The following is a 72,089-nucleotide window of genomic DNA, read 5'->3' as shown; positions in this document are numbered from 1 at the left end:
GCAGTGTTTGGCAGAAATCAGTGATTTTTCAGAACATTGGAAGGCGCCCACAACTGACACTAGTGTATTTTTTGTCACTTCAAAACATCTATGGACAGCCCTTTGCTTTTCCAGACAAGAGTGAACTTAGGAATGTTCTGCTTCCTTCTAGGTCAGGCTGCCTTTCCTTATTAATGTTGTACTGTAGTCAACACCCGTGCGAGTATATACCATAGCCCCCATGCAGAAACAGGTTGAAAAGAATGGGGCTGGCAGGTCCATGGGGACACTGTCTCCTGTCTCCTCCGCAGCCCCAGCAGCTCTGCCCTACCTCTCTCACCGCAGCATGTGACCGATGAAACCAGCTGCCCTGTGCTCTTTGCATTGGGAATGGTTTTGCTTCTCACTGAGCTGTGATGAGAATGCCTTTCTTCCGCGGTTAAGGGCCTGGGCCGTAGGAAAGGTAGAAATGGGAGGAGGCAAGGGGAAGAGACACACCCTCAGCAGTTTCTTTCTGGGGCAGAGGATAAGGAATTCGTCGTAAGGTATATTTTCTAAGTTTAGCAGGTCCTGAGACCCATAAAGTTTCGGAATGTACCAAATATCAAGACACAGGTGGCAGTGAAGTCCTGTGTGCAGCATTAGGTAAACACACGTCTATACCAAGGATCCCGGGAAGCACTCAGACAACCTTTTCTCCCATAGGGTCTCTAATATGTAAATTAATGTTCTTGTCAAAGGCAGGATGATATGCTTTAGGTTGCAATCGGTATTTGAAAAATTCTAATTTGCAACTCTTACGTAACTGACCTGTTATTGCTTTGCATTTTATGAGCTCAATTTTCGCGTTCTGTCTTCTAAGGAATTGCAACTTTCCTCCACCCCAGGGGCTGTTGTCTTTCCTTGCATTCCCATTTTCTAAGAAAGAAGAATGGGAAATAAACTTTAGTGCCAGCACTGAGTAGGTCATGCATATGCCGTAATCTTTCAATCCTTATAAAGATCTTTGGAAGTCGGTGTTGTTATAGTTGCAGAGTTGGGACTCAGAGAGATGAAGCGTTGTGCTTTATTGTCGCAAGTCATAGAGCCAGGATTCAAGCCCTGTTCTGACACCGACACCGCTGCCCAGCTGTCCATCCCACACTATCGCTCGCACAGGGCCTCCTGTGCAGAAGAAGATGCTCGTTAAATGTTTGCTGGGCATGTGATTCCAACTTTCCCTTTATTTGCTTCTAGTAGCACCTGGATAATGATATTTGAACCTCCCCATGTGCGCAGATTATCGTGAGAGCAAGTATATGGCAAAAGGCACCATCTCTATATGTTTAGTCCACGGTACATGTATAAGGCCAAAAGGCTATAGTCAAGTTCAAAAACACTGTGCTGCCCCAGACAGAAAGAACAGCGGGAATTCCAGCTCTGACAGTTGCACTATCAAAAGCTTTTCTTGGCTTATTAATTTTTCAAGTACGATGAAGTACTCTCAGGGCATCTATATAAAATAAAAGTCGCTTGTATTATCAATAGGAAGTACGTTTTCGCCACAAGCCTACCAGCAGCCCTCTGTAATGAGGACCTTAACCGGGGGAAATTTGTCGGGGAAACTTTGGGCTTTCATTCGGTGACACTAGCCAGCCTTGTCGATTTGACAAATGAATCTGCTTTCCTTGTGAGACTGACAGGATCGCCTTTTACGCGAGTGCCTTACTGATACCAGAGGGGAGAGGTTTCCTCACACCTTTTAAGATGCAGACCTAGGGTAATCCAGTGAAGGACCCAGCCCTGACCAGTGTGAAAAGGTGGCTGCCTGTTGAAAACAGTGTTTGAAAATCATCTTTGAAAACGATGGCTGTATTTGAAAGGCATATTCGAAGTGACCACCATCATTCTTAGATTCAAAGAGAAACAAGCCAAACTGCATCCTTCCTTGCTTAAGGGAAGTCCTAACGAAGATTCTAAAGCAGCCATGTAAGGAAAAGTCAGTGCCCTGCTATCCTGCATCCCCCTCTAAATGGGATGGAAAATAAAGTAGGTAGAGAGATGTGAACAGCTTCCCACTATGGACAATCTTGTTTGTCTGCATTTACATCATCTGTGCCACCAAAAGTATCCTGGCACTGAACTAATGTGCAATTTCTTTCTATGTTTCCATGTCTACATGTTAGCAATCATTCCATCACAATCTTTTCCAGCTTCTGTTAAATATATCCCCTTTTATTTTTAAATATATCTTTTTTACAATGTTTACTTTGAGACAGAGAGAGAGAGAGAGAGAGAGAAAGAGAGTGCCTGTGTGTGCACACACTTGCGTGCAATGGTGAGCGGGGAAGGGGCACAGAGAAAGAGGGGGAGAGAGAGAATCCCAAGCAGCCCCCCCACTGTCAGCGCAGAGCCCAGCACAGGGCTCGATCTCACAAACTGTGAGATCATGACCTGAGCCAAAATCAAGAGTTGGAAGCTTACCTGACTGAGCCCCCCAGGTGCCCCTAAGTATATCTTCTTTTAATTGACTTGAAACATATTTCCATTATTAGGTAGATATTTTTGCCTAGGGTACCCAGATACTTCTAAACTAAAAGCTTTTAAGAGTGTTTTTTTGTAGTTGGATTCCTTTTTTGGCTTGTCAACATCTCTAAATTTGGAACTGTATTGTGGATTTCCAAATACATCCCCATGCCGATCTCATTTACATAAGTATGAATAAGTGAGAACGCTTGGAAAGAGAACCAGACATTTGAGGATAGAAAAGCCACCTTTCCACTATGTTTTTCAATTTGATCGTGATGGATGAGCCATTCAGTTGTCTTAGTATCTGGCTAAATTTGGATCATGGTCAGAGAAAAAGCATCATAATCATAGCTATCATCTTCCCATGGCTGACATAAAGCCACCTGGAAATGGGATGTGGCTGGATGCAGAATTCCCTAGGGTTCTTTCTCATCATCCATGCCCGGGAGTGTGTGTGTGTGTGTGTGTTTAGATGCATATGCATACATGTGAATATCTCAATTTGAATTTGTTTTATGTTTATTTATTTTTGAGAGAGAGACAGACAGTGCACGAACAGGGGGTGGGTGGGAGCAGGGACAGAAAGAGACACAGAATCTGAAGCAGACTCCAGGCTCCAAGCTGTCAGCACAGAGCCTGATGAAGGGCTTGAACTCATAAGCCATGAAATCATGACCTGAGCCGAAGTCGGACGCTTAACTAACTGAGCCACCCAGGCGCCCCATGAATATCTCAACGTAAGTGACAGGAATAGTAAGAAAACATACCTTTCTATAATATATAGAATGTAATATATAACTGTCTAGCTGAGGAACTCAATGACTTAGCCACCAAACGATCTCATCCAAACATCTGAAATGATGTACATAGACCAATGTAAGAAACATCGAGAATAAAAATTTAGACTCTATATCCTATTCAACTTACAGTATTCAGGAATGATGACCCTCATGTCTTGTAGCCACAGATATTAGGTCAAGCCTTATTGATCAGTTGGATGAGCATCACTTCATGGATTGGGATTTTAGTAACGATTTGCTTTAGTAGAATGCAGTCCAACTAGTAGGGGCTGTAAAATCTGTAATGACAGTCTTGAGCTACTTTCTTTGGGAGAACTATAGTGATACAAGATAAGGACAAAGGCAAGCATTTTCAAGCAAGAAGCAATCAACAATGAGAAAGATACAGAGACACTGGTCCACAGGTTACCATCCTCTGGTGGTTAGGAACCCCCTCCAGGCAACCCCCTGCTTGCACAGCCTAGAACACAGTAGTGTGAGCTCTAATTGCCATTCCTGATGGTGGTACCAGCAAGTGAGAGGCATGATGGAGCTCAGGTAGGGTGCTATTGGGTTATTCCTGGGTTATCAACCCAGGACAGTTGTGTTCCCCAGGGAACATTTGCAGTGTCTGAAGGCATGGTCAGTCGTCATGAAGGGAGGCAGTGCTAGTGACTTCTAGTGAGTGGAGGCCAGGGATGCTGCTAAATACCCTGCAATGGACGGGCCAGCCTCTTATCCCCAACATAGAATTTTCTGGCCCCCAATGTTCATAGGGCCGAGCTTGAGAAAACCTGGGAATGTTTGTGAAAGGGGTTATTAGAGCAATGGCCCCAGTCAAGGGTGGGCAGTGAGGACACACCACAGGGCAAGGGATTGTCCGCCACAGGGCCCTCACACACTCTGAGTGGTGGGCACATGGCCAAGAATGTGGGTCACAGCAGAGAACACAGATTCTGGAATGATAATCTCTCCCTCTGTTTAACAGGTAAAGCTGGCAAGCAGCCCTTTTTCAAGGAGAGATTTCAAGGAGGCTAAAGCTCTGAATTGGTAAAGCCTATTCTGAAATGAAATGTTAACATTTGGATACGAGAGACCAAGAAGTTCAGCGGGTAACAATGGGCAAGAAAAAGGTGTGATGTCCCCAGTCAGTGTGTCAGGCTCTCAGAGGCAGTGGGCCTTCACCAGATGCCAGCAGGAAACTCCTGGCCAGACAGAAGCTCTTCTGTTAGATCCTGTAGTTTGGGTTTAGTTAGTGATGAGGAGGGACTAAAGTTTTATGAGAAATCACTGTGTGGCATCCATGGTTATTGTATATGACTTCTGTTCACCTAACTAAGGAAGTTTAGTGAACTTGTGTGAATGTTAAGGCAGCGCCGCCACGGGTGTGGTCATTTAAAAAAATTTTTTTTAATGTTTATTTATTTTTGAGAGAGACAGAGACAGAATGCGAGTGGGTTAGGGGCAGAGAGAGAGGGAGACACAGAATCCGAAGCAGGCTCCAGGCTCCGAGCTGTCAGCACAGAGCCCGATGTGGGGCTCGAACCCACAGACCGTGAGATCATGACCTGAGCTGAAGTCGGATGCTCAACCGACTGAGCCACCCAGGCACCCCAGATGTGGTCATTTAGATCCTGCACCAGGTGGGTCCCATGATTGACGTGAGCAGATCAGCAATTCTGAGTCGCTGGGCTTTGGTCTGTTTGGGTGAATCAGGCCTTGCATGACTGTAGCAGCCAATAATCCTATCTTAATAAAGATAATAAATTAATTATTTTAATTTACTATTTTAATAAATTATATTTGAAGAGTGTCGGAGATTCTAAGTCTAAAGTTCTCTCTTGTCCAGCAAGAGAGCGGACGCAGAATTAAAAGTGAGAGATGGCTAATGTCTGGGAAAAGACAAGAGCCCCGAATAAGGGTCCCTGCCCATTTTTATTAAGATCAGAAGGCTTACAAACGTGATGCACGTGCACAAAGAGACAAAGAAACTGGGAACATTAACTCATGGATGTGAGGGAAAGGGGTCTGGAAGATATTTGGGGTTAGGGGTTTGGGTTAATACGAAACAAGATCCTGGTGTTGCAACTGGGTGGAAGGTTGTTCACAGGGGACATGAGGCAGCACCTCTGTTTATCTTAGCTAGCCTAGGGGATGAGACAGGCAGGACACGTGACCTTGGGGTTAATAAGGCACCTTTCTTTTGTTAACTGGCTCCCCTCTGGGCTGCTTCACCCGCAGCCAGCGGTCTATATCCCTTTTACCTGTTTACCTGACTTGGTGCTTCCTTCCTGTGAAAGCAGCTACATTGGGGGGTGCTTCCACCCTGAATAGCTAATCTTGTTTATTTCAGATAGCTACATTCTACATTGGGGCCTTGGCCCCACCCTGTCTATACTGAGGCTTCTGCCTCACCTTCTCTATCCTTATTCACCTAATCTTATTTACCCAAACTTGGGTGGGAGCGTCCTAGGGCTTTGTACTTCTTTCTGCCTTGTTAACCCATTGGTGTAAGCCCAGGGAATTTCTAGGCTTATTCCCCCACAGAAGAGCATATTTAATATATTTGAAAAGATGAAGCATAATTACTTTGACTTACACAGTGTTTTAGAAATACGACTCTACTGGCCATTGTCTATATGAACCGAAACAACACATTCGCTGAGTTGCATACTGAAGTGATTTGGCAATGGTGCATGCCCTGGGAGTTTCCAATCATCACACTCGAGAATCAATTTGGGAGCTAAAATTCATCCTGCGACTCCCCCCCCACCCCGAAAAGCTCTTTCCTCCCCTCCTTTCCGTGACAAATTAGGCTTCTCTGGGCCAGAAGACCATCCAGAGACATTGGAGACAGGTTCAGAGACTGGCGTTAGCAGCTGGGGCTTGGCATAGAGGGTGCAGAAGGCCAGAGAAAGAGGACCAGAACAGCAGATGCGGAGGCCCTATTTCTAGAGGTGTGCATGTGGGTGGATTATCCCTCCTTGAGTAACAGGGAGTTTGCTGGCTACGATCACATCCTATATATCTGGTGACACTGGTCCCACAGGGGCCTTTCTACATGTGCTGATGAAGATTTCTGGGACACATAAATCCTAAGGAAAGAAAAGGAAGGCACTTGCAAGTTTGGGTTAGGACAGCAGTCAGGGCAAAGGGAAGCGCTGCTTCTCAGTGTGGTCTCCCCAGCCTGAGCACTTATAGAACCAAGGCCTACATCAGGATGGGAAGACCATACGAAGACGTGCAGAAAAATTACAAGTGCAGTTTGGCTGCAATCATCCAGGGTGTGCTGAAAGGTCTGGGTGCTGCTGGTCCTGCAACAGTGGGCAGAGGCAGTGACCTCATTTTCCATCACCGACAGCCTTGGTGCCAACGAGTCAGTGTCTGGAGTCCCTGAGTCTTGGCAGGGAGGGAGAGGACACTTGGACAGAATGGCTCTCCCTTTCACTTCCACAATCGGGGAAGTCATGTGGGTCCGATAGATCAGGAAAAACAGAAAACTGGCAGGCATTAGGTTGTAGTCAAGAGGAACAGGTGTGGTACCCCTGGGGCATGGCTGGTGTCCCCTGCCTCCTCAGTTTCTGTCTGCACCCCAATATGGGTAGGCCATTCATATAAGGTCAGAGCAAAGAAGAGGGTTGTCTTCTGGACTCATGTCTGCTTGAGACTGATGCAGTTGCAGAGATAGGTAGGTAGATACATGATAGATAAATGGATAGATAAGTAGATAATAGTAGATGGATGGATAGATAGATAATTGATAGATAGATAGATGATAGATAATAGATAGATAGATAGATAAGTAGATGATAGATAGATAATAGATAGAATTAACAGATCACTAGCACCAAGTTAAAATATAGAAACCCAGGTAGATAGCAGGAAAAGCCATTGTTTCAACAGTACATATGCAGACTGATGTCAAATTGACAGGTACTTACTGGCTCAATATACAGGTTTTTTTATTTTTATTATTTTTATTATTTTTATTTTTTTTTCAACGTTATTTTATTTTTGGGACAGAGAGAGAGACAGAGCATGAACGGGGGAGGGGCAGGAGAGAGAGGGAGAACACGAATCGGAAACAGGTTCCAGGCTCTGAGCCATCAGCCCAGAGCCTGACGCGGGGCTCAAAATCAGAGACCGCGAGATCGTGACCTGGCTGAAGTCGGACGCTTAATCGACTGTGCCACCCAGGCGCCCCAGGTTTTTTTAGAAATAAAAAAACAGTTATAAACTGGCACAATTTATAAACTACAACTGCAGAGAGCATAATGCAAAATGATAACTGTCAGGCCGCTTAAATTGGCCATTTTCTTACTTTAATTTAGGAGAAATAGGATTTATGGAGTGTTAAAATGGACTTCCTCTCTTTTCAAAGTCAGAAATCATTATCTTCTGAAAGGTTTAATATAAAAATAATTTGAGGTCCTGGTTATGTTTCCATTATGCTGTAAAAGAAGTGGTCTGCAGATTGTTTTACATATTTAAGATGGTCAAATAAAAATTCCTGTAAGTTGAATCTGTATTTCTTCAGACATTGTAAACAGGTTCAAAGAGAGAAATCTTAAAGATACAATACTAATTACTGATCATCACTTCTATATTCATGTACTCTTCTAAAAACCTTGAAGCACTTTGTTTATATTACTGCTGTTATAATTTTTGATGTTTCTTAAAATTTGTGATGAGTGCTGATGTGAAACACAGATTGCTTTTTTTTTTAACTTTAGAGATGTAAAGTGGAATATTTAAAAAAATTTTTTTTAGTGTTTATTTATTTTTGAGACAGAGCATGAACGGGGGAGGGTCAGAGGGAGGGAGACACAGAATCTGAAACAGGCTCCAGGCTCTGAGCTGTCAGCACAGAGGCCCAATGTGGGGCCTCGAACTCACGGACTGTGAGATCATGACCTGAGCCGAAGTCGGCCGCTTAACTGAACTGAGCCACCCAGGCGCCCCACATAAGTGGAATATTTTTACTTGAGTCACATCTCAGCTTACAAGGCAACTAGTCAGGTAAGATTAGAAATGTGTCTGCTTCATGTTTATTTATTTATTTTGAGAGAGAGAGACAGAGAGAGGGAGAGGGGCCAAGTGGGGGAGGGGCAGAGAGAGAGGGAGAGGGAGAGAATCTCAAGCAGGGTCCCCACTGTCAGTGCAGAGCCCAACATGGGGCTTGATCCCATGACCATGAGACCATGACCTGAGCCAGAATCAAGAGTGGGACACTTAACCAACTGAGCCACCCAGGTGCCCTGAAGTGTGTTTGCTTCAAAGGGAGATAATATTTCCAACCACCAAAATTGCATTCAGTCATAAACATCATATGATCATAAACAATTAAAATTTTAACCACTGAAGAAATTCAGAATATATGAAAACATGGGGAATGAAAGCTGGTGCAGCCACTCTGGAAAACAGTATGGAGGTTCCCTAAAAAACTAAAAAATTGAACTACCCTACGACCCAGCAATTGCACTACTAGGCATTTATCCACGGGATACAGGTGTGCTGTTTCGAAGGGACACATGCACCCCCATGTTTAGAGCAGCACTATCAACAATAGCCAAAGTATGCAAAGAGCCCAAATATCCATCGATCAGTGAATGGATAAAGAAAATGTGGTATACACACACACACACACACACACACACACACACACACACAATGGAGTCTTACTCGGCAATCAAAAAGAATGAAATCTTGCCATTTGCAACTACATGGATGGAATTCGAGGGTATTATGTTAAGTGAAATTAGTCAGTGAGAGAAAGACAAAACTCGTATGACTTCACTCATATGAGGACTTGAAGAGACAAAACAGATGCACATAAGGGAAGGGAAACAAAAATAATAAAATAGGGAGGGGGACAAAACAGAAGAGACTCATAAATATGGAGAACAAACTCAGGGTTGCTGGAAGGGTTGTGGGATGGGGGATGGACTAAATGGGTAAGGGGCATTAAGGAATCTACTCCTGAAATCATTGTTTCACTGTATGCTAACTAATTTGGATGTAAATTTTAAAAAATAAAATTAAAAAAAAAGGAAAAGAAAAAAAAGAATATATGAAAACACATTAATATTAACGTTCATATAAAATATTTTAGATCGCTCATACATCAAACATGAAATCTAAAAGGCATAAAACGTCTACATAAAAATATCTTTGCAATCTTGGGATAGGCAAAAATTTTGTAGTGAGAACACAAAAGACAATAAACATAATTAAAAAAAGATTAATTGGCTTTTGACAAAATTAAAACCTTCAGCTCATCAACAGACATTATGAAGAAAATGCAAAGGAAGCATACATGTTGGAAGAAAATATTCACATAGAAGAAATTTATTTAGAATACATAAAGAGTTCCTACAAATTAATAATCAAGGATAAACAGGTAAAAATGGGCAAAAACTTGGACACTTCACACACAGAAAATACGTGAATGACCAATTAGGACATGAAAAGGTGCCAACATCATCTGTCACGAGGGAAACACAAATCAAAAGCATCCTTAGATACTGTTTCATATCTACCAGGACGGATAATATTAAAAACTCTGACAATAAATATCAGCAAGGATAAGAGACAATGGATTTGTCACACAGTGTTGGTGAGAGTGTAAAATTGTACAGCCACTGTTAAGGTTGGGAGCATCTTATAAGTTAAACATATCCTATTCCAATGATTTAGCAATTTCATCCCTAGGTATTACCCAAGAGAATGAAAACACGTGTCTACAAAAAGACTTGTACATGAATACTTATAGCCACTTTACTCTTAGTGGTTAGAAACCAAAAATGACCCGAATGTCTGTCAACAAAAGAATGGGTAAGCAATCCGATAAAGTTGTATGATGGAATATTCTACTCAGGAATAAAAAGAAAAAAAAAAAGAAAGAGACAGAGTAAACTACTTAAACTGCTTAGTTTGAGCAGCGTGGATTAGTTATATGTGTGTGCGCATGTGTGTGTATACACACGTACACGTATAAAATGAGTGCTAAAAACCATTCACAAAAAATACTTTGCGTATATTTCCATTCATATGAAATGAAAAGCAGGCATAAACTCATCAGGGGTGATGTAATTCAGAGCAACGGCTCTTTGGGGAGGATAGAGGTGACACGAAGGGGTGATGAAGTGCGATACACCTTGAGTGGAATGGTGCTTACACAGGTTGTATACATTTATCAACACCATCCAATTACCCACTTAGATATGTGCCTTCCACTCTATGCACATTTACCTCTATAAAAAGTAATGAAATTGTAAATAACAAAAACAAGCTGTGTTATTTCAACTTTCCCAACTATAACTATCGAAATTTTAAAATAGGTTTGAAAACATCGTTATGTTCTTGATCTTAGATTTAATAGGAGTGGAAGTCTCCACACACCCACCTACAGGGAGGCACAGGAAATGAGTTTGTATTTCTCAAGCATTTATGCACCAAGTGCTGTGGTGGAAGATTGTCATAGGTGATATTTACGGCCACCTCATGAGTTTGTTTAATGATCCTCACTCCACAGAGGAGGAGAGGGAGTCAGGAGGATGCAGTAAATTGAAATTGCCAAAGACTATACAACTAACCAGAGGAAAATCACAACGCAACCTCAGATAAGTTCACTTCAGCACGATCTCCTTTCCACTACATCGAGCCGTAGTTCCTTCATCCACAAATAGGTAATATTTGTTGAGAATTCGGTGTTCAAAAGAAACTGGATTTCAAGAAAAAAAATATTAATCATTATACCCTTCAATAACTTCGGTCCTTTCTCTTTTTACCACAGTGGAAGCACTACAGATTCCGTATATCCACGCACAGATTTGGAGCCAGATTGAACAAGTTTGGGGAACACCAAGACAAGGAATTTAAAATAACGTATCATCGTCACTCAAGAAGCACAGATCCTATATAAGTCAATTAATTCTCTCAGCTTTCTTCTTTCGAAATTTTAATTTTTTTTAACGTTTATTTATTTTTGAGACAGAGAGAGAGCATGAACAGGGGAGGGTCAGAGAGGGACAGAGACACAGAATCCGAAGCAGGCTCCAGGCTCCGAGCCATCAGCACAGAGCCCGACGCAGGGCTCGAACTCACGGACTGCGAGATCATGACCTGAGCCGAAGTCAGATGCTTAGCCGACTGAGCCACCCAGGTGCCCCATCAGGTTTCTTCTTTCTTATGTTCTAGGCAGGGTCATTTTGTCCAATGCATTCTTGAAATGTTGGTGTTGGTGTCCCTTAAAATTCTATTGTTTTGCATATATCTTTTTAACCCTAGCTTGAAGCCTGTTTTCCAGTTTCTTCACAGCTCCACGTGTGCCTCAAGTTCTTCAGTATAAATATGTTTAAAACTGATCACATCACATTTTCTGAAAATGAGATTATTTCTTTGTTTTCTGTTTAGAGAATGGCACTGTGGTCTCATTCTGTGAGTCATACTGGACTCTGCGGTCAACTGGTTTCTGAGTTCTATTTTACTAAACGGCCCTCATATTATTTCCGCCGTTGCTATTCTGGTTTCGTTCTTGGAAGCCCTCACCGTGCCTCACCTAGGTCTCCTGTCAGAGTCGTTGGTGGCTTCCCTATGACAACTTGATGGATACTGTTTTGAAGCAATTGACAGATCTTCCTCCTTGCCACCTGTATGTTACTTGACTCCTCAGATGCCACGTTTGTAAAACCTTCGACTGTACTGTGTGCTCAGACCCCACTTCTTGTGCTGGCTCCTGCTCTCCTTGACTTCTAAGTGTCGGCGTGGCATTGCCATAGGCTCAACCCCTCATGTTCCTTGCATGTCTCCGTACGTCGTCTCAACAGATCATCTCATGTAGGCTCTCAGTGTTATAACTACCATGTCACGCTGGTAATGCCCAGGATTGGCATCTCCAACCCAAGTTCTGGACCCTATACTGAGCTCCAGATAACCGTGTTCATTTCTCCTCGATTGTCTAATACACGTTTCGAAATGATCCAAACTAAAGCCCTTGGTCTCTACGCCCTGACACGCAAGACACCAGACTCAATTTGTGGTCATCTACTCCATTTCAGTCAGTGACATCGTCAGTTCTTCGATTGCTAAGACCTTGAAGTCTTTTTTTTTTATCACTTACTCCTTATGCTAATAAGCACATGTTACCAGTTCCACTGTTAAAGTATATAATTTGAGCTCTAGCACTATCATTTTTTGTCTGTGCTCTTATTTTCTTGCTCAGAGATTTGCAATGACCTTCTAACTTAGCTACTTGTTTCTACTTGGACAACTTCGGTCTTTATTCCATAGAACAGCTGTTACACATGAAAATCAGACATGTCACGCTTCTATTAAAAACCTATAAACAGCTCCCCACCGTGTTTACAGTAAAGCACAGTGTTCTTGAAGTCCTGCAAGTTCATGAGTGAACTGGTCTCCACTCACCTCTCTGATTGCATTTCCCATTGCTTCCCTTCATCTCTCCATCGCATTCACCCAATTAAATCCACAATGGTCTTTCCTTCTCTTTCCAGGCTTTGTTCTCCTTGGAGCATTTGTACTTGTTCTTGCTGTCTGGAATTTTCCTCACAGTGGTATAATGTAGGAGTTTGTTCCTTCCTTTAGACTTCACCCAAAGGAGCCCTCCTCAGAGAGCTTGTTTCTCATGCCCATAGCTAAATTTGTTTCCCCCCCAACAGTCTTTCTGCTTAGTTAATTTTATTTGTAGCATATTCCCTCCTGGAAATTATATTATTAATGTGTTTGCTCATTAGTGTCTATGAGACCAAGGACTTTGTGTTATTAACTTTATGTATCTGCACATTAGGTCCTGGTATATAGTATACACTCAAAAAATACCTTTGGATGAATGAATACCATCTATGTGGGAAGAAACCCAAATATTCAAGGCACACTGAGAATTTACAGATAGAATACTGGCTTTCAGCATGTCTGTAGAACAATATCCATGATATTGGACAACAAAAGCAAATAAAAAAATGACTAATACTCATGAATGGTAAATAGCAGATGTCTATTTGAAAATGCATTTAGGGGATGTCTGACTGGCTCAGTAAGTTAAGCGTCTGGCTTCAGTTCAGGTCATGATCTCGTAGTTCTTGGGTTCAAGCCCCGTGTCAGATTCTGTGCTGTGCTGACAACTCAGAGCCTGGAGCCTGCTTCAGATTCTGTGTCTACCTCTCTCTCTCTCTGCCCCTCCCCTGCTCATGCTCTGTCTCTCTCTCTCTCTCAAAAATAAATAAACATTAAAAAAAATTTAATAAAAATTCAATTAAGATTTCAATCCCTACCTTCCCATTCTATTGTAGATAGGGATATGACAGTCCATTAAATGTCAATATTCCTGAAGTCCTCAGGACTCTTGGAGATAAAAATAGCAGCAAGTGCCTGAGGCATAGCAACTACACTATAAATAACTATTACCTTGAACTACATGTTGGAAAATGCGTTCTAATCTTAGTCTGTCATTTGACGACGCACGGATCCCTGATTTCTAGATTGTAAAATTAGTTTCCCACTACTGTTTCAGGATTTGGTAATTATTATCTGTAAACTCAGTCTGGGAATTATGCCTTTTTCCCTCAACTTTTTTGAAGGATTTTGATAATATGTGTGAGTTGTGGAGCCATTAATACTGCTCCTAAAATGAGAGTGGGATCTAAGGCACTGTTGATCCTAAGTAGGCATTTGTAATATATGTTCAGAAGGAAAAAAAAATACTCCTGCTTACTAACATATGCATGGTTTTAATTCATGGACATTGTTTATTGTGGCTCTTGAAAGAATTACAAAGTGGTTCATTTTGTGATCTTGGTTTTGATGAAATATTCATAAACTCCTTTCTGAGTCTGATGAAGACTTGTGAATTTTGGACAATGAGCTTTCATAAATATTCATTGAAAAATCTAAACACTTCCTCCCCTGTATGGAAAATTTAATTAATTAAAAGTTAAACAAACTCTTTCAGGGTATTCCCACCAGATATGAACGAGTGGATGCTGTTTATATTTAATTCTAAACCCATTACAGACTATTTTTATAAAAATAATATCACGGAATTTGCACTCATTATATGTTTTGATGGCATAAGCACTGCAGAAAAGATATGCTAATTTTGTTAGCGATTCTAAATAAAATTTCAAATTTCAGTGTAGGATGCTTCACAAAAGGGCTACATTCACCAAGAAAAGCTGCTGCAAAGGCAAACTGTATTTTAACGACGAAGGGAAGTTAGTTTTAATGAAGTTCGCTGAAGGGAGCCATTCACGTCCTGTAATGTGGTTATATACTCTGGTAACCCAACTCCAGGAGATATATCCCCCTGGGGATTTACTAAAGAGGCTGCAAATAGTTCATGATCTTTCACAGATGTCTAATGTACAATTAGAGATTAATTAAAAGTAAAAGGAGAACACTAATTGGGTTAAATTGGTAACAAGTGGTATAATGTGTCACGCTTTCCAAATGCATACAATAATTTAAAGATTCCTATATATAACACCTTGGAAGATATTTAAATTGTAATAGCTCTATTTCACAAGAAGAAATGAAGGCGTGGGGGGACCGATTTGCTATCTTGCTTACCCCAGCACATTTAGACAAACCCAGACCAAATGGACTGGCTTCTGAATTTCATTAACCTTCTTTACCAATAGATATAAATGAAATTGTATATCGTGGGGATTAAATTCAAGGACATTTGTCTTGCCTTATATGACGAACTCAAAGATCTACCTGGAAACTGATTTCTACCTATCAATCCTGAAATGTGAATTGCATTTTTTCCCCAATTCTGTGAAATGTAAATTGTCTTACTAAAAGGATTAACAATTTATAATTAAGGGGTATATGATACATCATTTATTGCAATTTGCGATCCTATGATGTGTTACTTAAATTCTGTGTTTAGACATTCTTCTGTTGCTTGAAGGTCCTCATTTGGAATATGTGAGAGATGAAGACGGTGAACACATCACAAGCGAGATACTGAATCAATGCATATGCCATCTTGGAAACCAAAGAGTGAAAGATCAGCTTGCTGGGGGTATTTAATCAATCTGACTGAGCATATTAAATGTGCATTCAGAGAAAAATGTGTTTTAATTACAACTTAAATGCAGTCTGAATACTAATATGACAAAGACCGAAGCACTTTATTTACCTTAGCTCCATATTTTATGGTTAGCACATTGCTTGCAGTGGGACATCTGAAAAATCCTTCAGTTACAAAGGTTTCTCGTTTCACCACAAGAAAAGGCACCAGTCCACCCTGAGACTCCCTCCTGCCCCCTCCTCAGCACCCTGAAAGCTACTTTCACCACTTGCAGTTTCCTTCCCATGGGTCTTCTTTCTGAGGGTCTCTGTGTGAATAATCTCCACCAATTGGACCGTAAACAACATAACGCCAGGGATGCTCCTTCTGCTTCTCCACTGTGCCTGAGACGTGTTATGTTGCGAGTCAGAATAATGATGGGGATTGAACTGTTATTAGGGCTTCAACAGAAATGGACACATTCCACGGAAATAGGAATGTCCTCTCTCCCTGCTTTAATGTGAATGAAAACACTGCAGGAGAGATGGCTATATTTTCTGTCGCACTCTTTTACTCTTACACTTGCCTTCCAGTGTTATTATCTCGCTCCCAGCTCCTAGGTCCAGATATCTGCCATGTTGTTCAGGGTTGCAACAGGAGGGTAGGATAAAATAGAGGAAAATGCCAAATATTCATGACTCTAAATAAAGTGGGGATAAGGGTAAGGTGGTCATAGCAGAAGATGGGGATACATTAGGGAATACATAGGGGTTGTATGTATCCCCCTATCAGGGGATACATAGGAAAATATGGCTTAGCCAAGAAATAATAAAACCCCAAAATATTTGTACACATTCACCAATAATTTGAAATGGGTGTGGAATCATGAAAGAATATTCAATTTTATCTTTGAGTTCAGTATTATATATGCATAGATAGAAGGTTTGCCATATATTGAGATAACTCTGTTTTTAGCAAATGTTTTACCAATATTTTCCTTGGATTGTAACTAAAATTGTTGTTTTACAAACATTTACTATAGAAGCAACTAAAATTCCCTATCTCCTTGCATGTTTTTGTAATTGAGTATATGTGTTTAAATACAGATACACATAATAATACTTTAGAAAAGTGGTCTATGATTAATGTAACATTAATTGCTTATATCTTTCTATAGTTAACTATATAATTACCTTGAACTACTGATCCTGATTATAAAAAAATGATTTTATAATGGATTTGCAATACAAGTGAATTTTCTATGGTTTCTGGCAATAACTTGTGAAGATTCTGCCAAAGGTAATTTTTTCCGCTTCCTTTCTTGTGATGAAACTCATCAAGATACATGGCTTTCCCTGGGCTGAAGTTCAAACTCCATCTTGAGCTTTGGATTATCTATAAACGCTAACATTCAATCTGAAAGTTCAGCAGTCTTTATTTCCATAAGAGAAAAAAAAACCAAAAACACAAGGATGATAGTGAAATAACACCCTACTTGAAAATTATATCCTCAATTAGGCATAAAGAATGAAAAGTATAATAAACTAACACCACTGTTAAAACTACTCTTTATTTTTATATGTAGATCTCATTTAAAATTTTTATTTCAGATAAATAATGTACAATCGAATGCTTGTAGCAATATGGGTTGATTTGGGCTCTTTGATAATTACAAGAGGCTATTAAAAATGCATTTTGTGCCTCTATTTCTAAAGCTCATTTTGTCTGGTTTCAATTCTGAATAAGAAATTGTTTTGTGTAAGTTTAGTCAAGTGATCAGTGAAAAGATGACTTCAGTGTGTGAAATTTTATGTCAGAAACTATGTGTGTCACCTTCCAGCAATGATAATGCTCATATTTATGGGTAAAGATGAATCAAAATTGATATAATTCAGGATATTCAATGAAATGGATAATTCATGTCCAAGATTAAAATTTTGATCCTTAGCATACAATTTGTGTTTAAAATCTTGCTTCTATTTAGTGAGGTGTCTGAGCGTTACTGTAATGTAATTGATGAAGAGATAGATGGTTTGAACAGATGATGTTCAAGGCTTCCCTCTGGCATGCCCCATAAACCTTGCCAAGTGCATCTCAGAGTCTGCTTCCCAGGGAACCCAGCCAAAGACAGTATGATAGCAGAGCTGAGAGTTTGGAGCTGGATCACCCTTCAGCTGGCTGACAATGTGGCCCCTGTCATTGGTGATGGGTGGAGTGCCAGTGATACCTAGCATGCTCTGAGCAGTTTGTTATGGGCTGAGCTGTGTTCCCCTGAAATTGAAGGCTTTTTTAAATGTTTATGTATTTATTTTGGGAGAGAGGGTATGAGCGGGGGAGGGTCAGAGACAGAGAGGGAGAGAGAGAATCCCAAGCAAGCTTCTTGTGGTCAGTGCTGAGCCTGATGTGGACTCAATCTCAGGAACCATGAGATCATGACTTGAACTGAAATCAGGAGTCAGACACTCAACTAACTGAGCCACCCAGGTGTCCCCCTACCCCAAAATTGAAGTTCTAATCCCTAGGACCTCAGAATATGATTCTACTCTGGAGATAGGGCTTTTAAAGAGGTAACCGAGTTCAAATGTGGTCATTAGTGTGGGACCCTAATCTAACATGGTAGAGAGATGATTAGAACCCAGATACATACAGAAGCCCGTGTGAAGATGTAGAGAGAAGACAGCCATCTACAGGTCAAGAAGAGAGACCTTAGAAGAAACCAAGTGGGCGACACCTTGGTCTTAGACTTCGAGCTCCACAGTTGTGAGAAAATACATTTTTTGTTGTTTAATCCACCCAGTTCCTAACACTTTGTTACAATAGCCCTAGCAAACAAATACACAGGACAACTGCTAAAATGCTTACGAATGGTGAACTGGGACAGGATAGCAGTGGAAGGGGATTCGTTAGCATTTGCAGCATCTCAGGTGTCTGAGAGGGTCAGAGGAAGTAGCGATTAATAAGGCCATGCATGGGCTGAGCTGTCTGTAGCTGAATATCACTGACGCATTGGAGGAAATCTGCAAAAGGAGGGCAAAGATTATTAACTGATGTAAGGTGAACGATAAGAAGTCAGATGGCTACCTGGCAGCATATGAAAGGACTGTTCTCTCCTGCAACTAGAAGGCAGAAAAAAACTGAGGGTAAGTCTCTAAGACTTAATTCCAAGGGGGTGAGAACTGAAAGAAGATTGAATTCTCAACCTTGGCAAGTTGGCTTCTTCAAGGCCAGGATCCCAGTCACAAAAAAAAAAAAAAAAACAAACCCAAAAACCAAAAACCAAAAACCAAAACCAAAACCAAAACAAAAAACAAACAAACAAAACAGACACTGAGATTTGTAATAAGGACATCTGAGGCAATGCACAGAAAACATAGTCAACTGCCAAGATTGTCCCAAAACCTCTGTGTCTGCAGAAACGGCCAACTCTTCTTTATGAAAATCAGAGTTCCTTTTTTGCTTGAAGGTAATGTTAAGTGCAAAGGAAGTATATTCTAAAGGAGCTGCAGGATTTTCCAACATGTACCTCGGTGAATACAAATGGCCCTGGGCATTATGGTGCTGGGTCAAGGTGGCTCATGGGAGAGTTTATTGATAAGGGTCACTTTTCTCACAATACAGGATCTAACACCCTGGAAAGACCATCTTACAATGTCAATATGTTGCCAGGCTGATTCTTGGAAGCAACAATGGATACTAATGCATCCCTGTCCACTGGTGTTCTGTCCCAGTTCACCATTGGTATACATCTTAACAGTTGTCCTGTGTATTTGTTTGCTAGGGCTGCTATAACAACAAAGTAAATAGGAATTCCAGAATCACCGTGGAAGATGGCTGAGATAGAAATGGTCATGCTAGAGTAGATATCCTACTTAAGGTCAGAAGACCCAAAATGATTACATTTTCCAGGAGATACTCTGTTTTCACAAAATGAGAAGGAGAACATTGGAGAGAGAAGCACCAGATTCACTGAGAAGCACAGTGAGGATTTTATAGTTCAAGACTCAGAATAAAAGGTGATGTTATAGATGTGACTCACTAATTGCAATGGGAATAGCCAGATCCCCCAAAAGAGGCCGGGTTATGGTACTTAACCATGAGAAGCTCGGTGAGCGCAAATATCAGAATAGGTGGTAAGGTCAGAGTGGCCATAAAGGGAGCCTAACCTACAGTGAGATGGCTTGTATAACACGGTGTTCCTAAGGCCAATATAGGTGATTAATCTCAGGAAGATTGCTTAATGTGTACAATTAAGATAAAGCCAAAGATTCTAACAGCACTCCAGTTTCTGGATCCTAGACCGTTCTCATATCTGGAACTCATTGATCTAAGGAGGGCTGCATTCCCATGAATTAAGATCCTGTAACATGGAGTGTGTATCTGAAAATAAGCCCCCTAGGGCTTCCCCAAAGGGACCTAAGGGCCATTCACACACCATGGGATGGGAATATATAGACATGTTGAGGACTTCTGAACAAAAGTACTATGTTGAAGTTGATTCTCAGGAATAAGAAACATCATCATGACATCCTTGTTAGAGTGGATGGTATAGAGCCTAGATCATTAGCAGAGCCCTGACCCAGGTCCAGGCCACACTTGCTTTGTCCACTGGGCCCGATGTCTTTCCTTGGTTGGCAGAACGACTATAGTGGTCATTATCCCCCGGTATAGGAGTTACTGGTGGGAAAGGTCAGGTAAAAGTCTCCAAAACTGGCCCCCACACACAATGGCTAAGATACTGAACTTTTAAAATTGTTCCTTGGGAGGAGTGGCTGATACTAATTCTACTTCTAAGGATACGAAGAATGCATGAGTGGTGGTCGCCATCATATATGTATTTAATCTACTTGCCTGGCCCCTTTAGAAACCAGCTGGATCCTATAGATGGTGATGGACTTCCAAAATTCCCCTGGTTGGTATAAGTCTGGAGAAACCAGGCATAAGCTTCCAGGAGTCTCTTCCCACAGCGTCACTTGGAACATACTAAATTCCCCAAGTAAAGATGTGACAACATGTGTGGAGTGTTACCGGTCAGGGAAGCCCATCTCAGCCTTGGAGTCCAGGGTTTGTTTTTTTTGTTTTTTTTGTTTTTCAACGTTTATTTATTTTTGGGACAGAGAGGGACAGAGCATGAACGGGGGAGGGGCAGAGAGAGAGGGAGACACAGAATCGGAAACAGGCTCCAGGCTCCGAGCCATCAGCCCAGAGCCCGACGCGGGGCTCGAACTCACGGACCGCGAGATCGCGACCTGGCTGAAGTCGGACGCTCAACCGACTGTGCCACCCAGGCGCCCCGGAGTCCAGGGTTTTTAATGAGAATCAGTCGTGTGGGCATATGACCCCTGCATGATTTACCTCAGCTACTGAAACCCCAGACCACCATAAATCACATTGTTAGGACTAAGCCTCTAGACAACTGGCACAGCTTGGCTCCAGGCCAAGGAAATGCAAAACCACTCTTATGAAATGGAACATTTCATGAGTTCAGGTCCAGGAGCCAGTCGTAAAAATAGGTCTTTCTGGGGAACGTGCCTTCCCCACACAAACATCCTCAGCTTAAGAAGGGCAAAATGAGCAGTGGCTTTTGAAACTCAGAGATGAAGATTTGTGAAGCCTTCCAGGTTAGGTCATTTGGACTAGCAGAGGTGCTAGCCAAGAGTCAGAGAAATGCAAGATGGACAGTAAAGGGTGGGAGCATAGCTATCTGATGTGACTGAAGTCCAGCTGCGTTGGCAGGGATTACACTGCATTCCACTCACCTTCCTCTCCTCGATTTTCCCAGGAAAAGAAACCTGCTGGAGACTCCAAAGAGGTGTCCCCAAACTCTTGAAAGCACTTGACTCAAGCAATGCAAAGGGTGGCATCTGGGGACCTGGCCGCGCTGCCCAGATTCCCTTCAGGACAAAGGTGCTTATCACCAGCCACCATGACTTCTCGCTGCTGGTGAGTTGCAGCTGTCCTCCAGGGGTCTCTGTCAACTGAGCACACCCTCACCCTTCCCTTGGCACGTGTCCCCCTGGGGCAGCCCACGTTCAGAGACTCATCAATGTACAAGAGCAAAGGCCTGGAGCCTCGCTTCAGTTAAGAACAACGTAGAAGTGCCATCCTATTTTCTTCATCAAATTGTCAAGGCAAGTTCACAGGGCACCTTTTCTCACCACTCCCTTTTCATTCTTTTGGGGTTTGGGGGGGAAAGGAGGTCTCTAGTAAAAACTGATGTGGATGCACATGTTTTCCTAAGAACAGAGCCTAAGACACCTACAGTCAGATCATCAGATACTCCATGCATTCAGATTAGGATCTTGGTATCAAAGATCCTATCAACACATCAAAATATCAGTATTTGATATTTTGCATATCAAAATACACAGCTCCTTGTACTTAGATTTGGGATTGTGGGAAATGAGAGCGATTAGACTATGGCAAAGACAAATGATGTTAGGAGTTGATCTAATATTTAAAATTTAAATAAAATCTAATCTACAATCTAAAATTAAAAAAAATAAATCCCATGATTTTGTTGTTGTTGTTGTTGTTGTCCTTACAGATGCTACGGAAGACACAAAAGAGAAAGTGTGTTCACGTCTCCAAACAGTTTCCTATGGCTGCAAGTACTCGTTACATTGGTCATTACGGACAGAAAGTACCTAACTCAGCAGGCATAGGAGTCACAAGCCAGAAACACTGACTTAGATAATCATGAATATTTGTCTCTGCCTCAAAGCATAAAACCAAGAGAAAATGGAAGGCAAGTCCTTTAGGCGCTAGCATATTTATTACTTTTGGTGTATTTGCTTACCTACATCTCAACATTTAGGAAGAAGAAAGCATTTGATGAAGCAACTGTTGAGAGTCTCCTCCCAAGCTCTCCAGACTCCATCCTTCCAGTCCTGGAGAATGCAGGGTGCTGAGCCTTGGGGAGTTCTACCAGTTATTCTGCTTATTTAGATGCCTTACTATCAGAAGACGACTTTTTATTTAGATGCCTTACTATCAGAAGTCGACTGACAGCGACTTTTGAAAACTGGCAACTAAGAGAATCCTAAAGATAGAGCCTACTGAGAAATGGTCTTTGCACCAAGAATGCAAGCCATCTTCTCCTGTCTGTGAGATAGTGCTCAGAAAGGATCTAATTACTGCTCTCACGGATTTGGCGACCACAGATAGAGAATACTCACCTGCCCAGTGGCTTTGCGGATGGTGGGGGGGAACCTCAAGAATCAAGACCAGGGCTTATTAAGAAGTGATCAATCCACGTTTTCACATTGTGACTAATGTTTGGAGACTGATCAGGGTGAATGTGGACCAAAGCAAAGAAGTATCAAGACCTGGATTGATACACACACACACACACACACACACACACACACACACATAAAGATGTTTGACTATTTGCGTAATTGGCAAGTGACTCATTAGCCCACCCAGTAGTAACAAGACACGAGGAAGTCATTGAAATTAATTCTCCTTTGCTTCAAGGGGTCAGGGAAGAGAGCAGAAAAGGAAGACTTGTAAGTCAGGTACACAGTATAAATAAGAGCCCGTGGTGGGTGAGATGAAAACTGCTCCATAAAGCAAGGTGCATGTTAGGAATAGGGACAGTGGAGCGTGCTGGTAAGCTCAGTCTTTGCTCCTGGCATCGTGGCATCTGGGGACCCCTCCCGTGTGGGGATCCAGCACTTCTGTACTACTCACTACAGAAGTCAGAGGGATTTGAAGGGTCAGTGTGCAGTGTAAATTGAATACCAGCAACAAGATGCACCGCGTAAGAATTTCATTTCATTCTGATGTAAGAACAGTTGTGCCACCCCGTGAGTTGTGACCTCTTACCTCTGGGCTAGAAGTCCAGGGCAAGTGGATTGGTCTTTAAGAAGGTGACCTTGAGGACGGACCACTCCCTTTTCACATTTCACTGGCCCACACTAATTCCTAGCTGCAAGGGAGGCTGAGAAATGTAGTCTTCAGTTAGGTGGACCATGTCCAATAAACACTAAAAAGAAAGGAGAGAATAGTTTCCTAAAGTGCAGTTAGCAGTTTTTTGCGGCAAGGATATGTTGTGTCTCTATGTAGCTGATGTCAGCACATGACCTAGACTTAGACAGGATCAGTTTCTACTGGGCGCTTTGGGTTGGAGACTTGGTCGTAGCTAAGGGAAGAATATTTAGTTCCTGCCACCTTCTAAGCCCGATTCCTTCTGGGCCGCTTCTGGTAGTAAATACCTCTCAGGACAGTGTGTGCAAACGTTTCATGGTATGTGTTGGAGAATAGGATTTGTTGGGAAAGTTTATGAGCAAAGGGCCAGTGAGAAAAGGCACTCCTAACCCCGGACCCTCATTATCCCCCTAAGGGGCACATGGGGGTAGGATCTCTGGTGAACGTGCCACAGTACTTTGTTCTTACGGTTCCCCTTCTTAGGGCAGAAGTCACCAACACTCTCCATGCAGAGCTAAACACACCGCTTGTTAGAAGGCACATGCATTTGGGGTGTCTGTTGTTTGGAGGGATGTCGGGGAAGGCCACCGCTGTTGGATGTGTGGCTGTGGCAATTCTAGGTCCTCGCAGCATGGAACTCAGTTTGAGACCCTCCTGCTGTACCCCCACTCAGGTCCTTCACTGCCCAGCTCCCAGGATTGCACTGGATACCTGGCTTTTCAGACCACACCTCTCCACGTCTCCACTGATTTTAGGAACTGATGACTCTTCTCCTAATACTCATTCTCTGCGTGTACGTGAATTGGTTTCTATTTTGTACAACCATGATAATTGCCTCATAGACTGTACATAATTCAGGCAGACATGAAATTTAAACAAACAATTGAATTATATAGTTTGGAACTGCGTTGGATTTCTTTTTCTTAAATTTTTTTTTCAAACGTTTATTTATTTTTGGGACAGAGAGAGACAGAGCATGAACGGGGGAGGGGCAGAGAGAGAGGGAGACACAGAATCGGAAACAGGCTCCAGGCTCTGAGCCATCAGCCCAGAGCCCGACGCGGGGCTCGAACTCATGGACCGCGAGATCGTGACCTGGCTGAAGTCGGACGCTTAACCGACTGCGCCACCCAGGCGCCCCAAAACTGCGTTGGATTTCAAATAAACTAACATATTCTTATTTCCATTTTATATGTGGAAGGCCCAGAGATATTCAGTAACTAATTATTGGTCATTTTCTCCACCAAATTTATGAAATGAAACGGTATTTTAGCGCACACTGTCATGCCTTTTTTTTTAAACACCTCATACACATGTTTGTTTGCAGGTACAAGTTATTAAGCATAGAGTAATCGACGCTTAATATGGCATGTTTATTTTTCTGGATGTTACTACATATTTAAAATCCCTGACATCTTTGTGCACACTCAGATATTGTGTAACTGCAGACTGGAATTAGATATAGGCAATGTAAGTCTTCCAGAATGGCCACACACTGATCTCATACTGCATACTTGGTCAATTGTCTGTGATGGCACAGGGTCATGATAAATTACCTACAAGCATGACCATGTTTCTTACCGTAAATTCCCATGCTCTCCAAAACAACAATCTGATACCCACTTACTGCTTCATTCAATGTCAATACAATTAGAAAGAGTAATAGTATCTTACATGTGATAAATAGATCAGCTTTCACAAAGGTTGCGGTTGACTTTAATTAGTACTTCTTATTTTTTTGTTCTGATATCTATTTTCTCTTCCCTTTACGAAGAGTCGTTTGCCAGCGTCTTTCGACTTCCTGAACAGAAATTTGCGAACGACAGTTCCAGCTTCCGTGCTGGCCTGTAGTGTGTCCTCACACTTGGGCGGGCATTCTCTAGGTAGAATCAAAGAAAAATGTTAACATAACTTAAAAAAGAAATTAATGTTATTTATTGTTGAGAGAGACAGAGAGAGACAGACATGAGCGGGGGAGGGGCAGAGAGAGAGGGAGACCCAGAATCCGAAGCAGGCTCCAGGCTCGAGCTGTCAGCACAGAGCCCGACGCGGGGCTCGAACCCATGAACTGTGAGATCGTGACCTGAGCCGAAGAAGGATGCTTGACTGACTGAGCCACCCAGGCACCCCAGCATAACTTAAATCTAGGACAAAATCTGAATGAAACTATGGTTAAACTAACTTAATGCATAGATATTCAAAAAAAGTAAGTCAGAAAACAATTGGGTAAAAATTACTATTATGTCACAGTTATAGCATGGAAATCTGAGCCCTGTTATGACATTTAAATTTGTAGCAAAAGGTGTAATCCTCATGACCACGCACAGGAGGAATATGTTGGTTTTGTCAGATTTCTAGAACAAGAACTACTACATGTATCAGGTTTTGTGCTGGCTATTGCTAAAGCAAAAATGAATAGAGTATTCTCTGCCTTTGAGGAACTCACATACTAATGTGTGACAGAAACAAATACCTCTATAAATGTGAGTAGTTTTATAACAGAAAAATACAAAAACTCGAGTCAGGTAGGTAAAACCTCGGTACCGCTAACCAGGACAGGGGCAGTGGTGTAGTCAGGGGGTGTGATGCAGAGGGAGAGAACAATACAAGTTAACTCCCACTCACAGTGAACCTGAAAACACACATTCAAACTCATCAAGAAACCGAAGGCTAAGAAAGACAACAAGTATAATTGTGACACAGAGGATGCGTGTAAAATTAGGAAAAAATAATATGGCCAAAGGGTGCTTTACACGACGAAGCAAACCAGCAAGTTGAAAATGAAGGGATGCAAAGAAATACACCCTTCTGTTACTTTCAAAACAGCTGGTGCTGCAAAATTAATCCTAGACCAGTTGGAGTCTGGGGGAAAAAGAAAAAATCAAGGCGGGGGAGGGGGGGAAATGACGAAAGTTTTCTAAAACATTAGTGCTGGTAAAGGAAGAGAAAAGCCAAGATCTACCGAGAAGATACTATCGTGATTTTGTATACATCTATTCACATAGCTTCAAAACCTAAGAAACTGAAAATGATAGAATTCAATGATGCAGTCATACTAGAAACTAGTAGATCAAGCAGGAACACATTGGTAAGTATGTAATTTAACAAAGTTAAGTAACACGCCCTAACAGACACTTACGAAATCAAGATTGCATGTGGTGGATGAAGATGGATGAAGAGTATCTACTATTCTTAAATACACAGAAAGCCATCTCCAAAAACGACTTTAAAGAATGAATAAAAATGAAACATTCTCTGTTGACAATACAGTGGGTCTGGAAATAAACTAAAAGATTTTGAAATTTTTATGGATTTGGAAAAAGAAAAGCATCTTGAAATTAAACATTCGAGAAATGTCATAATGGCAGTTGACAAAATATTTTGAAATAAATGACAACGAGAATAATACTAAAGTCAGTAAAAGGAAGAATAAAAGCAGGAAAGAAAATAATGAAATATAAAATCAAGAAACAAAGAAAAGAACAAACAGTTCTTTGGCAGATCCAATTAATAGGGAAACTCCTAGCAAAACTAACCAAGACAGAAAGAGAAAAGGCGTAAGTAAGTAATGTTAGCAACATAAAGGAGCCATAACCAGGTGGACCAGACATTTAAAAAGAACCAATGTGGCATACTAAAATCAGTGTTTTGAATGTATTTGAACCTAGCTGGCACAAATAATTTTGTGTGGTTTGAGCTGGTGAAACAAATAGCTACTCAATAAATTGAAAGAGTGATTGAGAATCCCCCGCCCCAGTGAAAAGGGGAGCCACGATTTGATTCACAACAAACGGAGTCTGTGAAATGACAAAACAGTTCCCATAACGGACGTTCGTAAAATTAGAATACAAATACAGATTTTGAATGAGTGAATAATATTGCTACCATGTCATGGAGTCACTGGTTTCCCCTCATCACCCATGATGTCTGTCTTATTCTCACTGAGCTTCTAATGGGCCGCCCATAAATTTCAGCAGCGCACGTCCTGTCCCATAGGACTTCAATGACTCGGGGAGCTCTTCTTGTGGCTCTGCTTTGCATCATTGTGTCTGTGGGCATGTACAGTTCCATCAGCTGGCCTGCAGCCTGGCTGGGGTGGCCCCCCATAGCCCCCACAGCCACCCCCCCCCCGCAAAGCCCAGCGTAGTGCTTCCCCCAGAAGTGTGAGATCAAATGGAAGGCTGAGAGGATGCACGGCCATCACCTCTTGCCCCGCAGAGACCAGCAGTCACGAGCTATGACCTTACAGAGTCAGTCCCTGCTGCCTGCAGCCCCAGTCGGCACACTGACGTGGTCAAGGGCAGACGGGGGCGGAGAGCTTCGCCTCCCTCTGTTGTGCCACAGCTCAGGTTTCAGCCTTCCAAATCTAAGGTGTTCCCGGGGGTCCCAGAGCACACCCACCTTCCCTGCAGAGTGCTCTTGGCCTGAGGCACTCAGTCCCTCCTGGATCACTACCATTCTTTCCGTGTGTGTTTTCTCAGGAAACCTGAAAACACGTTTATTTCAAAAGAACAAATTGGAGAAACTAGGTGAGTGACTATTTCGTGGCTGTGTTAACACTTTTACTCTAACTTTTAGGTTTGTTTCAGATGGAATAAGTTGTGGGCATTGTTTGTAGTTGGATATCTAGTATTTCTTGCTTTTCCAAACAAATATACACATTGCATTTTCTGCCTTATTGTAGTATATTTGATTACGGTTTTGTGTAAACTTTTTCTTATCGGATATTTATTACACAGTAAATTATGTTGCTTTGCAAAAAAAAAAAATATATATATATATGGAAAAAAAGAAAAGAAGTCTCATGTGATTAACGTCCTCTCTTCCCCTGTCACTGTTCTAAAGTCTCACTGGTGCTTGTTTACAGGGAGAAGAATGGCGTCAGTTCCCTCCATTGGTTGCCTGCTGGCCAGAAATCAGTATTATCGAAGTAAGTTAGTATCATCCCTAGAGGATACTCCTAGAGAATGTGATTTAAGGTGATGTTTGTGGGATGTTATTAACCTATGTGTCATGTCCTGGTCAGAATTTAAGGAACAAGACTGGATGACTGTGACAGTGAGGAAAATGGGAATAGAACTCGTTCCAGACTTCTCTCGAATCAATATTGTCAAGGTTTATCTCTTTGTTTTAACTCTGTTATATTATATCACATTGATGCAACCATTAACTCTTAAAATAAGTGAAAATAAGTGCATATTTCATAATTGCTTTAATTTCATGTATCGTACACTTGATAGGATACATTAAAAGCTGATAATTTTACATAAATAAAATACTGTTTATTCCTGAGAAAAGAAGGGATAGCATGACTCTGCTTGAAGGCTTTTTTAAATTTCCATATTCTGCTATGGATAATAGGTCAGCTTCTATTTGGCCAGTTTGATTTTTATTGATCTACCCATCTGTGAATATTCATAGCTGAATAGAAAATTGTAGCTTATTAAAGAAATTCAGAAATTCCATAGAATGAAACGATCATTTCAGGAACAAATGATCATTTATTAAAAATATGTCCACAAGTAGAAAATTCTTATTTCAATGATTGTTTGTAGATGAAAGTTGGAGAGGGCTATTGATTTATTTTTTTTCAAAATGTTTAAACTATGCCCATTTATTTAATGTTATTATATCCATAGAAGTTATTTTATATTCTGATCTTTTAAAAGACTTATAGGTTTAAAATACAAGTACGATAAAGTAAATAAAATGTTTAGTCTTCAAAAATAATTCCTTTGGGGTACCTGGGTAGCTCAGTAGGTTAAGTGTCTGGCTTCTTCAGCTCAGGTCATGATGTTGCAGTTCATTAGTTCAAGCCCCGCGTCAGGCTCTGTGCTGACAGCTCAAAGCCTGGAGTCTGCTTTAGATTCTGTCTTCCTCTCTGCCACTCCCCTGCTCACGCTCTGTCTCTCTCTCAAAAGTAAACGTTAAAAAAATTAAAAATAATTCCTTTATTTCTGAAAATCTAACTTTTGCAGAATATTTAGATATGTAATATTTGTAGGATATTTAAATATGTAATATTTCTAATGTAGAATATTTCCAATATTTATTCTTAATTTTATACTAACATATTGATGACTTTTATATTTAAAATTTTTTTAATGTTTATTTATTTTTGACAGAGACAGAGACAGAGCATGGGGGGGGGGGCGGTAGAGAGAGAGGGAGACACAGAATCTGAAGCAGGCTCCAGGCTCTGAGCCGTCAGCACAGAGCCCGACACAGGGCTCGAACTCACAGACTGCGAAATCATGACCTGAGCCGCAGTTGGACGCTTAACCGACTGAGCCACCCAGGCACCCCAAATGCTGACTTTTATATTTTAAATGCTACATCTATATGTATGGAGGGATTGATAGACAGAGTTATCCACCATAGAAAGGAATATACCTTATTAATAGAAAATGTAAGAGCATGCTATGAGTCCATTGGTCTTCCCAGTAGCTCCCTTCCAGGCTTGGTCTGGTGGTAGGCATGACCCATGGAAATCAACCAGAACTTGCCCTCCAGAAAATGACAAAGAAATCCTGGGAAATTCACAAGGGAAAAAGACAAGGATAGCTTGACCATGTCTTAAGAGAGCAGAAGGACTCAGATAATGCAGCTAAAGCAGAAGGCAACTAATGAGAAAAAGTCTATGCAGACAAGAGACAAATGATGACTCTTTGGAAAACCTGGGTGCTATGCCAGCTAGGTGTATCGCAAGCTCTATGGTCAAAATTTTCCAGCACAAACAGTCACATGTTATGGCATATCCTTACGAAACTATCTTACACTTAAAAAAAAAAAAAAAAGTAATACGCCTTTTTCTGGAAGTCTTTTTGACTCATTGACAATTTAATCAATTTTAATTCATGAACTCATGATCCAGGAGTAAATTATTTCAAAACATGCTGCTTTGCTACTTCAGAGTCTATGCATAAACAATATATCTGTGTTTGCCAATTCTTTCTTTGTTTACTGATTGTTTTACAGAGGCCAGCATTTCTTCAGTTAGCTCTTTAAGCGGCTCTGATTCTGTTAACGTCATACCTGATGACAAATCCCAACAAGGTATTTGATTTATTTCTTATCAGCATCATCCTCATGATTTTCCTTTGTTTTTAATCTTTCAAATGTGTTTGGTAAGGAGATAATACGACCTTTATTTGATAGAGTTACCAAAAGTGGCAGAATCCGACTGGTGGTTTAAATCCTTTTTCCATTCTGAACCAGAACTTTCAGATGTAAGAAGAAAAGATCTGTCTGCCAGTAGGTACGTTTTAGGTTTTGTTTGTTTGTTTTCTGATAAACGTTTTGTATTTGCTCTTACATGAAACAATATAAATGTAGGTGGTAATTATGATGTTAACCAATCAAGATAAAGCATAGTTGTTTCTTGAGAGTGGTGAAGGCTTCACTCTAAAGCATACTTGAGGTTTTGAGATGCATAAGACATTTGCCCCTCCCCCCCCTGTTTTGTTAACAGTCAGCCAAATCACCAGTACTCTTTCTAATACTGTCACTGAAGAGAAATTGAAAAGCCATGTGCCAACTTCTACCATGGTTTAGGGAAAATAGATTGGGAATCAGAGGCAAGGTTCTAAATTTGTTTCTATGATACCTTCAGGAAACAAATAACAATTATCTACTCCAGTGAAAAGGAAACATGGCTCCCTGGAGAAATAGTTGGTTCCAGACAGGAAAGGACAAGGAAAAAAAAAAATGAGCCTGGCCCATCTTATGGTGTGAAAGAGAAAGAAAGGCTCAAAACATGACGTAGATGTCAAAATGACACAGGAACCAATTGGCCAAATCTGGGACAATTTCAGCAACAAAATAAAGATAGTAACAGGTAATTGCCATAGAATAAGATAAAATCTGTTCATCATCATTGATATACATAAATAATTAAATGAACAAATGAGGGAGAAGGAAAAGCTCTTTATTGCAGAATTCTAATTAATAAATGTAGAAAGAATGATGGAAATAGAGAATTACCATTTGACATATATTACAACAATAATTGTTCCAGGCAAAGATTATCCATGGATGCTAAAATAAATGGAGACCAGTATGAAAAATTAGGTCTTCTCAGAGTGTCTCCCCCAAAATACTTATTAATTACAAAGAGGAAAATTAGTAAATTTCCAATGGAGAAAACTATCAGATACAACCTTAACAAAGCAAACAGAAAAACAATGATTTAATTGCTGTCCTAGACAACCTGCTTTAGTCCCACCGCTGGTTTTGATTGGCCTCTGTGTGGCACCAATTTCTAAATAGGAGATTGAATTGGTGGGTTTGCGTTCAAGTGTTTCTACACATTTTGAACCCTAACACACTGAGTAGTATAGTTTTTATTCTAATGGGTTCTAAAATACTTATTTTTTTTTAGACACTTGACTATGACTAGCTACTAGACGGAATCAGAAGAGTAAATTATAATGGATTTCATGGGTCCTAATGTTAATATTTAAAGATTTTGATGAATATTTTACATACGATAAATTTGAAATAGAATCAATTATATATTGATACACTTAAAAATCAAAGACAGAGAAATCAAATGAGGCTGCTTGTTGAAAACATGTATTTTTTACTCTCTTTACCAAGTATATTAATTTGAATTATCTAGGTAACTTTCATTTATTTTTCCACTTTACTTTGACTACAAAGACAATGTAATGTACGGGTAAGCATTTCTCAGCTCTTTGGGTGTAGCAATTCGGTGAACGCCGTCGTAATATCTCACCACTTTACGCAGCTCTCATAGTTGATTCTGACGATCCAGAAGATCCTGCCTGCTGAGCTGCTGTATCTGTGAAGCACACCTTTCAGTACTAAGCTATTCCAGGTGACTTTCCTTCATTATAGGAAGACAGAAACCTGCTGGAGTTCCCATTTCCCAGACAGGATCTGCAGACACCCAGACAGCGAAAGTTTAGGCAGTTTCCTCAAAACACAGACGATTGTGCAAGTGGCATCAGCAACGTGGAGACTATCGAGAAGCGTGGCTTTGAAAAGTAATGAGTCTTCAAATGTAGTGACTTGTATGAAATAAACTTTTCCTTACCCATGTGATTTTTCAAAGAGTGTTTAAAAGTTGTTATTCTTAATTTTCCAAAAAATTCTTAGACTCTTTATATGTCTGTCAAATGATTATGTCTTAAAAGTGAAGCGTTGTGCCTAACGATGGTCGGAAGGGTGTTGTACTCACAAATGTAGGGAACGGTTGCAAAACTGTACTTTTAATCATGAACATTGGAAATAGAAAACACACCCATAGATACATCACCTGTTACAAATAGATTACTCCAGGGGCGCCTGGGTGGTTCGGGGGGTTAAGCGTCCAACTCTTGATTTTGGCTCAGATTATGATCTCATGATTTGTGATCGAGCCCCACATCGGGCTCTATGCTGTCAGTACAGAGATTCTCTCTCTATCTGCCTCTCAAAATAAATAAATAAACATTAAACATTTTTGAAAAATATATCACTGTATATATAACTAATTGGTTATTGTGTAGACTTTAAATTTCATAATTTTAAATAATATTTAACAATATGGAAAATCATGATAGAAAGTTGAGTGAAAAAGGAGAATAATTTATATGTGATATGATTTTGGTTGTTAGAAATGTACATATTCATAATAGTTTCAAAGGAAATACACCAAAATGGTAACAGTGGGCGTTTCTGGAGATGGGATTATAGGTGATTTTCATTTTCTTCTTTATATTTTTCTGTGTCTTCAAATTTTCTAATATGATAAGTTTTGTGTCTAATTAGAAAATAATGAGTGACTGGTCACATTTCGTGAATATGAATATTTCCTACATCGGTTAGAATAGTCCCTACTTTCCTCAATATGGGGTAGATAATACCAAGAGTTGCAGTTGAAAAAGTTTCGGTATACTGCTTGTAAATATTTTCCAATGTGAAAGTGAGGCTTCAGAATTTGGGGTGGTTTGGGGCGCCTGGGTGGCTCAGGCGGTTGAGCGTCCAACTTCGGCTCAGTCATGAGCTCACCTGTCCGTGAGTTCAAGCCCCGCATCGGGCTCTGTGCTGACAGCTCAGAGCCTGGCGCCTGTTTCAGATTCTGTGTCTCCCTCTCTCTCTCTGCCCCTCCCCTGCTCATGCTCTGTCTCTGCTCCATCTCTCTCTCTCGTCAAAAATGAATAAACATTAAAAAAAAAATTAAAATAAAAAGAAAATTCAGGGTGGTGAATTCACTAAGAGGTCGATGTCACTGGTTTTATGTGAGTATCGTTACATTAAACACCCTGTAGAGCACACATGTTGTTGGTAAAACTGTCTTCCTGCCCAACTGTGTTACTATGAGAAAAAATATCAGGACTGACCATTTACTGTGCTGAAGACAACTGAACATTTTTTTCCTACTCTTTCAAATGGGACATGCATATCCTTCAATTTTGTGTGTCTCTATCACTTTGCTGTCAATGAAGGGACTCATATGTCACTTTGGCCCAGTAGCCCCTCATTATTTACACATTACTTGCTTTCTGGTGTTGCCTGCCTATGCATTTTATGTATTTGTAGAGACTAATGACATGTCTGGGCTCTGTATTTCATTTGGCTTTACTGTAAATTAAATTACAGGGATTGAAGACTAAGTGTTTTTTTTTCTGAAGTTAGAGAAAAATGTGATGAGACTAACATGGTAAATTGTGGGAGGTTTTGTTTTTACTTTAAGATTATCAACAAATTCTTTTTTCTTGGACACTTGGTATATGTGTGAACAGATGCTTGTTTAGGTTATTCGATGATTTCCTCAACTATGTTATCAAGTTGACATTGCTTTGTTCACCAAGAAAATATAATGTCATTAAATTATATTTTGCCTATGCATTTGTATATTTTGAATGTGTCAAATTACTGCTTTTATATTAGTTTGACCGGTGTTACTGCTGCTGAAAGTTGTTATCGTTTAAAGTAGTTGGATTTTACACAATATTTTAGTCAAATATATTATAATGAGCATATATAGTTATTAAGCATTTTAGAGTGGCTAATAATGCACATATATATGTGAGAATGGAGGGTAGAGAGATAGAAAGAAAGGGAGATAGACAGGATCCTAAAAATAAATATACGAGGAATCTTCAGAAAAGTAACATTAAAATGAATTAAAAGATGATTAAAGATTGAAAGAATTCTTATGTGCTATCCCAGGGTTTCTACAAAATGAGAATGATATAAATAAAGAGAACAAAACATCTTCCAGTTAATTGCTTCTAATGTAATTTTCCTACAATTCAGACACTTTGAGGCTGTGTTTGAAAAGTACTTCACACATAGATCTCAGTATAGCTGTGTTATTTTAGCTAAAACACCTCCTGCCTGGCTTTGCTGCCTAATGGTTAGATAATAAATAGTGAGGGCTAAATATATTTTAAGAGTGTCATAACTCCCTATACCTTGAGATGTGCTATGACCATTCTAATTTAATATTATGAAATGTTATTTGACTTGGCTGTATTAAATGCAACTAGGTTTTGGCAATTTTTGCTCAGGTTCTGTGAAATTACATGTTATGATTCCAGTAATTTGTTGAGATATGATTTTGATAGCAGATTCCCAGTTATTGACCCTGTATCTTCTACAGATAAAACCACCAAGAGCCAATTCATCAATTCTCACTAGAGTTAAAGACCTCTAGCTGGATTTTAAACCTACTTGGTGCTTCATACATTACGAAGAAGCTTGGGTCGTAAGGAACAAAATCCAAGAATTCCATTTGCCTATTAAAAAGGGATGATGGAAAAATAATTGTCTAAGTTGAATGGAGTAGCTAAACTTCTAGTTTAGATTTTATTTTTTATAATTTTTGGGTCAACCCACTTATTTGCTTTCCCACTGGCATTACCCAAACCCAGACTTTTGTCATTTCTCCCAAGGAAAAGGGCCATCACATCGTATCGTCTACCTGCAGTCTTTGTTAGGTCTCTTCAATTGAATGTCCTCTACAGATCGGTCACAATCATCTAACAAAACACAGATCTGCAATCCTCTTCTATGAATACACATTAACACTAGCTCGCCCACGGTATTCAATAATTCCATTATGTTCAGGGTAAAGTCACGACTCGCACAACACCTGCCCCCTCCCACACACACACGGTATCCTAACCCATGCAGATCTGATCTCCATAGCAAGTCTCATATCTCGCTCCCCAAAGCTTCCTGTGTTCCAGCTACATCAGATTTCTTTCAGTTTCTCACATACGTCAGCTTCTCTCTTGCACAGGGTCTTTCTCCAGACTCTTCTCTCAGCTTGGACTCTACTCATCTTTTAAATAGGGGCTCGAAGCTCTTCCTCAGAGAAAATGTCTCCAATCCACTTACGAGATTAGATTTTTCATTATAAGCTCTCATAGCCTCTATTTCTCTCCTCACTAGCTTTTATCTCACTTATAATGGTACATTTGTTTGTCGAGTTGTTTGTTTTCCCCACTGCACGATAAACTACACCAGGGCAAGGACCATGTTTGCTCTGCTCAACATTTTATACCCAGCTTCTGACATTTCAGCAAATATGGGTCAAATGGATGACAGTGGTTCTTGAGCGAGGGCTGGCCCCTCTCTCAAGAAGTGTTACATTTTGGCAAAGAAAAGCAAGCGCTAAATCAAAAAAGACAGTGTTTTCCAACAGTGGCCAGCTCTGCAAAGGAAATGAAGTGCTTGTGTTGGAGAGTGACGGAGGGAGGACAAGAGGCTGAGGGAAGGTTGCCCCAACCGGGGTGTTAGGAAAGCCTCACCAAGAAGCAGGCGTGGGACTGAATCCTGAAAGAGAGGAAGCAGCCCATTTGGGGAAAAGCACTCCAGGCAGAAAAAATAGTGCAATTTACCACGCTCTACATAGTATATCTGGTCTCCTATTACACTGTTTTCAAGAGACTGCTGCTTTAGAAGAATTTGGTATTTTCTAGGTGGGGGTCAAATTGTCTACTGTGTTTCTTGCCAGCAAAAACTGGGATGAGAAGTGATCTGGTCAGGGTTGGGCTTACAGACTTTTTTCTTAAAGTCCTTCAGGGCGACCTATGCATTATCGAAACATCACCCTGCACAAGCAGCACGCATGTAAAGTCACCGGGCATCTGTGAATGCCTTCAGTCCTGTGGGACTGGCCTCATGAGCCTCTCCAGGGCCTGAAATAATTTCCTAAACCAACAAGGGAAGTTTTATCCCATCGTTTTCTTCCCACCTCTCTTACCAAATGGATAAACAAATTGCTATTATTTTAAAGATTCTTTTCTGGTTTCATTTCAAAAATTATCTTCTTATAATTACTTCATACAAAAAAAAAAAAACAAACTAGTCAAAGAGAGTGCTACACAGTTACTTTCCTTCCTCAACAGTTTAGAAAGAATGTATTTCAACTGGGGTGCCTGAAAAATGTTCTCCTGTTACAGTATAATGATTTGATTTCCAAAAGATGGAAGGGGAAAAAAAGTATGGTATCTTTCTCATACAGTGCTCTCAACAACTTTCATTTAACTTTTTAATGCATTCTAATTAAATTCATTATAACCAAATATGTATTTCATCTATTCAGGAAAAATGATTTGTATTTTTTGTTACAGTTTTTTTTTTAATTTTTTTAATGTTTATTTATTTTTGAGACAGAGAGAGACAGAGCATGAACGGGGGAGGGGCAGAGAGAGAGGGAGACACAGAATCAGAAACAGGCTCCAGGCTCTGAGCCATCAGCCCAGAGCCCGACGCGGGGTTCGAACTCACAGACCACGAGATCGTGACCTGGTTGAAGTCGGACGCTTAACCGACTGCACCACCCAGGCGCCCCATGTTATAGTTTTATCTAAATAGGTCACATACAAAAGTTTTGTTCCATCCTTTTTAATTAGATAGATTGAAAATCATTTGTATCCAGGTTGTAAACCCAGAATATGTTAAATCACTTGCACTATTGTAATTATTTGATTAACAGCCAACAGGAATGTGAGCTTCATAAATATTTTATCCTTTTTACATGCCTAGCAGAGGTTTTCAAATTAATGAATGAACAGTTACTGGAACTGTGATTTATACGTCAACTAACAAAGTTAGGATTTTGAAATTACTTTACGGCAAAGAGGGGCCAACATTTTATTTTCAAATAAACTGCTTTGAAAATGTTTATGCAATCTTAAAAAGTGCATCTCGAGAGCAATCCATCTTTGAATTTCAAGCTACATTTTACCATGAAGAGAGAAGACGGACAAAGCTCACCAACTAAACCGATAATGTTGCATTTTCTTAAGTCATCCTAGATGGATTTCACATACCCGTTTATTTCCTGTTACTGCCGATACTGCTTAATATTCTGGAAGGACGCCCGATTATTCTCTCTATTGCTCAGAAAGCATCCTTGCAGCTTCCTCACGTCTGGCTGACATTCTGTGCAGTCCCTGAGGTAGCAGCGCATTTGAGTCTGCTTGATGGAAGTTACGGAGCTCAATCTGTCCCGCGTTCTGGACTCCAGCAGCAGGACCCCACGCTGAAAGCCAAGCGGGCTTCATTCAAAGCAGCAGTGGAGGGCTGGGATGGAAATCTGGGCAACGTGGAGGTGAATTATCTTCTCTTGTACAGATCTTCAACACTTTAGCCAGTCTCGAACTGGCAAATTCACGCAACTCAACCAACAAGGCTTTTCCTTTTGAAAACTGCCTGTTACCACTATTCCACACTCCTTGTCCTTTCAAAATTGTAGAGGATATTAAATTTCACGTCAAATCTCTCTCTAGCTAATTATTCTAATTTGTTATTTACAGTGCTCAGGTGAAGCACTTTGTGTTTCTTCAAATGGCAATGATAACTTGTCTGATGCCGAGGAATTAGAACGGCAGGGCCAGGGAGAAAGCCTGGAGGGGTGTTTCAACAGTGCAACAACTCTGCAAGAGCCTTGGCGGCTGCCGACACCGAGAGCTGTGAAGCCGCCGCCTGCACACCTCAACCTTCCGAGGGCCTGAGAACTGCGCGGGGAGTTTCATAAAACGCAGACACCAAAGCTCCTTTTCCAAAGCTCCTTTTCCAGCTCTTTTCCAGATCGACGGTCCTGGTCTGAAGCTGAGTCCTAGCAATCTCATTTTTTTTTAATTTTTTTAAATGTTTTTATTTATTTTTGAGACAGAGAGAGGCAGAGCATGAGCAGGGGAGGGGCAGAGAGAGAGGGAGACACAGAATCCGAAGCAGGCTCCAGGCTCTGAGCCATCAGCACAGAGCCCGATGCAGGGCTCAAAGTCACAGACTGTGAGATCATGACCTGAGCCGAACTCGGACGCTTAACCGACTGAGCCACCCAGGCGCCCCAGCAATCTCATTTTTTAATTAGGGCTCCTGGTAAACTGTACCTGCCATGTAGGGTTGGGCTTTCTTAGACTTGCAGAAAGGGCAACGCTCCCTCCACCCAAACCCGGGGAGCAAGGCTTTGGTTTGCTGTGGTTGTAATTTCAGACGTGAAGAACCCAGCTGGCCCGAGAGAGCATGGGAGTAATGCTTGACACAAAAGCAGGCAATACGGAGAAGTCATTTCAGGTGACAAAGGGTTAGGGGCGAACGTGCGTAATCAAAGGTTGAAGGAGGAGCGGGAGTTCGGAAGGACCTTCTACCTTTGCGGGTAGTGTTCGTCTACATCCTCAGATGTTAAGGGTGACGGAAACCTGCTAACTTGTTCTGAACGTGAGCTTCTTGTTTTTCACTTCTTAAGTCATTCCTTAGCTGTGTTAGAGATCCACGCAATCTGCAAGAATGATGCTTTTTCTAATTTATCCCCCTGCACTCCTGTGAAGTGAAACACCTACTGTGCGTCTCTGCTTTTCATCGTTGCCCTGTGATTCTGTGCTGGCACTATGGCTGTCAAGATAAATAGAGAAAAAAACCGGCTCGTGTCACTTCAGTTTCAAAAATAGCAGTACATGAATTAAATCATTAGAGGCTAAGAGACTTCCAGACATTGGGGATGTGTGCTGACTTTGCTAAGCAAATTCCGGTGGCAGTGTTTGTTTTATTCATTCATTCGCTGTGATCATTTATCGTCTGAAGGCCCCGTGTCAGGAACTCACTGGACTCCAGTCTCCCGAAAGCTCGTTTCACATGAACTTTGAAGTTGGAATTGAAGTTTGCAGATTGTGGAATGGCGAAAGGGAAGACTAGTATGACTGAGATGAAAAATAACCACCAAGGCTTTCAACTTGAAGAAAGTGGAACAATAGGGGCGCCCAGGGAGGGGCTCGGTCCGTGAAGCACTGACTCTTGATTTCAGCTCAGGTCATGATCTCACGGTTCCTGAGTTCGAGCCGGCGTTGTGCTCTGTGCTGAAAGCAAGGAGTCAGCTTAGGAGTCTCTCTGTCTCTCTGCACCCCTCTCAAACATAAATAAATAAACTTAAATGATAAATTAGTGGAAACAATTTAAAAACTTTATAGAATTCGAAAATAATTCTTCAGTACTAAGAATTACACAAGTGATAGGTCCTGTTATGAGAATCAGTTAAACCCTGTGGTTTCGCTGCTTGTGTGGTCTCAAGAGGTTACTTTGCTTGGTCAGGGATGAGGAGGAGAGCACTGTGTGTGTGTGTGTGTGTGTGTGAAGATGTGTAACAACAACCCAATAATGACTGTGAGGCTTTACAGACTGTGTCACCCAGGCGCCCCAGGACGTGTCATTCTTAAACAACTGTACTTGTGCATTACTGTATTAAGTACATCACACTGTTGTAGGTAACTGGGGTACTTCAGGAGACAATGACACAGGATTCTTGCCTGTCAAGAGTTTGCAACAATCACAAACTGGGGCGTGCTTTTTGTGAAAGAATAATTTATTTAGAGTAAGTAGTATGTGCATATACTATACGTTCCAAATGAAAGAGAGAAGAATTGATAAGTATGTGTCTCCTTTGATTTACCCCACCCCCTAGTTCTCATTGTTTGAGGAAACAGTTGTCACCAGCTTCTCCTTTGGGCTCGAAACAGTATTTTAGATACTTCAAAAAAATAGCAAAAGAGGGGAGCCTGGGCGGTTGAGTTGGTTGGGCATCGACTATTGATTTTGGCTGGGACCATGATCCCAGGGGTGTGGAACTGAGGCCTACCTCGAGGGTCAGTGTGGAGTCTGCTTAAGATTTCTCTTTCTCTGCCCCTTCCCCACTAGCTCCAGCCCTCGCTCTCTCTTTCTCTCTCTCTCTCTCTCAAGTAAAAAATAAATAAAAATTACATAAGAGATATAGATAGGGATGTACACACGGACATGGAGATTTTTCGTGGTAGCATGCTGCCCACCAAACCATTCCGTACTTTTTATTTTGACTTGACATAGATAAGAACTTTCCATATGGATCCTATTAGAGACACTTCATTGTTTTAATGGCTCTTTTTTTTCAATAATCTTATAATGCATTTTTTAGTTTTTCTCCATCTTTTATTATTACCAAAATGTTAATTTAGTTTTTAGTGTTTATTTATTCATTTTCAGAGACAGCGAGAGAGAGAGGGAGCATGGCCCCCTCTCCCCCATACACACATGCCCGTGAGCAGGGGAGGGGCAGAGAGAGAAGGAGCAGGCTCCCAAGCAGGGTCCTCTCTGTCAGTGCAGAGCCTGCAAGGGGGCTCGAGATCATGACCTGAGCCAGAAGCAGAAGTCCTGGCTCAACCTACTGACCCGACCAGGTGCTCCCGTTAAATGCATTTTAATTCATTTCATTTCATGCACAAACAATTATTAGCCTGCAGAAACAGTTATTAGTCTGTACTTAGAAGTGAAATTCCTTGATCAGAGTAAATGTCGATTTTTAGTAGGCAGTCCCCAAATTCTCGATATAAAAGTTGTACCAATTCGTACTCCCTGTAGTAATACGTGCAAGGGTCTGATGCAAGGTGTAATCAAATGTAGATCATTTGTCTGGTTATTATTTACCATAACTTTATAATTCACACGAATATTTTGAAGGGCTAGTTTGCCCTCAGTTTTTCTTTAACTATTCATTTTGAAGTAATTATAGATCACAGGAAGTTACGAAAATAGTACAGAGAGGTTACGTATAACCCTCACCCAGTTTCCTCCAATGATCATATCTTATATAATTATACAACATCAAAAGAAGGAATTTCATATTGATATAAGGTATGTTCATCGTCCTATCCCATTCTATCACATGTAGATTTGTGTTACCACCCCACCATCAAGGATACAGAACTATTCCATCACCAAGAATTGTCCTCCTGCTACCATAACTCCTCCTTAACCCCTGGCAACAACTAACCTGTTTCCAGGTTAGAATTTTGTCATTTAGAGAACTATATTCAGTGGAATCATACAGTATGATTGCGATATAAGCTTTTATGACTGGGTGTTTGTTTGTTTGTTTTCACTCAGCATCATTGCTTTGAGATTCATTCAAGTTGCTGCAAGTGTCAATAGCTCGTTCCTTAATGCTGAGCAGTGTTCCGGGCTACAAATGTACCACCATGTCTCGCTATTCACCATCGAAGAGCCTCTTTCCAGGTGGGGTTATTATAAATAAACTGCAAAGAACATCAGTGTCCATTTTTTTTGTGTGACATAACTTTTCATTTCTCTACAATAACTGTTCAGGTGCCATTGCTGGGCCGTATGGTAGTGGTTGGGTTTTATAAAAAAAACTGGGAAACTCTTTCCAAAGTGGCCGTACCCTTGTACGTTTCCACGGGCATGCGTGAGTGATTCAGTGTTTCTACATCCTCCCGCAAATTTGATGCTATAGCTTTGTTGTTATTTTCGTTGTTTTGATAAGTCTGTAGTGATACCTAATTTTTGTTCTAACTCTCAGTCATTATTGAGAAAACTCAAGAGAGGACACCTAGGTCACCCACGTCTCCTCTCCTTCTATGCCTCCATTGAGTGAAATGTTAGATCTTTTGTTACAGTCCAACAGATCCTTGAGATTCTGTCCAATTTTTAGTCTATTTTCTCCCTGCTGTTTGTGAAAGGTGGTTTCTATTATTCTATTTCAAGTCCATTGATGTTTTCCCTCCGTGCCTCCCGTCCTACTATTGAGCTCACGATTGAGCTTTTAATTTTGCTTATTGTATCTTCAGTTCTAAAATTTCATTTCAAACTTCTTGGTCTCTGTGCTGAGACTGTTTTTCTTTTTTAAATTTGTTTCAAGCATGTTTGTAATTTCTCACTGACACATTTCTATAATGATTGCTTTGAAATCCTTGGCAAATAATTTCAACATCTGTTTCACCTCAGTGTTGGCATCTGTTGGCTTTTTTTTTTTCTCAGTCAGTTTGGGATCTTCTTGGTTCTTGGTATGACAAGTGACTTTCAGTTGAACCCTGGACATTTTACACATTACATTATGAGATTCTGGGTCTTGTTTCCATCTTATGGTTTAGCAGACTCCAAGGGGCGGTGGTAGGGTATTACCTCATCACTGCCAGGAGTAAGTGGGGATCCAGGCTGTCCCCTAGGCTTTGTTGGCACCTTGTCACTGCACAGAGTCCACAGTTCTGCCTCCACCTGACGTCCACTGACCACCCCAGTGAGGAGCAAGAGAGGCCCCTTGTTACTGCTGAATGAGGTTGGAAGTATGGGTCCCCTCTTGGCCTCCACTGATACCAGCGGGAGAAGATTTATTAAGAGCCTGTGGGGATGACAGTCTATTTGGGAGGTCATCCTTGGGACTTGACCCCTGGTTGGCCCATGAGCTGGACCCTGGGCACTTGGAGGCTCCCCACCCTTCCATGGTCTGGGAATTTGCCTTCCATTTGCATCTCCGTCCCCCAGAAACTTCCCCAAGGACACAGCCACGGTGACATGGTGTTGAGGCCATCTGGACAGTATACCTGACTGAGCCCTCTTAAGGCTTTGTATATAAACTTTGAAGGTGTGGCCAGCGGGTGTGGACATCTACTAGCCTTGCAGCCATTAAGACAAGCCTCAGATGTGAGTTCCCTTTGCTCATTGAAACTGCCACCTACCAATCTGGAGTGATTTGCTTCTTTCTCCTGTCTGTCCCTGCCCTGCGGACAAGGGTTAGGGAAGCTCCTGAGAGCTTGTGAACAAACAATTGCCGAGCCAGCCAGGACATGGAGGAAAGGGGTCGTGGGGAAGAGGTATCCATGGGGAGTTCCTAAGTTGACCAGTGACTTCTGTGTGGGGAGGGATGACCCATAGGTAGATGCTTCTGAAGTGTTGTGTGAATATGGGGGCACCCTGAAAATGCCAGATGGTCTAGTGAACTTGTTGGCAGAGCTTCATAGAGCACACCGTGGCGAATAAGGGAAACACGTACCTGCCACAGTGGGCTGGCCTCTCCCATGAGCCCTTCCGCTGGCCACTGATGCCCAGCTAGAGCCTGCAGCTCAGGTTAGAAAGTTGGAGGAGCTCATGGGGCGCCTGGGGGGCTCAGTCGGTTAAGTGTCTGACTTCGGCTCAGGTCATGATCTTGCGGTCCGTGAGTTCGAGCCCCGCGTCGGGCCCTGTGTGACAGCTCGGAGCCTGGAGCCCGCTTCAGATTCTGTGTCTCCCTCTCTCTCTGCCCCTTCCCCGCTTGTGCTCTGCCTATCTCTGTCTCTCAAAAATAAATAAATGTAAAAAAAAATTAAAGAAAGTTGAAGGAGCTCAGGTTAGACAGGGATGTGCGTGTGTCCCAGGTAGCTTCGGGGTAACAAGCTGGGAGGGGTAAGACCTTTACGTGCCATTCTGCAAAGCTAAGGGGGCACAACCCGCAGATTAAGGTCTGAGCACTTGTAACAAAGCCGGATTGGGACGCTAAGCAGTGGAGTCCCTGGGAAAATGAGGAGAACAAAGAGGATGTTGTGATGAAGAAATGGACAAAATGTTTCATGCTGTCTGACCCTTTGTTCAAAAGAAAACTTTAAATAGCAATTACCTCAAAGCTCCTAGGAGGAAAGGACTTCTTTCTCTCTTTTAAGGTTGTAAATCTTACCATGACTTTGAAATGTAAACACTCTAAAAGATAACCAAAGCACAGTGCACAGAGTTAAGAGGGAAAAAACGAAGGAAAAGAAGAAAGAAAAATAATTTTAATATCAAAGGTACACTGGTGCAAATTTAGAACTTGAATTTCTTTTTGTTAAAAGAACAAAGTTGTCTTAGATTATTGGCCTGCTATTAATAAAAATAACGGGTGCCTGGGTGGCTCAGTAGGTTAAGCGTCTGACTTCAGGTCATAATCTCAGGTCTGTGAGTTCGAGCCCCAGAGCCTGGAGCCTGCTTCGGATTCTGTGTCTCCCTCTCTCTCTCCCCCTTCCCCTGCTCTCTCAGTCTCTCTCTCTCAAATAAATAAAACATTAAAAAAAAAGCAAGGTTTTTATTGTTGTTGTTTTACCTTTAATGTACTCTGCCTAGAAAAGATTCTATGTTTTGTTTTATTAGGTCTTTGATTACTCGAGAGAGCTGAGTTTTCTTGCTTAAAAGAGCTATTTTCTACAACTATGTAATTTTTGTACATGTTAAATTTTATGGGAAGCATTGTCAAATAAGAAGTGATGATAAACTTTTTTTAGGGTTTGTTTATATAAAATTCCTAAAAATCTGATATGTCTTGGTATCATGCTATCACTCATAAATTTAAAATCTATGTCACAGAAATAAATTCCCTTGTCAGTTGCTTTATAATAAACTTGCATCATATCTTAAACCATAACCATTTTTGAGCCCTTGCCATTTGCTGACACTTTACTGATTTACTCCCATGTTTTGACAGAAAGTGTTCCTGCAAAAGCTTTATTTTTCAGATAAGGACTTGGGCACGTTTCTGATATATCTAAGATCACTTTCTTTCTCACGTAGGAGGGACAATAATAAACTTTTCAAGTGCTTCCCCAAAGCTACCTGTGCGTCCCCAGAACATGTCATCAGTTGGTAACCCGAGAGCTGTCCCCTTTCTCCTTCCCCACATCAGTAAATGGGCCCATTCCATCAATGTAGGATACCCTGCTGATGCAGCACTCCCAGCACACTTTGCTGAAACATCTGTGAAGGGGAGATTGGGTGGTGAACCCACAGAAAACTCAAGGCTCAGGCATCACTTCAAGGTTTTGGGAGTCCTTGGTTGGGTAAGACTCACAGTGTTCCAGAAGCCGTGTTTGATAAGATACGAGCCTACCCAAGCTCTAAAAATGTGAAGGAGATCCAAGCCTTTTGGGGGGAATTAGGGGTTCAGAGGACTTTAATTTCTTACCCTTTCTTGTGCCCCCATTCCTTACACCACCTGGTAAAGAAAGAAAGCACACATGGGGCTAGGGATAGAGCAGCAAGCCACCTTTGAGAAGACGAAAATACTAGTGAAGCGAATTAAAGCCCTGGGCATCTCCCAAGCAGGCTACCATGAGAGTTAGATGTGCCCATGACCCTGGAAGGTGTGGGTCTGGCACTGCGGCTCAGACCAGCGAAGGGAGAGTGCCCCTAGGATTTTGGTCCCAGCTCCAGAAGGTGGCAGGAGCCTGACAGACACCTATCGAGTGACAGCTCCCAGCAGTGTGCACAGTGCTGCTTCAGGTAGAGACTCTCAGGAAGGAAGGAGCCACAGCAGCCCGTGGACTGAATGAACTCAGAGCGGTTCGTCTGGTGTTCCCTTTGCATTGACGGTTGGGCTGCTCTAAAAAGGTTAACCCTCCGACTGGGACAATAAAAAGCCAAGGGGTAGATGAGGATACGTAAGCCCTTAGGAGTTCAAGACCATCTGGTCCATCTACAAGAACCTGAGGCAGCCCTCACTGTTTTGCACATCCTGGCCCAGAAGGCTCTGACACTCCCTGGCAATCAAAAAGCTGATGTCCTAGCTTGGGTACAGCCTTAGCAACTGGCCCTTCAGGTTGGGTGCTTAGAAAGTGGCCACCTCGGTGCCCCGGTGAGACGGTGTGTTGGCCAGCATGATGATTTGCCCTTGAAGTATAGTGACCTGGTTAAGGCAGTGACACTATGTCCTGTGTGTTTTAGACAATGCCCAATGCAACGGCCAACGGAGACTGGGGCCGTCCCCCAGAGGTCCCCACTGGACAGCGATTGACAAATTGATTATACTCGCCCCCTCCCTCCGAGTGAGGGTTCTGAATATGCCTTGGTTTGCGTGGACACTGCATCCGGCCTAACCCAAGCTTCCTCCTGTCAATGTGTAAACTGGGCCACCACCATGAGGGGATTAGAGAAGCTGGGTTACGTATGGATACTCTCCTGGAATAGACAGTGATCGGAGGGTCACATTTCAGAGGCCATGATTTGCAAAATGGGGCAAAAGAACATGGCGTTCAATGGAAGCTCCATCTCACCTAGACCTATAAGCAACAGAGTTGGTAAAAAAGAAAAAGAAAATACTAAAGTAGCAGATTAAATTGCTCACATGTCAAACCACCTTGGCTGGGCGGACTGAAGTATGGTCCCAAGCTTTAGTACATTCGAACGATCAGCCAGTGAGGACTGTTGCTCCCTGTGACAGATTGGGACCTCTGCTGAAGCACCCAACACCAAAAAGGTCGAGCAAAGGAAACAGCCACTGCCCCCGCTCTCACAATATGCTATGCTGCTGAGAACGCCAAGCCCCATCACGCCTGGGAGAGGAGCTGCCTACTAGAATTGGGAGCGGGTACATTAGTTTGCATCCTTGGAGGAGGGGAAACCACTCAGTCTCCACTGGGATCCCATTGTCCTACCGCAAGCTGGACCTGTTGAAATGCACTCTCTCTGGAATGGAACACACACCATTGAAAGGGGGGAGAGGGTGCACATCTTGGTCTGATATACCCACTTTCGGTCCATCCCCTAACCCTGGGCAGTGCTGCCTCCCCAACATACGTGGAATGCACAGCCTGGTCACATTCCAAAAGCTGCCAACCTCCCTCTCCTCGAGGCCAGATGGGCACATTCTGTTTTCCACTAGTTTATTATTTGGTTGCCATTTTTGTTCCCTGCGTTGGCCTGGAGGGTGTCATAACATATATAGAAGCCCTTGCTAAATTTACCCAGCAAGTCTTTTTTTTTTTTTAATGTTTATTTATTTATTTTGAGAGAGAGAGAGAGAGAGAGAGAGAGAGAGGGAGACAGCATACATGTGCACAAGCGAATGGGGAAGGGTAGAGAGAGGGGGAGAGACAGAATCCCAAGCAGGCTCCACTGAGACTGATGCAAGCCTCGATCTCAAGACGCTGAGATCGTGACCTGAGCCAAAATCAAGAGTCGGATGCTTAAACGACAGAGCCACCCAGCACCCCTCGTCCAGCAAGCCTTGAGTGATAATAATAAAACCTGTCCTTACTGAACACTGAAATGTTTCTGATAAAAAGAGCTGTCCTTCAAAATAGGATGGCTTTGGACCTTATAACTGTCTCAAGGGGACACTTGCATTGTTACCCAAACAGAATGCTTATGTGTTCATACCCAGGAGGCTGCTAATGGGTCAGGGGTAGAGTGTTAGGGGAGGTCATCAAGAGGACATGGCCGCTGTTTGACCTGTGAGCTGGACTGGGCTCCCCACTCCCTGCCATCTTTGAAATGCGTGTTCTCTTTGCCTTCCCAACTCCCAGAGGCTGCTTCAAGGACACAGCCTTGAGATGGCGACGTGGCACTGAGAGCTGGAAGGTAACGCGACCGGGCCCAGTCAAGGACTCCATATGAACTAAAAATGTGACAGGTGGCCTCAGAGATCTTACCTTGCACAGCCCAGGACGAGCCTTGTACATGCGTTCCCTTGCTTATGGAACCTGCTCCCTCCCCATCTGCCCCATCTGGAAGCCTGCTTCTTCCTTTCTCTCTCTGCCCCAAATAAGAAGGCCAGTTTCAAATCACAGCCCGGAAGCTCCCGGGAGCATGGGAACCGTCACATTCCGGCTCTGCACTGGGACACCTTCTCCCCCACCAGTGCTGGGGATTGGGGTGCCCACTACTGCCTGGCAAGGGTGGGAGTCCAAGCCCCCACTCACCTTTGCTGGCAGGGAGGGAAGCGGGGCCATGGTTTCTCTGGGGTGCTGGCTGCAGCACAGGGAATATTCTCAAAAGTACTCGTCTGGCTAGCATGCCCCTTTCCTGGCCTTTTGACCGGACTCTGCAGGCTTTCCTTGGGCTTTTACTCTTGTCTGCTCTTTTTTGATTTGGTCTGGTTCTGTTGCCCATTCGGATTTCCTGGTTGCTGGCTTCTCCAGGATGCAGTGTGAGACATACAAGGGGAAAATAAGCCCGGGGACCTCACCACCACATTCTTCCTTGGATCCAAGGACCTTGGCCCTTCCTCTTTAGGGATTTCTTGTATCTGCTCAGCATGTAATGTCCATCCCATCTTCTCAAGCCAATTTTCCCGCCTTGCTCATTTCTGTAGACATATTCTTTGTATTTTATTTTCTTATTTCTCTCTATGAGGTTCTAAATCTTGTCTCACCCCCCCAAAATGGTGCTATTTCATTGCAGCTGCATTAACTTTCAATATTAACTGAGAGAGAATTTTCATTTTTATTGAATTAATTATTTTCCCCCAAGGTCAGTGTGTCTTTCCATGGCTCATGGCCTCATTTGTGTCTCTCTCTAGTGTTTCAAACCTTTACTCATGCTGGTCTGTGTTTGGTGGGGTGTTTTTATTCTTATATATTTTTTTATTACACGTTCTCCTATCTTCTCTTCTGATCACTTGTGTTTGTGTGTTATAGACTAGTGATTCCTATATGTTAATTTTCTACCTAGATACGTTAAGAACTTTTATGTCATTTATAATAGTTTTTCACTGATTTTTAATTTTTTTTTATGTTTATTCATTCTTGAGAGATAGAGCGCAGGTGGTAGGAGGGGCAGAGAGAGAAGGAGACAGAATCCAAAGCAGGTTTCAGGCTCTGAGCTGTCAGCACAGAGCCCGATGCAGGGCTTGAACCCAAGAACCGCGAGATCACGACCTGAGCTGAAGTTAGGCATCCAACCGACTGAGCCACCCAGGCGCCCCTCACTGATTCTTTATAATTATATAATAAATATATCATCTGTAAATAAAATAGTTATTTTATCATCTACTTTCTGATTTTTATAGCTCATTTCTTCCCCTCGCCTAATTGTGTTGGGCATTTTATTCACGCAGTGCCAGATAAAAATGACCAATGGAGCCGAGTTGCACAATGTGGGGAGGAGACATCGTTAACATCTTATTCCTTGAAAACATATCTCTGACTTGCAGTGCAATGACCTTAAAGCAGTGATTGTAAACCCTTGGCTTGTGTTTGCCTATAATTGGGGTATTTCCAATACTTTTCCATTAAACATTTTGCTTTGAGATTCATCATGATACAACCTTTTCAAAAAGCACATATCTGGGGCGCCTGGGTGGCTCAGTCGGTTAAGTCTCTGACTTGGCCTCAGGTCATGATCTCATGGTTCCTGAGTTCAAGCCCCGTTGGGCTCTGTGCTGACAGCTTAGAGCCTGGGGCCTGCTTTGGATTCTGTGTCTCCCTCTCTCTGTGCCCCTCCCCCACTCATGCCTTGTTCTTTGTGTCTCTCAAAAATGAATAAACATTAAAAAGAAAAGAAAGAACTAAGTCCTGGTCTTTTTAAAAATGCTATCCCCTTAAAAATGATTTTGAATTTATAAATTTTTCCCTTATATTATCAATCATTTTTCTTTCCTTAGATTTATTTTGTTGTTCTATTGTTTTTTTAATTCTTCGGTTGGAACTTCATTAATTTATTTTTATTCCATTTGAAAATTGTTGATAACATGAATGTTTAAGGTTAGGAATATTTCTCTTACCTCAGCTTTAGCTCTAGATCCAAAGCTTTGATATTTTAGCAGGGGTGCAGGGCGGTGAGAGCACCTGATGCTGTAGCGGGGGTGGGGGTGGGGCAGGGCGGTAAGAGAACCTAACACTGTAGGGGATAGGGGTGGGGGTGCCGGGCTGGGAGAGCGCCTGCCTCCGGGGCCCATACAGACCAGGTTCTGTCACTTGCTGGTGACAAGCTCCAAAGACAGAGAGACCAATGGTGATGAAACAAGACAGGAATTCATGTCAGTGAGGCCAACACCAGGAAGACAGTGGACTGGTATCTCCACGACTGATTGCAAAGTGCCAAAAACACTTCCAGGTTTTAAGGAAAATGTGGGCCAGAGGTGCGTGGGTCCGAGCGTGGGTTTCAGCAGTGAAAATCAGGTTAAGGGGCGCCTGGGTGGCGCCGTCGGTTAGGCGTCCGACTTCAGCCAGGTCACGATCTCGCGGTCCGGGAGTTCGAGCCCCGCGTCAGGCTCTGGGCTGATGGCCCGGAGCCTGGAGCCTGTTTCCGATTCTGTGTCTCCCTCTCTCTCTGCCCCTCCCCCGTTCATGCTCTGTCTCTCTCTGTCCCAAAAATAAATAAACGTTGAAAAAAAAAAATTAAAAAAAAAAAAAAAAAGAAAAGAAAATCAGGTTGATCGATGTCTAGGGCTGGATGGCGGGTGGGTCTTTGGTTCGGCGCAGTCCCTACTGAAGGGGCAGTTTGGGTCCAGTGGGTGGGCCCTTTGCTCCCAGACCTTTTGCCTGAGTCCAGAGATAAGCTGGAAAGCGGCGGTGAATCACAAAGTTTGAGGTCAAAAGGGAGGCGGTTGACTCCTCTTTCAGTAGAGTATTCTAATTTTTGTTACACTCTATATTGTTTGTAATTGTTGTCTGATTTTATGACTCAGAAGATGTTCACACGACTTTTAACATTTTGGTTAAAAGAATACTTGCTGTTAGGGGGCCTGGGGGGCTCAGTCGGTTAAGCCCCGACTTCGGCTCAGGTCACCATCTCATGGTTCTTGGGTCCGAGCCCCACGTCGGGCTCTGTGCTGACAGCTCGGAGCCTGGCGCCTGTTTCGGATTCTGTGTCTCTCTCCGCCTCTCCCCCACTCCCGCTCTGTCTCTCAAAAATGAATAAACATTAACAAAAGTTATTAAAACAAGAATACTTGCTGTTCACTGTTTTGTTTTCCAGTTTTGTTATCAATTCCCAGTCTTATTCCATTACTACCAGATAAATGTCAATTAATATATCTTCACTTCTTGTGAACACTCTGTGGATGTTTGTAGGGAAAGAAAAAGGCTCAACTTTTGGTTTCAAGAGGTGTGTGACTTACTGCATTCGTTTCTCTATTGCTGCAGGAAACTTCTCACGGGTTTCGCAGCAACACAGACTTGTGACCTCGCAGTTTGCATGAGTCAGGAGTCGGGGCAGCTTGGCCGGGTCCCGCACACAGTGTCTCACAGGCCCCAAGCCAGGGGTAGCCTGGGCTGTCTTCCCTTCGGGACGCTGGGGTCCTCTTCCAAGCCGGTTCAGATTGTTGGCAAACTCAGTTCCTTAGGGATGCGGGTCTGAGGATTTCCCTCTTTTCTTGTGCCCCAGGCCTGAGCAAGCTGAGCTGAGAGCCTGCGTACTGCCCCCTTCTGGTGCTGGCAGGAGCTTCAAGCCACCCAAGCCCCTGCCCAAGGAAGTGCTCTCATCTCAGCCCCACCCCTAATCACGAGAAAAACCCCAGGTCTGTCTCCTTCCCCTGTTCTCTCCAGCCATTTTCCAACCAGCTCGACGGTTCACTGTTGGAAAAAGCTCCATTAGGTCGGCAAGAAATCTTTTCATCCCCTCTTGGTGTGTGTGTGTGTGTGTGTGTGTGTGTCATTTTGCGACGGACAAGCCACGCTTTGGGTGGGGGGCTTCTTCCTCCTCCGCCAGGTAGTTAGGATAATAGGTGTCCTTAGCAGGATGCTGAGTCAATGGTAACGACCGCCGTGGGCTTCCTTCTCCTGCTTTGGCCAGCTAATTGGCCCTGCTGTCCCAAGGCAGGCTTGTGACTGGGTTGTGCTGTTCTGCATTTGCTGCATTTGCTTGCTCACCAAGCCTCTGTCTTGGATCTAGTCCATTTATACCAGAGGTTTCAGGAATTAATTGGTATTTAGAGAGGGGAATATGGAAACAGGGCCCTTCTGAAAGTCGCTCCGAGTCACGTGTCTTGGTCTGGACTTACAAACCTGTGCATCTGTGATTGTTAATTCTATATTGTAACTTGACTGGACCACAGGGTACTTTATGGTTAAACATTATGCGGTGAAACATTATTCTGAAACAAACGGACAAACAAACAAAACCATTACTCTGGAAGTTTCTGTGAGGCTGTGTCTGGATGACATTAGCATTTTAATGTATAGGCTGAATAAAGCAGAGCGACCTCCGCAATGGGGCTGTGCCTCATTCGGTTCCCCCGGGGTCTGAATACAAGGGCTGAACAAGAAAGAATTTGACCTCAGTCCTTGGTCTCTTCCCACCTTCAGTCAGACTCAGACTGGAACTTACACCATCCATTCCCCTGGCTTTCCTGCTTGCCAACTCACTCCGCAGAACTTGGGGCCCCTCAGCCTCCATCACCACATGAGCCAGTTCCTTATTACGCACAAATACCCATGTCTAGATAGATCTCCTTTGTCTCTGGAGAGCCCGGACTGATGCGGTATCTCAGAATGTAGCTTTGACTGACATTAGGCTTAGGGGAGAAACCCTTCACCTGTGACCAACTGGTAGGGTGTCTGAGACCCAATCGACATAGTGACCAGGGGAAAGGCTTCACCCTGTGTGACATACAGGCCTATTCACTAGGTGGTCGCTTGTGAAAATGCAGTCATTACGTGATGTGCTGGGCTCCAGACTCTCAAGAGCAGCTGACTCACCGGGACCCCAAATACGTTCACTACTGTTACTGCCCAGGGGTCACAGAGGGAAACACCGTGGCCTCCCGTGGCACAACAAAGGAGTTCATGAAAATCTGATTGAAGACCAGGGTCTTTCCACCCTGTAAAGCAGCCATCGTCTTCAGGGACACCCCTAACACAAGATATTCATTTCAGGCTTTCTGAATGAAGAGACTTGTAAATAGAGCAGGGAAAAAAAAACACCCTGAAACCTATCCAATTCAAAATAATCTACTAAAAGAATAAAGAGAGAAAAGGCCTCTTACTGGCCCTTGAACCTCTTTGACACGTATTCTGAATTAACTTTAAGATGTGCTACAATGCAGGGGCGCCTGGGTGGCTTAGTCGGTTGAGCGTCCGACTTCGGCTCAGGTCACGATCTCGCGGTCCGCGAGTTCGAGCCCCGCGTCGGGCTCTGTGCTGACAGCTCAGAGCCTGGAGTCTGTTTCGGATTCTGTATCTCCCTCTCTCTCTGACCCTCCCCCGTTCATGCTCTGTCTCTCCCTGTCTCAAAAATAAACATTAAAAAAAATTAAAAAAAAAAGATGTGCTACAATGCATCATTTGGCAAACCTTTATGACCTTAATTAATGTCGGAACTCAAGCTCACCGATAATGTCACTAAATTTAAAGGAGGTAGTCCCTACAGTTCTTGGGGCATTCTTGAATAGAAAACAGAGGCCAAACAGATATGCCTCACCTTAACCACTGGGATTCTTCCCTGCGGTCACACCTATTCCCTTAAGATACCTCATAGTGGTCATGGATGCACTCATCTAATGATAATAAGGTAAAATTAAGCGTTTGACACAAACTGGCATGAAAAAAAATGAAGTTCTGTGGACTTTCCTGGAGGAAACCAGTTAGTATGGTCTGATGTAAATTCTATAGGAACTTCAAGAATTAAAACCCGTTAATTAAAACCCATTAAACAAGACCTATTTCGTGAAAGAGTGATATGCCTATGGCTTCTCTAACTAACAGCCCAATGTGGCCTGTTCTTTTTTTTTTTTTTTAAATTTTTTTTTCAACGTTTATTTATTTTGGGACAGAGAGAGACAGAGCATGAACGGGGGAGGGGCAGAGAGAGAGGGAGACACAGAATCGGAAACAGGCTCCAGGCTCTGAGCCATCAGCCCAGAGCCCGACGCGGGGCTCGAACTCACGGACCGCGAGATCGTGACCTGGCTGAAGTCGGACGCTTAACCGACTGCGCCACCCAGGCGCCCCTAATGTGGCCTGTTCTTAAACTGGAAAGAATAAATGATGCCTAATAGTACAAGGTTCCCTAACTCGGTTAAATTCTTAAAAACTATGTGGTAAGTCAAGAACGACTCAGTCTCTGAGACTGCTGGGAAACAGCTACTGATTTCCTCAGCATTCACAACTTCTTTTAGGCATTTGGGCTGTAGGGGGAACATATTCCTTATTTACAAGTTTTACTTAAGCCTATTTATGCTGTTATGTGAAAATCATCCCACTCTAAAAGGAGCCCCCTCTAACAAAAGTTTCTAGAACATGTCCGAATTGCAATACCACAGGCACTGCCATAATTGCTCCCCCCCACCCCACGCAAAACCGAAGCAAACCAAAACGGCAAAATCACTTCTTTATAATGGAGCCTTTTGCAACCTCTCGTCGTGCCTCTGGGTTCTTCATACATCCTGTGATGACCGCTAGTGACCCAAAGGCATCTGCCGCAAGCAATGCCGTCCTTAGCCCCTTGCTACCCATGATGAGAGTGTAATTGCCAGGTACACACTGGTTTCTCCTAGAGGAACAGGCTCCCGCAGCCCCTGTTTCTGCGCCCAGCTGCCCATATACCTTAAGGCTGCAAAAGCTCAGCGACTAAGGTCTTAACACAGGATGGAGCCACACCTGGGATGTCTGACATATTCCACCTGCAGGAGGGGGTGGCTCCCCCCGTCCTCAGTCCCTTGCCAGTTGCCACGGTTCAGGAGCTTCTCACTCCTCTCCCGGAAGCCTTGGATTCCTGGGAAGCCCTTTAGGATCAATAGAGTGAAATAGCCTTGGATATTCACACCTCTTCTTACACATGATGGGGCTCACTGGAAAGCTCTTGTTTTCCATCCCTCGTCTAGGATGTCCCTGATCAAGGATCGACACCAAGGATTAGCTTCACAAATGGCCAAGCTTCAGGCAGTCATGCTAGCCCCAGATGCCCAAGCCCACCAGTGGCCCCAGTCTGCCCATATTTACACTCCTGGGCAAATGCCCAAGTGATGCCCCTTTTGGGTTAAAGAAATCTGAGAATCTCTTGCTTCATCGAGACCCAAAATATAAATTAAATTCCCACATGTTTTTAAACTTACCAAAGCCACAATACAAGCCCTCAGCGGGACACTGCTCATCCCCGGCTCATCACCGCTCGTTACTGAGAGATCAAGATGTTTGTGTCACTTCTAAGAACACACAACTTGGGGCTCTGAAAGCAATCAGCGGATGGGGCCCCTTGCCTCCTAACCCCAGGTTACGGGCCCCACACAGCAACTTGAGCTTCATCCCATAGTAACGGCACGTTTCAGTCCTCTGTAAAACATCCCACGTGGATTTTGATGAGTCTGACTCCAGCGTCTGAGGTTTGCTGACCGCTGTTAAGCCTCAGACCTCTCTCGTCCCCGTCCGCGCCCCCATCTGGGAAAGCAGAAAGGAAAGCCTGCCTGTTCCCTCTTCTGCCACTAGGGGGAGAGTCAAACCATGTCGACGTGAAGTCAACCCCTTCTCACAAATGGGAGCCCGCACACCGGCCCCATCCCCTGACCACACAGAAAACCTCCCAAGCCAGCCAGACTCCTTCCCTTGCTTTCCTAAGTCATTTTTGGAGCAGCGTGGGAGGCCCATCCTCCCTTCACCGTAAAGCCTCAATTGTGTAAGGAATACAACCGTGCATACTCTCTTGGTATATGGGTGGTGTTACCAGTCTCAGTACTGGAAGCAAATTTTGAGTGGGGGTTTATTCTGTCGACTCAGGGTGGCTAAAGTATTAACCACCCATGGGAAGTTTCTAGCACGCTTGCTTGCTTTTTTAGTGCCAGAGGTGGAGCCTCTGTGACTTCTCTGTTCTCTGACCTCTAAACTTGCCTGATTAGGTCAGGCCCACCCAAGGTTGCTTGCCTGATTAGGTCAGGTCCACCCAAAGTAATCTGTTGTTTGATTAACTTTAAGCCAATTGATTCGGGACCTTATTTACACTGACAAAATAGCTTCACCTTTGCCATATGAGGTAACAAATCCCAGGAGTGGAACCCATCACCTTAGTCATATTTTATTGCTAGAAGCAAATTACATGCACCACCCGCTTTCCAGGGGACACTATTGTACAATGGTTATGCTCGCATTTGCCTACTATATTCTTTATTTAGTTATTAGTTATTTTTGGTTTTCTATAACCTTATTTATCTTTGATCACTTATATTTGCCACAATTGAGAGGGACGAATTTGTCTCGGCTAACGAACATTTTTTTGTTTTTCCTTCTCTTCTTATACTTGTTGCTTTTAGAATGATGCTATGCTATTCTCACAGAAGTTATAGCTATTAGATCTGCATTGTGGATACAAAATTTATCATTGTAGAGTGTCCACTTTGTAACAACTATTTATTTCCTTATTTATAATCCTGAATTCCATCACATACCTTATTCAGATTATGATGCTTGCATTTTTGTTTATTTGCTTTCACTTGCTTAGAATTTATTTTTTGTACAAACTTTTTGAGTTTCTTTGTTTTGTGGTCATCACTTGTCTACAACTTTAAGTTATATGTTAAATTCTGTTTTTAATTGTTTATCAAATGAATTTAGTTCATTTATATCTATTTACGTGTAATATATATGATCTTATTTCTTTGCTCATATGTTCTGCTGCAACTCCTTTTTTTATAGATTTTAAAACATATTTTACAGGGGCACCCGAGTGGCTCAGTCAGTTAAGTGTCTGCCTTCTGCTCAGGTCATGATCTTGTGGTTTGTGAGTTCAAGCCTCCTGTGGGGCTCTGTGCTGACAGCTCAGAGCCTGGAGCCTGCTTCGGATTCTGTGTCTCCCTCTCTCTCTGCCCCTCCCCTCCCCTGCTCACACTGTCTCTCTCTGATTCTCAAAAATGAATAAACGTTAACATTTTTTTTAATAAAAAAAAGATAACTTATAGTAATAATGCTTCCTGGGCACGCATATGCCTGAGTAATTTTTTCTTTTATTTTGACTTTGTGCTTACACTATTGCTTGGCTAGGTGTGAAATTCTTGGACCATTCTTTCTTTCTCTGAAGATTTTGTGGGTATTGCTCTAAGGTTGTCAAGCCTTGAGAATAGTATGTATGGCCATGTCCTGCCTTTTTCTTTCCATATAGAGAGTATAATATTTTATGTAGCTATTCAAATTATCATTTTTTTAAGTAAATCATGAAGCTATTTTAGGGTTGCTTGTTTGGTGTCATTTTCCCCTGTATATAAATTTCCCCCTATATATAAATTATATATATAATTTATAAATTATATATATATAAATATATATTATATAATATAAATATATAATAAATATTTAAATAATATTTAATTTAAATAAATATTTAAATAATAAATATAAATATATAATATAAAAAATATATAATATAAAATATATATAATATAAAAATATATAAATAAATATATGAATTATATATATATTTATAAATATATAAATAAATACATATATAGAAATATAAATATATATATGCATGTATATATATGCATGCATGCATGCATATATATGCATGTATATGCATGCATATATATATATATACATACGTATGTATATATATATATATATATGCAGTATTTCTTTTAAAGATCAAGATTTAGTTATATCTGGAAATTTTTCTTTAATAGCATATGTAAATAATGTTCTTCTGTTTCATTGTTCTAGTTCTTTCCTTGGACACACTCACTGTGTACTTGAATTCCATTTTTCCTTGTAGTTTTATATTTTCTCATACTTGTTAATAATTGAAATGTAATGCATATACCACAAAATCTACTCTTTTAAACTATACAATTCAATGGATTTTAGTATATTCACAAAGCACCGATCCCTTCTAGTAGTTTCATCACCCATACACATTAGCACTCAACTCTCCTTACTCCCCCCTGTCCCCCTCCCCAGACCCTGAGAACTCAAACCCATTTTCTGTTTCTATGGATTTGCTTAGTTTGGGTATTTCATATGAGTAGAATCATGCAATAGATGAACTTTTGTGTGTAGCCTCTTTTACTTATAATGCTTTAAAGGTTTATCCATATTATTAGATGTATCTGCACCTTCTTCCTTCTTCTGGCTAAATATTATTTTATTTATGAATATAACATAGCTTGTTTATTCACCCATCAGTTGATGCACATTTGGGTAGTTTCCACTTTTGGCTATTATTCATAAACACTACTATGAACGTGCATGTAGGAGTTTTTGTGTGAACATATGTTTCTACTTTTTTTGGTTATGTACCTGGGAATAGAATTACTGAGACATAAGGTAATTCTATGTTCAATTTTTGAGAAACTGAATATTTTCCAAAATGTTGCACTATTTTGAATTCCTGTTGAAAATCTGTGAGGATTCCAGTCACAGACTGTGAGTCTGGAGTTGTCTCTTGTCCAGCAAGAAAGTGGATGCAGAATTGAATACGAGAGAGGCTAATGTGTGGGAGGAGACAAGAGCCCGAGTAAGGGTATCTTGCTCCGTTTTTATTAGGATCAGAAGGCTTACACACATGATGGACATACAGAGATAGACGATAAAACAGTGATCATTAATTCATGTGTGTGAGAAAGGGGGCGTTGAAGGTATGCGGTGTTAGGGGTTAGGGTCAATACAAATCAAAGTCCTGGAGTGGAGTAGATGGCCATTTACTGCAGGCACCAGGCACTGTGTCTGTTTATCTTAACTTGTCCAGGGGCTAAGACAGATAGAGCATGCTACCCCAGGGTCAACAAGGTTTTGTTTTTTGTTTTTTTGTTTTTTTTTGCTAACTAGCTCTGGTATTTTTTGCCCAGCTGCAGCAGCTTTCTGTCTCTACCTGTTCTCGGATGTTGTCGTCCTGTGGAAGCAACTTTCTGCTCTGTGCTTTGTTCGCTTTTTTCTCAACTGGGGGCACTTTCGCCCTGTGGCGGCTTTCCACCTCTAAGTCTTGTTGACCCATAGGTGCAAGCTCAGGGAAATCCTAAATTTACTCCCCACAGGTTCCAATTTTTTCACATCCTTTCCAACACTTGTTATTGTCCATCTTTTTAATTATAGCCCTCCTAATGTGTGTGAAATGGCATTTCTTTGTAATTTCGATTTGCATTTCCCTAAAGACTAATGATGTTGAGCACCTTTTCATATGCTTATAAGCCATTTTTGTTTCTTTTTTTGATGTCTATTCAAATTCTTTATACCTTTTAAAATTGGGTTGTCTTTTTTATTGTTGAGTTGTCAGTGCCCTTTATGTGTTTTGATTACCAGATTCTTACCAGATATGTGTATTGTAAATATACTTTCCCATTCTGTGGGTTGTCCTTTTACTTTGTTGATGATGTCTTTTGAAGACACAGCATCTTTTGAAGCACAAAGTTTTTATTTTAATAAAGTCTATCTTTAATAAAGTTTACCTTTTAAGAAATGTTGATTAATTGCGATTTTTGGTTTCACATCTAAGAGGCTTACACTTATGTTTTTTCTATGAGCTTAGTATCTTCTCAGGTCTTTTCCTGGGCATGTACATATTCCTATATATATATATATATATATATATACACACACACACACACATATATATATACCTTCTAGTAAATTATTTTTAAACGACTTTGTTTTTATTTTTTTCTAAGAGCTTTGTATGTTGAACTAGTCAGAGTTGTGTACTGTGGGCAAATAGTAATTCTCCTTCATTCACAAGACTTAGTATGTGTCTGTGAGTTCTTAACACCATATTGTTCCAATCCAACTTTAAACTGTCACTGCAGCATTGTTTGCAACACAAAGTTACTGTTCTCCTACCCAGGATATATATATATGGATATATACACATATACACACACGCACATACACACACAGACACATACACATATATTATATATTATATTCCTCTTTCAAAATATGGCTTTTCTGTGTGACTTTTCATTTGTCTATCTTCTCTGCTTTTTGAGACTCTATTTTAATTAGGAGTCAAAGGAGTGTTCCTTATCAGCCTCACACAGATCGGAAACTTAAGCTGTACTGTTTCCTACGCTTAGGGGTGTTCCATTGACTTTTTCTGAAATCCACTACCATAGATATCTTTTCTGAGTGTCTCCAGGCACTTCTATTTCAGCTTCGATAGTTTTTATTTTTTACTTTTCTTTTCTCATATTTTGTGATCCATGCTTTAAAAATTCTCTTGAGCCACCTGGGTGGCTCAGATGGTTAAATGACTGACCCTTGATTTTTGCTCAGATCATGATCTCCCGGAGCACGGCATTCGTAAGATTCTCTCTCTCCCTCTCCTTCCGTCCCTCCCCTGCTCGTGTGCACACTCTCTACCTCTCAAAATAAATAAATAAATACTAAAAAACAAAAATAGAAAATAAATAAAAATTTAATTTCATTGGAGGTTGATTATTCAGTTCTGTTTTTTGTTTTGTTTTGTTTTGCTTTTCTGTCTTGGTTATCTTAGATGAATTCTAGGAGGAGCAGTGTAAAAGCATGACTTGATATTGCCATATTACAGCTGGTATTTCAAGTCCTAGTTTGTGTTAACTTCATGCACAGCTAGAGAAAGAATAATTCCTTTTAGTGTTTGAGATAAACATTGCAATATCATTACACTACAATGAGTGCTTTGAACTTTATTCACCACAGGATTAATTAATTCAAATTATTTGCTTAAAACATCTCCTTAGGACCCTTGGGACCAGTGATAATTATTTATATATCATCTTTTCTGGCTTAGAGCTTAATGCTGTAATTAAATATTAGGCGGTCTGCATGAAGATAAAACATGCATCCAAGCCTGTGTTACAATGTGGCTTTGGAACTGTAAACTCAGACTGCATGGGCTGACACCCACATTTAACACGATCCGGATGACTTGGAGCGATTCATTAAACTTAAATCTCACCTTTCTGATCTTCGGGATAAGACTAATTAAAAACAAAAGCCCAAACTATCATTTGGGTTCATTGTAATTAAGTAATGAAATAGTGTGCATTAAGCTTTTCACACAGTGGCTGGCACATCACAAATAGCTAAGGCATATTAGCTGCTTTATAGTTAGCTATTTTAATACACGTGGAACATATGTAACAAGGGTAACTCTAGCTCAGCAGATGAATCAGCTGAAGAGATTTTTATCTACGGAGGCGTCTAATTTTAAAAAATTTCCCACTTTTTAATACGCCGTAGAATAATATGAGTGTCCGAGGGAAGGTGATCATGCTTTGCGACTTGTAGGCATTTCCCATATCCCTTTGGATACTCACAGCAGCCCAGGGAGGACTATAAATCAGCCTGGGGGGGAAGTACTATGAACCACAATTTATTTCTCCATTTCTCTATGTAAAACATCCTGCGGTGATAAGTTTTTAGCAACACTGTCATGAAGTTGCAGTCAGTGTGGTGCAGTGGTGGGCATTCTATTTTTGGATGCAGAGAGACCCAGATCTATCTTGGCAAATTACTAGCCGTATGATCATTAGCAAGTTACCTAACACCTCTGAATTCCTTCTATTATATCACGGGGGTGACAAGACTATATCATCCCAAAAGGTTATTTTGGAGTATGAGAAAATTATTAGTCACCTTCTCTTACTCCTGTATGTTTTGCACTATTGATGGTTTCAAAGAAAACTTTTTTTAATGTTGTATTTATTTTTGAGAGAGAAAGAGTGGGGGGGAGGGGCGGAGAAAGAGGGAAACTGAGGCAGGCTCCAGGCTCTGAGATGTCAGCACAGAGCTGGGCATGGGGCTTGAACCCACGAACCATGAGATCACGACCTGAGCTGCAGTCCAATGCTTAACTGACTGAGCTACCCAGCCGCCCCCAAAAGCAAACATTTAAAATTTTTTTTACATTTATTTATTTTTGAGACAGAGAGAGACAGAGCATCAATGGGGGAGGGTCAGAGAGAGGGAGACACAGAATCTGAAGCAGGCTGCAGGCTCTGAGCTGTCAGCACAGAGCCCCACGCGGGGCTCGAACTCACGGACCGCGAGATCGTGACCTGAGCCGAAGTTGGACGCTTAACCGACTGAGCCGCCCAGGCGCTCCCCAAAAGCAAACCTTTTTAAGTAATTATTTTCTTTACTGATCTTAAGGCTAGAGACGCCATAGCTGAAAGGATTTAGAGTTAAATGAACAGTGTCAAAGAATGGTACAGTCATTAAATGTTCTTTAAGTGCTATTGATGATATAGGCTCTTAGCTTTCTGAAGACCCCTCATTTACTTCTGCCAGCAGCATCTAGCAGACAGCTTGGTGGTGCCCAATAAATGTTTGTTGAGTTAATATATTTGTCTCTAAGGGCCCAGGTTAGTTCAAGGCATGACTACCTTGATGAAACAGAATTCCCCAGGTTCTGATGCTGAGCTCAGGGGTGGGTGGTAGGTTGAACTTAGGGACCAGCTGTAGGTTTCTTCTGTGTGCAGCGGGGTAAGAAAAAGGGAGGAAGTTCGCATGCTAGTTTCTGAGAGCTGATGGCCTAAAAGAAATCGCATTTACTCACTTGTAGCTCTAGGGCTCACAAGTCCAGCATAGAGTTAAAATCAAGGTTTGGGCAGGACAGCGTTCCCTCTGTAAGCTACAGGACACGATTAGTTCCCTTGCCTTTTCCATCTTCTGCCCACATTCTCTGCTCGTGGCCGCCTTCCCCTATCTTCAACTTTGGCAACAAATGTGGAGTCCTCACAATGTATAATTCTGATCGCCCTCTTCTGCATTCTTCTTCCGATTGTAAGGACCCTGGTGATTCTGTTAGGATCCTTTGAATACTCCGGGGTAATTCCCGTATCTCTAGGCATTTAACTTAATCACACCTGCAGACTCCTTTTATGCGGCATAAAGTAGCATTTTCACAGGTTCCAGGGATTAAGGTGCGGACATCTTTGACCCGGGCGAGGGCGGTATTATTCTGCCTACCACAAAACTCTCTGGCAAAGACAAATTACATTCGAATATAGCGTGGGTGGAGGGCTAGGGTACCTTTCGGCTCAAAAGCAAGTAAGGCAACCTGTCTTCTCCATCTTTCTGGCGGATCTTCAATTATTGACTTTCTTTCAAATTGAGGCAGCCACTGACGAACTCAGAACCTCCTCATGCACTTAGGAATCCATTTTGGTAGCACCCCTCACATTTCAATATATATATATATTTTTCCAGCTGCTCCTGATTTAGCAAATGGTTAATGCGTCAAGTGAATTTAAAGACAATTGAAAGCAATTACCACCTTGCAGTGCTTTTCAGAAATATAATACATTGAAAAGCACAGGGTGTGTTTAGAGGGTGCTTGGGAGAAGAATTGCATTTTAGGGCACATTCCTCTGGTAGCACAGTTTATCTTACTGTAAATAACTGTCTCACACTGCGTTCTGGATGGCTTGTCAATTGCTCTACATGAAACATCATGCTGAGTGCCCACTCCCCCCTGAAAACTGTCACTGGAGACTAAGTTTGGTAGCTGTGCCTTTATGCGCCACCCCCCCCCCCCAGGTCTGCATTTCCCAGTGATTAAATAGGGTGAGAGAGTCAAAGATTTTTTTTCTGAGTATTCAAGCAAACAAGTAGGAAGCAAGCAATTTCAGAACCCTTTAAAGAATGTAAGACCCAGAATTAGCTTCCTTACAGAAAAAGCTATCTAGAAGCTCATAAAGTAAGCCAAGTTTTTTTTTCCTCCCTCTTCATCTGCTTTAGAGCTTGTCAACCTCCTGTCTGCTTATTTAATTTTTGAACGTATGGATGTATTGTACCCTGACCTATCCCGGGTTCTGCTTAGATCCACTCAAACACATAGTCCTTCTCTCTCCCTTTAAAAAAAAAAACATGCTTATAAGGCATTCATTCCCTTTGCTTTGCATTCTAAAAAAACAAAGCAAAGCAAAACAAAACCAAAAACAAACAAACAAACAAAAAAACAATAACAAAAACAACAAGGTCAAGTTCAAGTTTCTATTGAATGAAGCACTTTTTCTTTCTTATTCTTAGGATCAACTTCCAGAATTCAAATATACTGGAGTTTAAGTCAGTTAGGTTTGAAGGCAAAGAGTAAATTCTATATTAATTGTTTGGTGTCAGAAAATAAAGGAGTTAAGAGAAAAACAAACCACTTTTTACACAGCAAGTTAACCAAAACTGTTCCATCAAAGTATAATTTAGTCTATTAAAAGAGACAAATTGGCTTACTCTAATCAATTGCTTCTTGTCAAAGTGAATTAACAATCCAATTACAAATTATCTGAAATCAGTTTAAATGTGCTTTGCAAATAAAGTGCATGCACTTTTAGTGGTGGTGGGTTTGAGGGTAGTCGTTATGTCTAGACCACTTTGAACTATACCAAACTGCAATCTGTTTTAATCTGAACCAGTCTAAAAACGTTTACAAGAAAATTGTCGAGGAATTTTAAAAAACCAAACTCATAAAAGCAGAAAGTAAAATGGTGGTTACTAGGGGTTATGGGGTAGGATGGGGGGGAAAGAAGGGAGATGCTTTAAGACTACAAATATATATATATATATATATATATATATGCATATGCATATACATACTATATATATATATATATATATACACACACACACACACACACACACACACACACACACATATTACCAGGTAGTATGCTAGGCTTTCTAGGCCCTGGGAATATAATAATAAGAGAAAAGCAGATGCAAATAAAGCAGGCATATGTGAAATACAAGGTGTAACCATGACCTTGTCATGTCATGCCTATAATACAGGGTTTGACCTGCTTTTGTTCGTTATTCAAGGCATCCCTGGGAAAATAACAATAAGCGGAGCTGAGGTTAAGGCCATAAAAAAAATGAGAATCTAGGGTAGAAAGGAAAGCATCCATAAAGTTTATGTTGTGGTAAGAAGCATGGAGAATATGAGAACTACAGAAACATCGTTACAACTGGAATGAGTGGAGGAGGCTTAGGGTCGGAAGTTAGGGAGTTAGGTAGAGGCTAAACCACTCAGGTCTTTATATGCTTAAAGCAGGAGTTTCCTCCTAAGAAAAGGACACTGGGGGGGGGCGCCTGGGTGGCGCAGTCGGTTAAGCGTCCGACTTCAGCCAGGTCACGATCTCGCGGTCGGTGAGTTCGAGCCCCGCGTCAGGCTCTGGGCTGATGGCTCAGAGCCTGGAGCCTGTTTCCGATTCTGTGTCTCCCTCTCTCTCTGCCCCTCCCCTGTTGATGCTCTGTCTCTCTCTGTCCCAAAAATAAATAAACGTTGAAAAAAAATTAAAAAAAAAAAAAAAAAAAAAAAAAAAAGAAAAGGACACTGGGAAACCACTGAGATGCACATATCAAACAGCTTAACATAAAACATACCATGTTTCCTATCTCACAACTGAAATGACTGTCAGGTAGGGGGCACTAAAAATAAAGTTAAGCCCAAAATCTAAAACAAAACAAAACCCAACTACATTTGAGAGAACATAAAATATGTTTATTGAACTGTTTAAAAAATAATAATTACTTTGTGTTTGTTTTTGAGGAGTTATTTTATTATAAAATGACAGGATAAAAATCTAAACCATAATCCAAATGAAAAGTTAAATTTATCAAATATAATGGCCTACTTTAGTAGCAGTTTTTAGTAACCTAAAATTTTATTGAAAACACACATACACAAGATAAAAAGAAAGAAAGTGTGACATCATAAACATAAAACTTTGGCACGGGAATATGAATGTTGAGCATTAGAATGTGTTCAAACTTAAGGTGTTATCAACTTAAAATAGGCTTTTATAAATATAAGTTCTTCTGTGTAGCTTCATGGTAACCACAAAGCAAATACGTATACTAGATACACAAAAGATAAAGATAAAAAAATCTAAGCATATGATTTTACAAACTCACCAAGTCATAAAGGAAGAGAGCAAGGGAAGAAGAAAAGAATGGAGGAACTACAAATAGCCAGAAAACTATGACAAATGGAAATAAATCCATACCCGTCAATAATGACTTTAAATATAAATGGACTAAATTCTGCAATCAAGTTACAGAATGGCTTAATGGAAGAAAAAACAAAAGCCAGCTATATGCTGCTGTAAGATATTTACTTCAGACCGTAAGAACACAAACAGACCAAAAGTGAGGGAATGGAAAAAGATATTCCATGCAAGTGGAAACCAAAGATGACTGTGGTATATATGCTTATATCAGACAAAATAGAATTTAAGAAAAAGATTTGAGTAAGAGACAAAAAGAACATTATATAATTATAAAGGGGTCAGTCCAACAAGAAGACATAATATTTGTAAAGATTTATGAACACAACATAGCAACACTTAAATATATAAAACAAGTATTAACAGATCTAAAGGGAGAAATAGACAGCAATATAAAAATAATAGAAGAGGGGGAAGATGGTGGCATAGGAGGACGCTGGGCTCACCGCGCGTCCTGCTGATCACTTAGATTCCACCTACACCTGCCTAGATAACCCAGAAAACCACCAGAGGTTTAGCAGAATGGAGTCTCCGGAGCCAAGCGCAGACGAGAGGCCCACAGAAGAGGGTAGGAAGGGTGGCCAGGCGGTGTGCGCTCCACGGACTGGTGGGAGGGAGCCAGGGCGGAGGGGCGGCTCGCCTGCCAAGCAGAGCCCCCGAGTCTGGCTGGCAAAAGCGGAGGGGCCTGATGGACTGTGTTCCAACAGCAAGTGCGACTTAGCATCTGGGAGGTCATAAGTTAACAGCTCTGCTCAGAAAGCGGGAAGGCTGGAGGACAAAGGGAGAGAGAGCTGCTGAGCCCCTGGAGGACAGAGCTCAGTTTGGTGGGGAACAAAGGCGCTCGCCAGCGCCATCTCCCTCGCCCATGCCCCAGCCAAAATCCCAAAGGGAACCAGTTCCTGCCAGGGAACTTGCTCGCTCCTCGAAAACACCCAACTCTGTGCTTCTGCTGAGCCAAACCTCCCGCAGCAGATCTGACTCCCTCCCGCTGCCAAAGGCCCCCTCCTGAAGTGGATCACCTAAGGAGAAGTGAGCTAAGCCTGCCCCTCCTGCCCCCGTGCACATTTCCTACCCACCCCAGCTAACACGCCAGATCCCCAGCACCACAAGCCTGGCAGTGTGCAAGTAGCCCAGACGGGCCACGCCACCCCACAGTGAATCCCGCCCCTAGGAGAGGGGAAGAGAAGGCACACACCAGTCTGACTGTGGCCCCAGCGGTGGGCTGGGGGCAGACATCAAGTCTGACTGCGGCTCTGCCCACCAACTCCAGTTATACACCACAGCACAGGGGAAGTGCCCTGCAGGTCCTCACCATGCCAGGGACTATCCAAAATGACCAAGCGGAAGAATTCCCCTCAGAAGAATCTCCAGGAAATAACAACAGCTAATGAGCTGATCAAAAAGGATTTAAATAATATAACAGAAAGTGAATTTAGAATAATAGTCATAAAATTAATCGCTGGGCTGGAAAACAGTATACAGGACAGCAGAGAATCTCTTGCTACAGAGATCAAGGGACTAAGGAACAGTCACGAGGAGCTGAAAAACGCTTTAAATGAAATGCAAAACAAAATGGAGACCACCACAGCTCGGATGGAAGAGGCAGAGGAGAGAATAGGTGAACTAGAAGATAAACTTATGGAAAAAGAGGAAGCTGAGAAAAAGAGAGATAAAAAAATCCAGGAGTATGAGGGGAAAATTAGAGAACTAAGTGATACACTAAAAAGAAATAATATATGCATAATTGGTATCCCAGAGGAGGAAGAGAGAGGGAAAGGTGCTGAAGGGGTACTTGAAGAAATTATAGCTGAGAACTTCTCTGATCTGGGGAAGGAAAAAGGCATTGAAATCCAAGAGGCACAGAGAACTCCCTTCAGACGTAACTTGAATCGATCTTCTGCATGACATATCATAGTGAAACTGGCAAAATACAAGGATAAAGAGAAAATTCTGAAAGCAACAAGGGATAAACGTGCCCTCACATATAAAGGGAGACCTATAAGACTCGTGACTGATCTCTCTTTTGAAACTTGGAAGGACAGAAAGGAATGGCACGAGATTTTCAGTGTGCTAGACAGAAAACATATGCAGCCGAGAATCCTTTATCCAGCAAGTCTGTCATTTAGAAAAGGAGAGATAAAGGTCTTCCCAAACAAGCAAAAACTGAAGGAATTTGTCACCACTAAACCAGCCCTACAAGAGATCCTAAGGGGGACCCTGTGAGACAAAGTACCAGAGACATCACTACAAGCATAAAACATACAGACATCACAATGACTCTAAACCCATATCTTTCTATAATAACACTGAATGTAAATGGATTAAATGTGCCAACCAAAAGACATAGGGTATCAGAATGGATAAAAAAACAAGACCCATCTATTTGCTGTTTACAAGAGACTCATTTTAGATCTGAGGACACCTTTAGATTGAGAGTGACGGGATGGAGAACTATTTATCATGCTACTGGAAGCCAAAAGAAAGCTGGAGTAGCCATACTTATATCAGACAAACTAGACTTTAAATTAAAGGCTGTAACAAGAGATGAAGAAGGGCATTATATAATAATTACAGGGTCTATCCATCAGGAAGAGCTAACAATTATAAATGTCTATGCGCTGAATACGGGAGCCCCCAAATATATAAAACAATCACTCACAAACATAAGCAACCTTATTGATAAGAATGTGGTAATTGCAGGAGACTTTAACACTCCACTTACAGAAATGGATAGATCATCTAGACACACGGTCAATAAAGAGACAAGGGCCCTGAATGATACATTGGATCAGATGGACTTGACAGATATATTTAGAACTCTGCATCCCAAAGCAACAGAATATACTTTCTTCTCGAGTGCACATGGAACATTCTCCAAGATAGATCATATACTGGGTCACAAAACAGCCCTTCATAAGTTTACAAGAATTGAAATTATACCATGCATACTTTCAGACCACAATGCTATGAAGCTTGAAATCAACCACAGGAAAAAGTAGGGAAAACCTCCAAAAGCATGGAGGTCAAAGAACACCCTACTCAAGAATGAGTGGGTCAACCAGGCAATTAGAGAAGAAATTTTAAAATATATGGAAACAAACGAAAATGAAAATACAACAATCCAAATGCTTTGGGATGCAGTGAAGGCAGTCCTGAGAGGAAAATACATCGCAATCCAGGCCTATCTCAAGAAACAAGAAAAATCCCAAATACAAAATCTAACAGCACACCTAAAGGAACTAGAAGCAGAACAGCAAAGGCAGCCTAAACCCAACAGAAGAAGAGAAATAAGAAAGATCAGAGCAGAAAGAAACAATATAGAATCTAAAAAAACGGTAGAGCAGATCAACGAAACCAAGAGTTGTTTTTTTGAAAAAATGAACAAAATTGATACACCTCTAGCCAGGCTTCTCAAAAAGAAAAGGGAGATGACCCAAAGAGATAAAATCATGAATGAAAATGGAATTATTACAACCAATCCCTCAGAGATACAAACAATTATCAGGGAATACTATAAAAAATTATATGCCAACAAATTGGACAACCTGGAAGAAATGGACAAATTCCTAAACAGCCACACCCTTCCAAAACTCAATCAGGAGGAAAGAGAAAGCTTGAACAGACCCATAACCAGTGAAGAAATTGAATCGGTTATCAAAAAACTCCCAACAAATAAGAGTCCAGGACCAGATGGCTTCCCAGGGGAGTTTTACCAGACGTTTAAAGCAGAGATAATACCTATCCTTCTCAAGCTATTCCAAGAAATAGAAAGGGAAGGAAAACTTCCAGACTCATTCTATAAAGCCAGTATTACTTTGATTCCTAAACCAGACAGAGACCCAGTAAAAAAAGAGAACTACAGGCCAATATCCCTGATGAATATGGATGCAAAAATTCTCAATAAGATACTAGCAAATAGAATTCAACCGCATATAAAAAGAATTATTTACCATGATCAATTGGGATTCATTCCTGGGATGCAGGGCTGGTTCAACATTCGCAAATCAATCAACGTGTTACATCACATTAATAAAAAAAAAAAAAAGAGAAGAACCATATGATCCTGTCAATCAATGCAGAAAAGGCCTTTGACAAAATCCAGCACCCTTTCTTAATAAAAACCCTTGGGAAAGTCGGGATAGAAGGAACATACTTACACATCATAAAAGCCATTTATGAAAAGCCCACAGCTAACATCATTCTCAATGGGGAAAAACTGAGAGCTTTTTCCCTGAGATCAGGAACACGACAGGGATGCCCACTCTCACCGTTGTTGTTTAACATAGTGCTGGAAGTTCTAGCATCAGCAATCAGACAACAAAAGGAAATCAAAGGCATCAAAATTGGCAAAGATGAAGTCAAGCTTTCGCTTTTTGCAGATGACAGGATATTATACATGGAAAATCCGATAGACTCCACCAAAAGTCTGCTAGAACTGATACATGAATTCAGCAAAGTTGCAGGATACAAAATCAATGTACAGAAATCAGTTGCATTCTTATACACTAACAATGAAGCAACAGAAAGACAAATAAAGAAACTGATCCCATTCACAATTGCACCAAGAAGCATAAAATACCTAGGAATAAATCTGACCAAAGATGTACAAGATCTGTATGCTGAAAACTATAGAAAGCTTATGAAGGTAGTTGAAGAAGATATAAAGAAATGGAAAGACATTCCCTGCTCATGGATTGGAAGAATAAATATTGTCAAAATGTCAATACTACCCAAAGCTATCTACACATTCAATGCAATCCCAATCAAAATTGCACCAGCATTCTTCTCGAAACTAGAACAAGCAATCCTAAAATTCATATAGAACCACAAAAGGCCCCAATAGCCAAATTAATTTTGAAGAAGACCAAAACAGGAGGCATCACAATCCCAGACTTTAGCCTCTACTACAAAGCTGTAATCATCAAGACAGCATGGTATTGGCACAAAAACAGACACATAGACCAATGGAATAGAATAGAAACCCCAGAACTAGACCCACAAACGTATGGCCAACACATCTTTGACAAAGCAGGAAAGAACATCCAATGGAAAAAAGACAGTCTCTTTAATAAATGGTGCTGGGAGAACTGGACAGCAACATGCAGAAGGTTGAAACTAGACCACTTTCTCACACCATTCACAAAAATAAATTCAAAATGGATAAAGGACCTGAATGTGAGACAGGAAACCATCAAAACCCTAGAGGAGAAAGCAGGAAAAAACCTCTCTGACCTCAGCCGTAGCAATCTCTTACTCGACACATCCCCAAAGGCAAGGGAATTAAAAGCAAAAATGAATTACTGGGACCTTATGAAGATCAAAAGCTTCTGCAGAGCAAAGGAAACAACCAACAAAACTAAAAGGCAACCAACAGAATGGGAAAAGATATTTGCAAATGACATATCGGACAAAGGGCTAGTATCCAAAATCTATAAAGGGCTTACCAAACTCCACACCCAGAAAACAAATAACCCAGTGAGGAAATGGGCAGAAAACATGAATAGACACTTCTCTAGAGAAGACATCCGGATGGCCAACAGGCACATGAAAAGATGTTCAACGTCGCTCCTTATCAGGGAAATACAAATCAAAACCACACTCAGATATCACCTCACACCAGTCAGAGTGGCCAAAATGAACAAATCAGGAGACTATAGATGCTGGAGAGGATATGAAGAAATGGGAACCCTCTTGCACTGTTGGTGGGAATGCAAATTGGTGCAGCCGCTCTGGAAAGCAGTATGGAGGTTCCTCAGAAAATTAAAAATAGACCTACCCTATGACCCAGCAATAGCACCGCTAGGAATTTGCCCAAGGGATACAGGAGTACTGATGCATAGGGGCATTTGTACCCCAATGTTTATAGCAGCACTCTCAACAATACCCAAATTGTAGAAAGAGCCTAAATGTCCATCAACTGATGAATGGATAAAGAAATTGTGGTTTATATACACAATGGAATACTACGTGGCAATGAGGAAGAATGAAATATGGCCTTTTGTAGCCACGTGGATGGAAC

At 41.6% G+C, this 72,089-nt stretch overlaps 1 protein-coding gene and 1 pseudogene across 2 annotated transcripts; both read left to right on the top strand.

Annotated features, from left to right (window-relative positions):
* The first annotated feature begins 27,520 nt into the window (after positions 1–27,520).
* PPDPFL (pancreatic progenitor cell differentiation and proliferation factor like) lies at positions 27,521–32,574 on the top strand. 2 transcript variants are annotated; one of them, XM_030304116.1, is made up of 5 exons: positions 27,521–27,758; positions 28,097–28,159; positions 30,208–30,285; positions 30,388–30,483; positions 31,979–32,574. In XM_030304116.1, exons 2-5 carry the CDS (start codon positions 28,105–28,107, stop codon positions 32,020–32,022), a joined length of 273 nt encoding a protein of 90 aa, XP_030159976.1. In that variant the 5' UTR covers positions 27,521–27,758; positions 28,097–28,104; the 3' UTR covers positions 32,023–32,574. The 2 variants fall into 2 exon arrangements, with proteins under 2 accessions (XP_030159976.1, XP_030159977.1); XM_030304117.1 differs by having other exon boundaries at positions 30,388–30,487.
* Positions 29,592–30,171, top strand: LOC115506226 (annotated as a pseudogene).
* Positions 32,575–72,089: the final 39,515 nt, after the last annotated feature.

The sequence above is a fragment of the Lynx canadensis genome, chromosome F2, assembly GCF_007474595.2.
Source record: "Lynx canadensis isolate LIC74 chromosome F2, mLynCan4.pri.v2, whole genome shotgun sequence".
NCBI classification, from domain to species: domain Eukaryota; kingdom Metazoa; phylum Chordata; class Mammalia; order Carnivora; family Felidae; genus Lynx; species Lynx canadensis.
Note: the sequence above shows the minus strand (reverse complement) of the source record. Positions and strands in the feature narration are given on the sequence as shown.

Excerpts from the sequence above, each read along its gene's own strand:
- PPDPFL (XM_030304116.1), top strand. The coding sequence starts at position 28,105 with ATGGCGTCAGTTCCCTCCATTGGTTGCCTGCTGGCCAGAAATCAGTAT. Across the intron at positions 28,160-30,207 it reads CAGAAATCAGTATTATCGAA|AGGCCAGCATTTCTTCAGTT; the intron begins GTAAGTTAGTAT and ends ATTGTTTTACAG. Across the intron at positions 30,484-31,978 it reads AAGAAAAGATCTGTCTGCCA|CTCTCATAGTTGATTCTGAC; the intron begins GTAGGTACGTTT and ends CACTTTACGCAG.